This window comes from Ixodes scapularis, unplaced genomic scaffold (genome assembly GCF_016920785.2).
Source record: "Ixodes scapularis isolate PalLabHiFi unplaced genomic scaffold, ASM1692078v2 PGA_scaffold1__304_contigs__length_218370807, whole genome shotgun sequence".
In the NCBI taxonomy this organism is placed as follows: Eukaryota; Metazoa; Arthropoda; class Arachnida; order Ixodida; family Ixodidae; genus Ixodes; species Ixodes scapularis.
The window spans coordinates 6,996,512-7,068,295 of record NW_024609846.1 but is presented as its reverse complement, the minus strand read 5'-3'; the positions used below and the strand labels follow the sequence as shown (position 1 = coordinate 7,068,295).

Here is a 71,784-nt window from a genome sequence, read left to right as displayed (position 1 = left end):
GAGGCCTAACTTTGGCACTTGTTTGGCGATTTTGGCCCGTAGCTGCAAGATGACAGCCGAGCTATCGGGAAGCAAAGCCTTACTTTTTCACTTGTTTGCCGACTTTGGTCCGTAGTTGCCAGTTGACAGCCTAACTATCGGGAGCGAAGCCTTACTTTGGCACTTGTTTGGCGACTTTGGTCCGTAGCTGCCAGATGACAGCCGAACTATCGGGAAGCGAGGCCTAACTTTGGCACTTATTTGGCGACTTTGGCCCGTAGCTGCCAGATGAAAGCCGAACTATCGGGAAGCGAAGCCTAACTTTGGCACTTGTTTGGCGACTTTGGCCCGTAGCTGCCAGACGACAGGCGACCTATCGGAAAGCGAGGCCTAACTTTGGCACTTGTTTGGCGACTTTGGCCCGTAGCTGCAAGATGACAGCCGAACTATCGGGAAGCAAAGCCTAAGTTTGGCACTTGTTTGGCGACTTTGGCCCGTAGCTGCCAGATGACAGCCTAACTATCGGGAGCGAAGCCTAACTTTGGCACTTGTTTGCCGACTTTGGTCCGTAGTTGCCAGATGACAGCCAAACTATCGGGAAGTGAAGCCTAACTTTGGCACTTGTTGGCCGACTTTGGTCCGTAGTTGCCAGATGACAGCCGAACTATCGGGAAGCAAAGACTAACTTTGGCACTTGTTTGGCGACTTTGGCCCGTAGCTGCAAGATGACAGCCGAACTATCGGGAAGCAAAGCCTAACTTTGGCACTTGTTTGGCGACTTTGGCTCGTAGCTGCCTGATGACAGCCGAACTATCGGGAAGCGAAGCCTAACTTTGGCACTTGTTTGCCGACTTTGGCCCGTAGCTGCCAGATGAAAGCCGAACTATCGGGAAGCGAGGCCTCTTTGGCACTTGTTTGGCGACTTTGGCCCGTAGCTGCAAGATGAGAGCCGAACTATCGGGAAGCGAAGCCTAACTTTGGCACTTGTTTGCCGACTTTGGTCCGTAGTTGCCAGATGACAGCCAAACTATCGGGAAGTGAAGCCTAACTTTGGCACTTGTTGGCCGACTTTGGTCCGTAGTTGCCAGATGACAGCCGAACTATCGGGAAGCAAAGCCTAACTTTGGCACTTGTTTGCCGACTTTGGTCCGTAGCTGCCTGATGACAGCCGAACTATCGGGAAGCGAAGCCTAACTTTGGCACTTGTTTGCCGACTTTGGTCCGTAGCTGCCTGATGACAGCCGAACTATCGGGAAGCGAAGCCTAACTTTGGCACTTGTTTGCCGACTTTGGTCCGTAGTTGCCAGATGACAGCCAAACTATCGGGAAGTGAAGCCTAACTTTGGCACTTGTTGGCCGACTTTGGTCCGTAGTTGCCAGATGACAGCCGAACTATCGGGAAGCAAAGCCTAACTTTGGCACTTGTTTGGCGACTTTGGCCCGTAGCTGCCAGATGACAGCCGAACTTTCGGGAAGCGAAGCCTAACTTTGGCACTTGTTTGGCGACTTTGGCCCGTAGCTGCCTGATGACAGCCTAACTATCGGGAGCGAAGCCTAACTTTGGCACTTGTTTGACGACTTTGGCCCGTAGCTGCCAGATAACAGCCGAACTATCGGGAAGCAAAGCCTAACTTTGGCACTTGTTTGGCGACTTTGGCCCGTAGCTGCCTGATGACAGCCTAACTATCGGGAGCGAAGCCTAACTTTGGCACTTGTTTGGCGATTTTGGCCCGTACCTCAGATGACAGCCGAACTATCGGGAAGCGAAGCCTAACTTTGGCACTTGTTTGGCCACTTTGGCCCGTAGCTGCCTGATGACAGCCTAACTGTCGGGAGCGAAGCCTAACTTTGGCGCTTGTTTGGCGATTTTGGCCCGTAGCTGCCAGATGACAGCCGAACTATCGGGAAGCGAAGCCTAACTTTGGCACTTGTTTGGCGACTTTGGCCCGTAGCTGCAAGATGACAGCCGAACTATCGGGAAGCAAAGCCTAACTTTGGCACTTGTTTGGCGACTTTGGCCCGTAGCTGCCTGATGACAACCTAACTATCGGGAGCGAAGCCTAACTTTGGCACTTGTTTGCCGACTTTGGTCCGTAGTTGCCAGATGACAGCCGAACTATCGGGAAGCGAAGCCTAACTTTGGCACTTGTTTGGCGACTTTGGCCCGTAGCTGCCAGATGAAAGCCGAACTATCGGGAAGCGAGGCTTAACTTTGGCACTTGTTTGGCGACTTTGGCCCGTAGCTGCAAGATGACAGCCGAACTATCGAGAAGCGAAGCCTAACTTTGACACTTGTTTGGCGACTTTGGCCCGTAGCTGCAAGATGACAGCCGAACTATCGGGAAGCAAAGCCTAACTTTGGCACTTGTTTGGCGACTTTGGCCCGTAGCTGCCTGATGAGAGCCGAACTATCGGGAAGCGAGGCCTAACTTTGGCACTTGTTTGGCGATTTTGGCCCGTAGCTGCAAGATGACAGCCGAGCTATCGGGAAGCAAAGCCTTACTTTTTCACTTGTTTGCCGACTTTGGTCCGTAGTTGCCAGTTGACAGCCTAACTATCGGGAGCGAAGCCTTACTTTGGCACTTGTTTGGCGACTTTGGTCCGTAGCTGCCAGATGACAGCCGAACTATCGGGAAGCGAGGCCTAACTTTGGCACTTATTTGGCGACTTTGGCCCGTAGCTGCCAGATGAAAGCCGAACTATCGGGAAGCGAAGCCTAACTTTGGCACTTGTTTGGCGACTTTGGCCCGTAGCTGCCAGACGACAGCCGACCTATCGGAAAGCGAGGCCTAACTTTGGCACTTGTTTGGCGACTTTGGCCCGTAGCTGCAAGATGACAGCCGAACTATCGGGAAGCAAAGCCTAAGTTTGGCACTTGTTTGGCGACTTTGGCCCGTAGCTGCAAGATGACAGCCGAACTATCGGGAAGCAAAGCCTAACTTTGGCACTTGTTTGGCGACTTTGGCCCGAAGCTGCCAGATGAAAGCCGAACTATCGGGAAGCGAAGCCTAACTTTGGCACTTGTTTGGCGACTTTGGCCCGTAGCTGCCAGACGACAGCCGCCCTATCGGAAAGCGAGGCCTAACTTTGGCACTTGTTTGGCGACTTTGGCCCGTAGCTGCCAGATGAAAGCCGAACTATCGGGAAGCGAGGCCTAACTTTGGCACTTATTTGGCGACTTTGCCCCGTAGCTGCCAGATGAAAGCCGAACTATCGGGAAGCGAAGCCTAACTTTGGCACTTGTTTGGCGACTTTGGCTCGTAGCTGCCAGACGACAGCCGACCTATCGGAAAGCGAGGCCTAACTTTGGCACTTGTTTGGCGACTTTGGCCCGTAGCTGCAAGATGACAGCCGAACTATCGGGAAGCAAAGCCTAACTTTGGCACTTGTTTGGCGACTTTGGCCCGTAGCTGCCAGATGAAAGCCGAACTATCGGGAAGCGAAGCCTAACTTTGGCACTTGTTTGGCGACTTTGGCCCGTAGCTGCCAGATGAAAGCCGAACTATCGGGAAGCGAGGCCTCTTTGGCACTTGTTTGGCGACTTTGGCCCGTAGTTGCCAGATGACAGCCGAACTATCGGGAAGCGAAGCCTAACTTTGGCACTTGTTTGGCGACTTTGGCCCGTAGCTGCAAGATGACAGCCGAACTATCGGGAAGCGAGGCCTAACTTTGGCACTTGTTTGGCGACTTTAGCCCGTAGCTGCAAGATGACAGCCGAACTATCGGGAAGCGAAGCCTAACTTTGGCACTTGTTTGCCGACTTTGGTCCGTAGTTGCCAGATGACAGCCGAACTATCGGGAAGCGAAGCCTAACTTTGGCACTTGTTTGGCGACTTTGGCCCGTAGCTGCCAGATGAAAGCCGAACTATCGGGAAGCGAGGCCTAACTTTGGCACTTGTTTGGCGACTTTGGCCCGTAGCTGCAAGATGACAGCCGAACTATCAAGAAGCGAGGCCTAACTTTGGCACTTGTTTGGCGACTTTGGCCCGTAGCTGCAAGGTGACAGCCGAACTATCGGGAAGCAAAGCCTAACTTTGGCGCTTCTTTGGCGATTTCGGCCCGTAGCTGCCTGATGACAGCCGAACTATCGGGAAGCGAAGCCTAACCTTGGCACTTGTTTGGCGACTTTGGCCCGTAGCTGCCAGACGACAGCCGACCTATCGGAAAGCGAGGCCTAACTTTGGCACTTGTTTGGCGACTTTGGCCCGTAGCTGCAAGGTGACAGCCGAACTATCGGGAAGCAAAGCCTAACTTTGGCACTTGTTTGGCGACTTTGGCCCGTAGCTGCCTGATGACAGCCTAACTATCGGGAGCGAAGCCTAACTTTGGCGCTTCTTTGGCGATTTCGGCCCGTAGCTGCCTGATGACAGCCGAACTATCGGGAAGCAAAGCCTAACTTTTTCACTTGTTCGCCGACTTTGGTCCGTATTTGCCAGATGACAGCCAAACTATCGGGAAGTGAAGCCTAACTTTGGCACTTGTTTGCCGACTTTGGTCCGTAGTTGCCAGATGACAGCCGAACTATCTGGAAGCGAAGCCTAACTTTGGCACTTGTTTGGCGACTTTGGCCCGTAGCTGCCAGATGAAAGCCGAACTATCGGGAAGCGAAGCCTAACTTTTTCACCTGTTTGTCGTCTTTGGCCCGTTGCTGCAAGATGACAGCCGAACTATCGGGAAGCAAAGCCTAACTTTGGCACTTGTTCGCTAACTTTGGTCCGTAGTTGCCAGATGACAGCCAAACTATCGGGAAGTGAAGCCTAACTTTGGCACTTGTTTGCCGACTTTGGTCCGTAGTTGCCAGATGACGGCCAAACTATTGGGAAGTGAAGGCTAACTTTGGCACTTGTTTGCCGACTTTGGTCCGTAGTTGCCAGATGACAGCCAAACTATCGGAAAGTGAAGCCTAACTTTGGCACTTGTTTGCCGACTTTGGTCCGTAGTTGCCAGATGACAGCCTATCGGGAGCGAAGCCTAACTTTGGCACTTGTTTGGCGACTTTGGTCCGTAGTTGCCAGATGACAGCCGAACTATCGGGAAGCGAAGCCTAACTTTGGCACTTGTTTGGCGACTTTGGCCCGTAGCTGCAAGGTGACAGCCGAACTATCGGGAAGCAAAGCCTAACTTTGGCGCTTCTTTGGCGATTTCGGCCCGTAGCTGGCTGATGACAGCCGAACTATCGGGAAGCGAAGCCTAACTTTGGCACTTGTTTGGCGACTTTGGCCCGTAGCTGCCAGACGACAGCCGACCTATCGGAAAGCGAGGCCTAACTTTGGCACTTGTTTGGCGACTTTGGCCCGTAGCTGCAAGGTGACAGCCGAACTATCGGGAAGCAAAGCCTAACTTTGGCACTTGTTTGGCGACTTTGGCCCGTAGCTGCCTGATGACAGCCTAACTATCGAGAGCGAAGCCTAACTTTGGCGCTTCTTTGGCGATTTCGGCCCGTAGCTGCCTGATGACAGCCGAACTATCGGGAAGCAAAGCCTAACTTTTTCACTTGTTCGCCGACTTTGGTCCGTATTTGCCAGATGACAGCCAAACTATCGGGAAGTGAAGCCTAACTTTGGCACTTGTTTGCCGACTTTGGTCCGTAGTTGCCAGATGACAGCCGAACTATCTGGAAGCGAAGCCTAACTTTGGCACTTGTTTGGCGACTTTGGCCCGTAGCTGCCAGATGAAAGCCGAACTATCGGGAAGCGGAGCCAAACTTTTTCACCTGTTTGCCGACTTTGGCCCGTAGCTGCAAGATGACAGCCGAACTATCGGGAAGCAAAGCCTAACTTTGGCACTTGTTTGCTAACTTTGGTCCGTAGTTGCCAGATGACAGCCAAACTATCGGGAAGTGAAGCCTAACTTTGGCACTTGTTTGCCGACTTTGGTCCGTAGTTGCCAGATGACGGCCAAACTATCGGGAAGTGAAGGCTAACTTTGGCACTTGTTTGCCGACTTTGGTCCGTAGTTGCCAGATGACAGCCAAACTATCGGGAAGTGAAGCCTAACTTTGGCACTTGTTTGCCGACTTTGGTCCGTAGTTGCCAGATGACAGCCGAACTATCGGGAAGCGAAGCCTAACTTTGGCACTTGTTTGGCGTCTTTGGCCCGTAGCTGCAAGATGACAGCCGAACTATCGGGAAGCAAAGCCTAACTTAGGCACTTGTTTGGCGACTTTGGCCCGTAGCTGCCTGATGACAGCCGAACTATCGGGAAGCGAAGCCTAACTTTGGCACTTGTTTGCCGACTTTGGTCCGTAGTTGCCAGATGACAGCCGAACTATCGGGAAGCAAAGCCTAACTTTGGCACTTGTTTGCCGACTTTGGTCCGTAGTTGCCAGATGACAGCCAAACTATAGGGAAGTGAAGCCTAACTTTGGCACTTGTTTGCCGACTTTGGTCCGTAGTTCCAGATGACAGCCAAACTATCGGGAAGTGAAGCCTAACTTTTGCATTTGTTTGCCGACTATGGTCCGTAGTTGCCAGATGACAGCCAAACTATCGGGATGTGAAGCCTAACTTTGGCACTTGTTTGCCGACTTTGGTCCGTAGTTGCCAGATGACAGCCGAACTATCGGGAAGCAAAGCCTAACTTTGGCACTTGTTTGCCGACTTTGGTCCGTAGTTGCCAGGTGACAGCGAAACTATCGGGAAGTGAAGCCTAACTTTGGCACTTGTTTGCCGACTTTGGTCCGTAGTTGCCAGATGACAGCCGAACTATCGGGAAGCAAAGCCTAACTTTGGCACTTGTTTGCCGACTTTGGTCCGTAGTTGCCAGATGACAGCCGAACTATCGGGAAGCAAAGCCTAACTTTGGCACTTGTTTGGCGACTTTGGTCCGTAGTTGCCAGATGACAGCCAAACTATCGGGAAGTGAAGCCTAACTTTGGCACTTGTTTGCCAACTTTGGTCCGTAGTTGCCAGATGACAGCCAAACTATCGGGAAGTGAAGCCTAACTTTGGCACTTGTTTGCCGACTTTGGTCCGTAGTTGCCAGACGACAGCCAAACTATCGGGAAGTGAAGCCTAACTTTGGCACTTGTTTGCCGACTTTGGTCCGTAGTTGCCAGATGACAGCCAAACTATCGGGAAGTGAAGCCTAACTTTGGCACTTGTTGGCCGACTTTGGTCCGTAGTTGCCAGATGACAGCCGAACTATCGGGAAGCAAAGCCTAACTTTGGCACTTGTTTGCCGACTTTGGTCCGTAGTTGCCAGATGACAGCCAAACTATCAGGAAGTGAAGCCTAACTTTGGCACTTGTTTGCCGACTTTGGTCCGTAGTTGCCAGATGACAGCCGAACTATCGGGAAGTGAAGCCTAACTTTGGCACTTGTTTGCCGACTTTGGTCCGTAGTTGCCAGATGACAGCCAAACTATCGGGAAGTGAAGCCTAACTTTGGCACTTGTTTGCCGACTTTGGTCCGTAGTTGCCAGATGACAGCCGAACTATCGGGAAGCAAAGCCTAACTTTGGCACTTGTTTGCCGACTTTGGTCCGTAGCTGCCTGATGACAGCCGAACTATCGGGAAGCGAAGCCTAACTTTGGCACTTGTTTGCCGACTTTGGTCCGTAGTTGCCAGATGACAGCCAAACTATCGGGAAGTGAAGCCTAACTTTGGCACTTGTTGGCCGACTTTGGTCCGTAGTTGCCAGATGACAGCCGAACTATCGGGAAGCAAAGCCTAACTTTGGCACTTGTTTGGCGACTTTGGCCCGTAGCTGCCAGATGACAGCCGAACTTTCGGGAAGCGAAGCCTAACTTTGACACTTGTTTGGCGACTTTGGCCCGTAGCTGCCTGATGACAGCCTAACTATCGGGAGCGAAGCCTAACTTTGGCACTTGTTTGGCGACTTTGGCCCGTAGCTGCCAGATGAAAGCCGAACTATCGGGAAGCGAGGCTTAACTTTGGCACTTGTTTGGCGACTTTGGCCCGTAGCTGCAAGATGACAGCCGAACTATCGGGAAGCGAAGCCTAACTTTGGCACTTGTTTGGCCACTTTGGCCCGTAGCTGCCTGATGACAGCCTAACTGTCGGGAGCGAAGCCTAACTTTGGCGCTTGTTTGGCGATTTTGGCCCGTAGCTGCCAGATGACAGCCGAACTATCGGGAAGCGAAGCCTAACTTTGGCACTTGTTTGGCGACTTTGGCCCGTAGCTGCAAGATGACAGCCGAACTATCGGGAAGCAAAGCCTAACTTTGGCACTTGTTTGGCGACTTTGGCCCGTAGCTGCCTGATGACAACCTAACTATCGGGAGCGAAGCCTAACTTTGGCACTTGTTTGCCGACTTTGGTCCGTAGTTGCCAGATGACAGCCGAACTATCGGGAAGCGAAGCCTAACTTTGGCACTTGTTTGGCGACTTTGGCCCGTAGCTGCCAGATGAAAGCCGAACTATCGGGAAGCGAGGCTTAACTTTGGCACTTGTTTGGCGACTTTGGCCCGTAGCTGCAAGATGACAGCCGAACTATCGAGAAGCGAAGCCTAACTTTGACACTTGTTTGGCGACTTTGGCCCGTAGCTGCAAGATGACAGCCGAACTATCGGGAAGCAAAGCCTAACTTTGGCACTTGTTTGGCGACTTTGGCCCGTAGCTGCCTGATGAGAGCCGAACTATCGGGAAGCGAGGCCTAACTTTGGCACTTGTTTGGCGATTTTGGCCCGTAGCTGGAAGATGACAGCCGAGCTATCGGGAAGCAAAGCCTTACTTTTTCACTTGTTTGCCGACTTTGGTCCGTAGTTGCCAGTTGACAGCCTAACTATCGGGAGCGAAGCCTTACTTTGGCACTTGTTTGGCGACTTTGGTCCGTAGCTGCCAGATGACAGCCGAACTATCGGGAAGCGAGGCCTAACTTTGGCACTTATTTGGCGACTTTGGCCCGTAGCTGCCAGATGAAAGCCGAACTATCGGGAAGCGAAGCCTAACTTTGGCACTTGTTTGGCGACATTGGCCTGTAGCTGCCAGACGACAGCCGACCTATCGGAAAGCGAGGCCTAACTTTGGCACTTGTTTGGCGACTTTGGCCCGTAGCTGCAAGATGACAGCCGAACTATCGGGAAGCAAAGCCTAAGTTTGGCACTTGTTTGGCGACTTTGGCCCGTAGCTGCCAGATGACAGCCTAACTATCGGGAGCGAAGCCTAACTTTGGCACTTGTTTGGCGACTTTGGCCCGTAGCCGCAAGATGACAGCCGAACTATCGGGAAGCAAAGCCTAACTTTGGCACTTGTTTGGCGACTTTGGCCCGAAGCTGCCAGATGAAAGCCGAACTATCGGGAAGCGAAGCCTAACTTTTTCACTTGTTTGGCGACTTTGGCCCGTAGCTGCCAGACGACAGCCGACCTATCGGAAAGCGAGGCCTAACTTTGGCACTTGTTTGGCGACTTTGGCCCGTAGCTGCAAGATGACAGCAGAACTATCGGGAAGCGAGGCCTAACTTTGGCACTTGTTTGGCGACTTTGGCCCGTAGCGCCAGATGACAGCCTAACTATCGGGAAGCAAAGCCTAACTTTGGCACTTGTTTGGCGACTTTGGCCCGTAGCTGCAAGATGACAGCCGAACTATCGGGAAGCGAAGCCTAACTTTGGCACTTGTTTGGCGACTTTGGCACGTAGCTGCAAGATGACAGCCGAACTATCGGGAAGCAAAGCCTAACTTTGGCACTTGTTTGGCGACTTTGGCCCGTAGCTGCCAGATGAAAGCCGAACTATCGGGAAGCGAGGCCTAACTTTGGCACTTATTTGGCGACTTTGGCCCGTAGCTGCCAGATGAAAGCCGAACTATCGGGAAGCGAGGCCTCTTTGGCACTTGTTTGGCGACTTTGGCCCGTAGTTGCCAGATGACAGCCGAACTATCGGGAAGCGAAGCCTAACTTTGGCACTTGTTTGGCGACTTTGGCCCGTAGCTGCAAGATGACAGCCGAACTATCGGGAAGCGAGGCCTAACTTTGGCACTTGTTTGGCGACTTTAGCTCGTAGCTGCAAGATGACAGCCGAACTATCGGGAAGCGAAGCCTAACTTTGGCACTTGTTTGCCGACTTTGGTCCGTAGTTGCCAGATGACAGCCTATCGGGAGCGAAGCCTAACTTTGGCACTTGTTTGGCGACTTTGGTCCGTAGTTGCCAGATGACAGCCGAACTATCGGGAAGCGAAGCCTAACTTTGGCACTTGTTTGGCGACTTTGGCCCGTAGCTGCCAGATGAAAGCCGAACTATCGGGAAGCGAGGCCTAACTTTGGCACTTGTTTGGCGACTTTGGCCCGTAGCTGCAAGATGACAGCCGAACTATCGGGAAGCGAGGCCTAACTTTGGCACTTGTTTGGCGACTTTGGCCCGTAGCTGCAAGGTGACAGCCGAACTATCGGGAAGCAAAGCCTAACTTTGGCGCTTCTTTGGCGATTTCGGCCCGTAGCTGCCTGATGACAGCCGAACTATCGGGAAGCGAAGCCTAACTTTGGCACTTGTTTGGCGACTTTGGCCCGTAGCTGCCAGACGACAGCCGACCTATCGGAAAGCGAGGCCTAACTTTGGCACTTGTTTGGCGACTTTGGCCCGTAGCTGCAAGGTGACAGCCGAACTATCGGGAAGCAAAGCCTAACTTTGGCACTTGTTTGGCGACTTTGGCCCGTAGCTGCCTGATGACAGCCTAACTATCGAGAGCGAAGCCTAACTTTGGCGCTTCTTTGGCGATTTCGGCCCGTAGCTGCCTGATGACAGCCGAACTATCGGGAAGCAAAGCCTAACTTTTTCACTTGTTCGCCGACTTTGGTCCGTATTTGCTAGATGACAGCCAAACTATCGGGAAGTGAAGCCTAACTTTGGCACTTGTTTGCCGACTTTGGTCCGTAGTTGCCAGATGACAGCCGAACTATCTGGAAGCGAAGCCTAACTTTTTCACCTGTTTGCCGACTTTGGCCCGTAGCTGCAAGATGACAGCCGAACTATCGGGAAGCAAAGCCTAACTTTGGCACTTGTTTGCTAACTTTGGTCCGTAGTTGCCAGATGACAGCCAAACTATCGGGAAGTGAAGCCTAACTTTGGCACTTGTTTGCCGACTTTGGTCCGTAGTTGCCAGATGACGGCCAAACTATCGGGAAGTGAAGGCTAACTTTGGCACTTGTTTGCCGACTTTGGTCCGTAGTTGCCAGATGACAGCCAAACTATCGGGAAGTGAAGCCTAACTTTGGCACTTGTTTGCCGACTTTGGTCCGTAGTTGCCAGATGACAGCCGAACTATCGGGAAGCGAAGCCTAACTTTGGCACTTGTTTGGCGTCTTTGGCCCGTAGCTGCAAGATGACAGCCGAACTATCGGGAAGCAAAGCCTAACTTAGGCACTTGTTTGGCGACTTTGGCCCGTAGCTGCCTGATGACAGCCGAACTATCGGGAAGGGAAGCCTAACTTTGGCACTTGTTTGCCGACTTTGGTCCGTAGTTGCCAGATGACAGCCGAACATCGGGAAGCAAAGCCTAACTTTGGCACTTGTTTGCCGACTTTGGTCCGTAGTTGCCAGATGACAGCCAAACTATAGGGAAGTGAAGCCTAACTTTGGCACTTGTTTGCCGACTTTGGTCCGTAGTTGCCAGATGACAGCCGAACTATCTGGAAGCGAAGCCTAACTTTGGCACTTGTTTGGCGACTTTGGCCCGTAGCTGCCAGATGAAAGCCGAACTATCGGGAAGCGGAGCCTAACTTTTTCACCTGTTTGCCGACTTTGGCCCGTAGCTGCAAGATGACAGCCGAACTATCGGGAAGCAAAGCCTAACTTTGGCACTTGTTTGCTAACTTTTGTCCGTAGTTGCCAGATGACAGCCAAACTATCGGGAAGTGAAGCCTAACTTTGGCACTTGTTTGCCGACTTTGGTCCGTAGTTGCCAGATGACGGCCAAACTATCGGGAAGTGAAGGCTAACTTTGGCACTTGTTTGCCGACTTTGGTCCGTAGTTGCCAGATGACAGCCAAACTATCGGGAAGTGAAGCCTAACTTTGGCACTTGTTTGCCGACTTTGGTCCGTAGTTGCCAGATGACAGCCGAACTATCGGGAAGCGAAGCCTAACTTTGGCACTTGTTTGGCGTCTTTGGCCCGTAGCTGCAAGATGACAGCCGAACTATCGGGAAGCAAAGCCTAACTTAGGCACTTGTTTGGCGACTTTGGCCCGTAGCTGCCTGATGACAGCCGAACTATCGGGAAGCGAAGCCTAACTTTGGCACTTGTTTGCCGACTTTGGTCCGTAGTTGCCAGATGACAGCCGAACTATCGGGAAGCAAAGCCTAACTTTGGCACTTGTTTGCCGACTTTGGTCCGTAGTTGCCAGATGACAGCCAAACTATAGGGAAGTGAAGCCTAACTTTGGCACTTGTTTGCCGACTTTGGTCCGTAGTTCCAGATGACAGCCAAACTATCGGGAAGTGAAGCCTAACTTTTGCATTTGTTTGCCGACTATGGTCCGTAGTTGCCAGATGACAGCCAAACTATCGGGATGTGAAGCCTAACTTTGGCACTTGTTTGCCGACTTTGGTCCGTAGTTGCCAGATGACAGCCGAACTATCGGGAAGCAAAGCCTAACTTTGGCACTTGTTTGCCGACTTTGGTCCGTAGTTGCCAGGTGACAGCCAAACTATCGGGAAGTGAAGCCTAACTTTGGCACTTGTTTGCCGACTTTGGTCCGTAGTTGCCAGATGACAGCCGAACTATCGGGAAGCAAAGCCTAACTTTGGCACTTGTTTGCCGACTTTGGTCCGTAGTTGCCAGATGACAGCCGAACTATCGGGAAGCAAAGCCTAACTTTGGCACTTGTTTGGCGACTTTGGTCCGTAGTTGCCAGATGACAGCCAAACTATCGGGAAGTGAAGCCTAACTTTGGCACTTGTTTGCCGACTTTGGTCCGTAGTTGCCAGATGACAGCCAAACTATCGGGAAGTGAAGCCTAACTTTGGCACTTGTTGGCCGACTCTGGTCCGTAGTTTCCAGATGACAGCCGAACTATCGGGAAGCAAAGCCTAACTTTGGCACTTGTTTGCCGACTTTGGTCCGTAGTTGCCAGATGACAGCCAAACTATCAGGAAGTGAAGCCTAACTTTGGCACTTGTTTGCCGACTTTGGTCCGTAGTTGCCAGATGACAGCCGAACTATCGGGAAGTGAAGCCTAACTTTGGCACTTGTTTGCCGACTTTGGTCCGTAGTTGCCAGATGACAGCCAAACTATCGGGAAGTGAAGCCTAACTTTGGCACTTGTTTGCCGACTTTGGTCCGTAGTTGCCAGATGACAGCCGAACTATCGGGAAGCAAAGCCTAACTTTGGCACTTGTTTGCCGACTTTGGTCCGTAGCTGCCTGATGACAGCCGAACTATCGGGAAGCGAAGCCTAACTTTGGCACTTGTTTGCCGACTTTGGTCCGTAGTTGCCAGATGACAGCCAAACTATCGGGAAGTGAAGCCTAACTTTGGCACTTGTTGGCCGACTTTGGTCCGTAGTTGCCAGATGACAGCCGAACTATCGGGAAGCAAAGACTAACTTTGGCACTTGTTTGGCGACTTTGGCCCGTAGCTGCAAGATGACAGCCGAACTATCGGGAAGCAAAGCCTAACTTTGGCACTTGTTTGGCGACTTTGGCTCGTAGCTGCCTGATGACAGCCGAACTATCGGGAAGCGAAGCCTAACTTTGGCACTTGTTTGCCGACTTTGGCCCGTAGCTGCCAGATGAAAGCCGAACTATCGGGAAGCGAGGCCTCTTTGGCACTTGTTTGGCGACTTTGGCCCGTAGCTGCAAGATGAGAGCCGTACTATCGGGAAGCGAAGCCTAACTTTGGCACTTGTTTGCCGACTTTGGTCCGTAGTTGCCAGATGACAGCCAAACTATCGGGAAGTGAAGCCTAACTTTGGCACTTGTTGGCCGACTTTGGTCCGTAGTTGCCAGATGACAGCCGAACTATCGGGAAGCAAAGCCTAACTTTGGCACTTGTTTGCCGACTTTGGTCCGTAGCTGCCTGATGACAGCCGAACTATCGGGAAGCGAAGCCTAACTTTGGCACTTGTTTGCCGACTTTGGTCCGTAGCTGCCTGATGACAGCCGAACTATCGGGAAGCGAAGCCTAACTTTGGCACTTGTTTGCCGACTTTGGTCCGTAGTTGCCAGATGACAGCCAAACTATCGGGAAGTGAAGCCTAACTTTGGCACTTGTTGGCCGACTTTGGTCCGTAGTTGCCAGATGACAGCCGAACTATCGGGAAGCAAAGCCTAACTTTGGCACTTGTTTGGCGACTTTGGCCCGTAGCTGCCAGATGACAGCCGAACTTTCGGGAAGCGAAGCCTAACTTTGGCACTTGTTTGGCGACTTTGGCCCGTAGCTGCCTGATGACAGCCTAACTATCGGGAGCGAAGCCTAACTTTGGCACTTGTTTGACGACTTTGGCCCGTAGCTGCCAGATAACAGCCGAACTATCGGGAAGCAAAGCCTAACTTTGGCACTTGTTTGGCGACTTTGGCCCGTAGCTGCCTGATGACAGCCTAACTATCGGGAGCGAAGCCCAACTTTGGCACTTGTTTGGCGATTTTGGCCCGTAGCTGCAGATGACAGCCGAACTATCGGGAAGCGAAGCCTAACTTTGGCACTTGTTTGGCCACTTTGGCCCGTAGCTGCCTGATGACAGCCTAACTGTCGGGAGCGAAGCCTAACTTTGGCGCTTGTTTGGCGATTTTGGCCCGTAGCTGCCAGATGACAGCCGAACTATCGGGAAGCGAAGCCTAACTTTGGCACTTGTTTGGCGACTTTGGCCCGTAGCTGCAAGATGACAGCCGAACTATCGGGAAGCAAAGCCTAACTTTGGCACTTGTTTGGCGACTTTGGCCCGTAGCTGCCTGATGACAACCTAACTATCGGGAGCGAAGCCTAACTTTGGCACTTGTTTGCCGACTTTGGTCCGTAGTTGCCAGATGACAGCCGAACTATCGGGAAGCGAAGCCTAACTTTGGCACTTGTTTGGCGACTTTGGCCCGTAGCTGCCAGATGAAAGCCGAACTATCGGGAAGCGAGGCTTAACTTTGGCACTTGTTTGGCGACTTTGGCCCGTAGCTCCAAGATGACAGCCGAACTATCGAGAAGCGAAGCCTAACTTTGACACTTGTTTGGCGACTTTGGCCCGTAGCTGCAAGATGACAGCCGAACTATCGGGAAGCAAAGCCTAACTTTGGCACTTGTTTGGCGACTTTGGCCCGTAGCTGCCTGATGAGAGCCGAACTATCGGGAAGCGAGGCCTAACTTTGGCACTTGTTTGGCGATTTTGGCCCGTAGCTGCAAGATGACAGCCGAGCTATCGGGAAGCAAAGCCTTACTTTTTCACTTGTTTGCCGACTTTGGTCCGTAGTTGCCAGTTGACAGCCTAACTATCGGGAGCGAAGCCTTACTTTGGCACTTGTTTGGCGACTTTGGTCCGTAGCTGCCAGATGACAGCCGAACTATCGGGAAGCGAGGCCTAACTTTGGCACTTATTTGGCGACTTTGGCCCGTAGCTGCCAGATGAAAGCCGAACTATCGGGAAGCGAAGCCTAACTTTGGCACTTGTTTGGCGACTTTGGCCCGTAGCTGCCAGACGACAGCCGACCTATCGGAAAGCGAGGCCTAACTTTGGCACTTGTTTGGCGACTTTGGCCCGTAGCTGCAAGATGACAGCCGAACTATCGGGAAGCAAAGCCTAAGTTTGGCACTTGTTTGGCGACTTTGGCCCGTAGCTGCCAGATGACAGCCTAACTATCGGGAGCGAAGCCTAACTTTGGCACTTGTTTGCCGACTTTGGTCCGTAGTTGCCAGATGACAGCCAAACTATCGGGAAGTGAAGCCTAACTTTGGCACTTGTTGGCCGACTTTGGTCCGTAGTTGCCAGATGACAGCCGAACTATCGGGAAGCAAAGACTAACTTTGGCACTTGTTTGGCGACTTTGGCCCGTAGCTGCAAGATGACAGCCGAACTATCGGGAAGCAAAGCCTAACTTTGGCACTTGTTTGGCGACTTTGGCTCGTAGCTGCCTGATGACAGCCGAACTATCGGGAAGCGAAGCCTAACTTTGGCACTTGTTTGCCGACTTTGGCCCGTAGCTGCCAGATGAAAGCCGAACTATCGGGAAGCGAGGCCTCTTTGGCACTTGTTTGGCGACTTTGGCCCGTAGCTGCAAGATGAGAGCCGAACTATCGGGAAGCGAAGCCTAACTTTGGCACTTGTTTGCCGACTTTGGTCCGTAGTTGCCAGATGACAGCCAAACTATCGGGAAGTGAAGCCTAACTTTGGCACTTGTTGGCCGACTTTGGTCCGTAGTTGCCAGATGACAGCCGAACTATCGGGAAGCAAAGCCTAACTTTGGCACTTGTTTGCCGACTTTGGTCCGTAGCTGCCTGATGACAGCCGAACTATCGGGAAGCGAAGCCTAACTTTGGCACTTGTTTGCCGACTTTGGTCCGTAGCTGCCTGATGACAGCCGAACTATCGGGAAGCGAAGCCTAACTTTGGCACTTGTTTGCCGACTTTGGTCCGTAGTTGCCAGATGACAGCCAAACTATCGGGAAGTGAAGCCTAACTTTGGCACTTGTTGGCCGACTTTGGTCCGTAGTTGCCAGATGACAGCCGAACTATCGGGAAGCAAAGCCTAACTTTGGCACTTGTTTGGCGACTTTGGCCCGTAGCTGCCAGATGACAGCCGAACTTTCGGGAAGCGAAGCCTAACTTTGGCACTTGTTTGGCGACTTTGGCCCGTAGCTGCCTGATGACAGCCTAACTATCGGGAGCGAAGCCTAACTTTGGCACTTGTTTGACGACTTTGGCCCGTAGCTGCCAGATAACAGCCGAACTATCGGGAAGCAAAGCCTAACTTTGGCACTTGTTTGGCGACTTTGGCCCGTAGCTGCCTGATGACAGCCTAACTATCGGGAGCGAAGCCTAACTTTGGCACTTGTTTGGCGATTTTGGCCCGTACCTCAGATGACAGCCGAACTATCGGGAAGCGAAGCCTAACTTTGGCACTTGTTTGGCCACTTTGGCCCGTAGCTGCCTGATGACAGCCTAACTGTCGGGAGCGAAGCCTAACTTTGGCGCTTGTTTGGCGATTTTGGCCCGTAGCTGCCAGATGACAGCCGAACTATCGGGAAGCGAAGCCTAACTTTGGCACTTGTTTGGCGACTTTGGCCCGTAGCTGCAAGATGACAGCCGAACTATCGGGAAGCAAAGCCTAACTTTGGCACTTGTTTGGCGACTTTGGCCCGTAGCTGCCTGATGACAACCTAACTATCGGGAGCGAAGCCTAACTTTGGCACTTGTTTGCCGACTTTGGTCCGTAGTTGCCAGATGACAGCCGAACTATCGGGAAGCGAAGCCTAACTTTGGCACTTGTTTGGCGACTTTGGCCCGTAGCTGCCAGATGAAAGCCGAACTATCGGGAAGCGAGGCTTAACTTTGGCACTTGTTTGGCGACTTTGGCCCGTAGCTGCAAGATGACAGCCGAACTATCGAGAAGCGAAGCCTAACTTTGACACTTGTTTGGCGACTTTGGCCCGTAGCTGCAAGATGACAGCCGAACTATCGGGAAGCAAAGCCTAACTTTGGCACTTGTTTGGCGACTTTGGCCCGTAGCTGCCTGATGAGAGCCGAACTATCGGGAAGCGAGGCCTAACTTTGGCACTTGTTTGGCGATTTTGGCCCGTAGCTGCAAGATGACAGCCGAGCTATCGGGAAGCAAAGCCTTACTTTTTCACTTGTTTGCCGACTTTGGTCCGTAGTTGCCAGTTGACAGCCTAACTATCGGGAGCGAAGCCTTACTTTGGCACTTGTTTGGCGACTTTGGTCCGTAGCTGCCAGATGACAGCCGAACTATCGGGAAGCGAGGCCTAACTTTGGCACTTATTTGGCGACTTTGGCCCGTAGCTGCCAGATGAAAGCCGAACTATCGGGAAGCGAAGCCTAACTTTGGCACTTGTTTGGCGACTTTGGCCCGTAGCTGCCAGACGACAGCCGACCTATCGGAAAGCGAGGCCTAACTTTGGCACTTGTTTGGCGACTTTGGCCCGTAGCTGCAAGATGACAGCCGAACTATCGGGAAGCAAAGCCTAAGTTTGGCACTTGTTTGGCGACTTTGGCTCGTAGCTGCCTGATGACAGCCGAACTATCGGGAAGCGAAGCCTAACTTTGGCACTTGTTTGCCGACTTTGGCCCGTAGCTGCCAGATGAAAGCCGAACTATCGGGAAGCGAGGCCTCTTTGGCACTTGTTTGGCGACTTTGGCCCGTAGCTGCAAGATGAGAGCCGAACTATCGGGAAGCGAAGCCTAACTTTGGCACTTGTTTGCCGACTTTGGTCCGTAGTTGCCAGATGACAGCCAAACTATCGGGAAGTGAAGCCTAACTTTGGCACTTGTTGGCCGACTTTGGTCCGTAGTTGCCAGATGACAGCCGAACTATCGGGAAGCAAAGCCTAACTTTGGCACTTGTTTGCCGACTTTGGTCCGTAGCTGCCTGATGACAGCCGAACTATCGGGAAGCGAAGCCTAACTTTGGCACTTGTTTGCCGACTTTGGTCCGTAGCTGCCTGATGACAGCCGAACTATCGGGAAGCGAAGCCTAACTTTGGCACTTGTTTGCCGACTTTGGTCCGTAGTTGCCAGATGACAGCCAAACTATCGGGAAGTGAAGCCTAACTTTGGCACTTGTTGGCCGACTTTGGTCCGTAGTTGCCAGATGACAGCCGAACTATCGGGAAGCAAAGCCTAACTTTGGCACTTGTTTGGCGACTTTGGCCCGTAGCTGCCAGATGACAGCCGAACTTTCGGGAAGCGAAGCCTAACTTTGGCACTTGTTTGGCGACTTTGGCCCGTAGCTGCCTGATGACAGCCTAACTATCGGGAGCGAAGCCTAACTTTGGCACTTGTTTGACGACTTTGGCCCGTAGCTGCCAGATAACAGCCGAACTATCGGGAAGCAAAGCCTAACTTTGGCACTTGTTTGGCGACTTTGGCCCGTAGCTGCCTGATGACAGCCTAACTATCGGGAGCGAAGCCCAACTTTGGCACTTGTTTGGCGATTTTGGCCCGTAGCTGCAGATGACAGCCGAACTATCGGGAAGCGAAGCCTAACTTTGGCACTTGTTTGGCCACTTTGGCCCGTAGCTGCCTGATGACAGCCTAACTGTCGGGAGCGAAGCCTAACTTTGGCGCTTGTTTGGCGATTTTGGCCCGTAGCTGCCAGATGACAGCCGAACTATCGGGAAGCGAAGCCTAACTTTGGCACTTGTTTGGCGACTTTGGCCCGTAGCTGCAAGATGACAGCCGAACTATCGGGAAGCAAAGCCTAACTTTGGCACTTGTTTGGCGACTTTGGCCCGTAGCTGCCTGATGACAACCTAACTATCGGGAGCGAAGCCTAACTTTGGCACTTGTTTGCCGACTTTGGTCCGCAGTTGCCAGATGACAGCCGAACTATCGGGAAGCGAAGCCTAACTTTGGCACTTGTTTGGCGACTTTGGCCCGTAGCTGCCAGATGAAAGCCGAACTATCGGGAAGCGAGGCTTAACTTTGGCACTTGTTTGGCGACTTTGGCCCGTAGCTCCAAGATGACAGCCGAACTATCGAGAAGCGAAGCCTAACTTTGACACTTGTTTGGCGACTTTGGCCCGTAGCTGCAAGATGACAGCCGAACTATCGGGAAGCAAAGCCTAACTTTGGCACTTGTTTGGCGACTTTGGCCCGTAGCTGCCTGATGAGAGCCGAACTATCGGGAAGCGAGGCCTAACTTTGGCACTTGTTTGGCGATTTTGGCCCGTAGCTGCAAGATGACAGCCGAGCTATCGGGAAGCAAAGCCTTACTTTTTCACTTGTTTGCCGACTTTGGTCCGTAGTTGCCAGTTGACAGCCTAACTATCGGGAGCGAAGCCTTACTTTGGCACTTGTTTGGCGACTTTGGTCCGTAGCTGCCAGATGACAGCCGAACTATCGGGAAGCGAGGCCTAACTTTGGCACTTATTTGGCGACTTTGGCCCGTAGCTGCCAGATGAAAGCCGAACTATCGGGAAGCGAAGCCTAACTTTGGCACTTGTTTGGCGACTTTGGCCCGTAGCTGCCAGACGACAGGCGACCTATCGGAAAGCGAGGCCTAACTTTGGCACTTGTTTGGCGACTTTGGCCCGTAGCTGCAAGATGACAGCCGAACTATCGGGAAGCAAAGCCTAAGTTTGGCACTTGTTTGGCGACTTTGGCCCGTAGCTGCCAGATGACAGCCTAACTATCGGGAGCGAAGCCTAACTTTGGCACTTGTTTGCCGACTTTGGTCCGTAGTTGCCAGATGACAGCCAAACTATCGGGAAGTGAAGCCTAACTTTGGCACTTGTTGGCCGACTTTGGTCCGTAGTTGCCAGATGACAGCCGAACTATCGGGAAGCAAAGACTAACTTTGGCACTTGTTTGGCGACTTTGGCCCGTAGCTGCAAGATGACAGCCGAACTATCGGGAAGCAAAGCCTAACTTTGGCACTTGTTTGGCGACTTTGGCTCGTAGCTGCCTGATGACAGCCGAACTATCGGGAAGCGAAGCCTAACTTTGGCACTTGTTTGCCGACTTTGGCCCGTAGCTGCCAGATGAAAGCCGAACTATCGGGAAGCGAGGCCTCTTTGGCACTTGTTTGGCGACTTTGGCCCGTAGCTGCAAGATGAGAGCCGAACTATCGGGAAGCGAAGCCTAACTTTGGCACTTGTTTGCCGACTTTGGTCCGTAGTTGCCAGATGACAGCCAAACTATCGGGAAGTGAAGCCTAACTTTGGCACTTGTTGGCCGACTTTGGTCCGTAGTTGCCAGATGACAGCCGAACTATCGGGAAGCAAAGCCTAACTTTGGCACTTGTTTGCCGACTTTGGTCCGTAGCTGCCTGATGACAGCCGAACTATCGGGAAGCGAAGCCTAACTTTGGCACTTGTTTGCCGACTTTGGTCCGTAGCTGCCTGATGACAGCCGAACTATCGGGAAGCGAAGCCTAACTTTGGCACTTGTTTGCCGACTTTGGTCCGTAGTTGCCAGATGACAGCCAAACTATCGGGAAGTGAAGCCTAACTTTGGCACTTGTTGGCCGACTTTGGTCCGTAGTTGCCAGATGACAGCCGAACTATCGGGAAGCAAAGCCTAACTTTGGCACTTGTTTGGCGACTTTGGCCCGTAGCTGCCAGATGACAGCCGAACTTTCGGGAAGCGAAGCCTAACTTTGGCACTTGTTTGGCGACTTTGGCCCGTAGCTGCCTGATGACAGCCTAACTATCGGGAGCGAAGCCTAACTTTGGCACTTGTTTGACGACTTTGGCCCGTAGCTGCCAGATAACAGCCGAACTATCGGGAAGCAAAGCCTAACTTTGGCACTTGTTTGGCGACTTTGGCCCGTAGCTGCCTGATGACAGCCTAACTATCGGGAGCGAAGCCTAACTTTGGCACTTGTTTGGCGATTTTGGCCCGTACCTCAGATGACAGCCGAACTATCGGGAAGCGAAGCCTAACTTTGGCACTTGTTTGGCCACTTTGGCCCGTAGCTGCCTGATGACAGCCTAACTGTCGGGAGCGAAGCCTAACTTTGGCGCTTGTTTGGCGATTTTGGCCCGTAGCTGCCAGATGACAGCCGAACTATCGGGAAGCGAAGCCTAACTTTGGCACTTGTTTGGCGACTTTGGCCCGTAGCTGCAAGATGACAGCCGAACTATCGGGAAGCAAAGCCTAACTTTGGCACTTGTTTGGCGACTTTGGCCCGTAGCTGCCTGATGACAACCTAACTATCGGGAGCGAAGCCTAACTTTGGCACTTGTTTGCCGACTTTGGTCCGTAGTTGCCAGATGACAGCCGAACTATCGGGAAGCGAAGCCTAACTTTGGCACTTGTTTGGCGACTTTGGCCCGTAGCTGCCAGATGAAAGCCGAACTATCGGGAAGCGAGGCTTAACTTTGGCACTTGTTTGGCGACTTTGGCCCGTAGCTGCCTGATGACAGCCGAACTATCGGGAAGCGAAGCCTAACTTTGGCACTTGTTTGCCGACTTTGGTCCGTAGTTGCCAGATGACAGCCAAACTATCGGGAAGTGAAGCCTAACTTTGGCACTTGTTGGCCGACTTTGGTCCGTAGTTGCCAGATGAAAGCCGAACTATCGGGAAGCAAAGCCTAACTTTGGCACTTGTTTGGCGACTTTGGCCCGTAGCTGCCAGATGAAAGCCGAACTATCGGGAAGCGAGGCTTAACTTTGGCACTTGTTTGGCGACTTTGGCCCGTAGCTGCCTGATGACAGCCGAACTATCGGGAAGCGAAGCCTAACTTTGGCACTTGTTTGCCGACTTTGGTCCGTAGTTGCCAGATGACAGCCAAACTATCGGGAAGTGAAGCCTAACTTTGGCACTTGTTGGCCGACTTTGGCCCGTAGCTGCCAGATGAAAGCCGAACTATCGGGAAGCAAAGCCTAACTTTGGCACTTGTTTGCCGACTTTGGTCCGTAGCTGCCTGATGACAGCCGAACTATCGGGAAGCGAAGCCTAACTTTGGCACTTGTTTGCCGACTTTGGTCCGTAGTTGCCAGATGACAGCCAAACTATCGGGAAGTGAAGCCTAACTTTGGCACTTGTTGGCCGACTTTGGTCCGTAGTTGCCAGATGACAGCCGAACTATCGGGAAGCAAAGCCTAACTTTGGCACTTGTTTGGCGACTTTGGCCCGTAGCTGCCAGATGACAGCCGAACTTTCGGGAAGCGAAGCCTAACTTTGGCACTTGTTTGGCGACTTTGGCCCGTAGCTGCCTGATGACAGCCTAACTATCGGGAGCGAAGCCTAACTTTGGCACTTGTTTGACGACTTTGGCCCGTAGCTGCCAGATAACAGCCGAACTATCGGGAAGCAAAGCCTAACTTTGGCACTTGTTTGGCGACTTTGGCCCGTAGCTGCCTGATGACAGCCTAACTATCGGGAGCGAAGCCCAACTTTGGCACTTGTTTGGCGATTTTGGCCCGTAGCTGCAGATGACAGCCGAACTATCGGGAAGCGAAGCCTAACTTTGGCACTTGTTTGGCCACTTTGGCCCGTAGCTGCCTGATGACAGCCTAACTGTCGGGAGCGAAGCCTAACTTTGGCGCTTGTTTGGCGATTTTGGCCCGTAGCTGCCAGATGACAGCCGAACTATCGGGAAGCGAAGCCTAACTTTGGCACTTGTTTGGCGACTTTGGCCCGTAGCTGCAAGATGACAGCCGAACTATCGGGAAGCAAAGCCTAACTTTGGCACTTGTTTGGCGACTTTGGCCCGTAGCTGCCTGATGACAACCTAACTATCGGGAGCGAAGCCTAACTTTGGCACTTGTTTGCCGACTTTGGTCCGCAGTTGCCAGATGACAGCCGAACTATCGGGAAGCGAAGCCTAACTTTGGCACTTGTTTGGCGACTTTGGCCCGTAGCTGCCAGATGAAAGCCGAACTATCGGGAAGCGAGGCTTAACTTTGGCACTTGTTTGGCGACTTTGGCCCGTAGCTCCAAGATGACAGCCGAACTATCGAGAAGCGAAGCCTAACTTTGACACTTGTTTGGCGACTTTGGCCCGTAGCTGCCTGATGACAGCCTAACTATCGGGAGCGAAGCCTAACTTTGGCACTTGTTTGACGACTTTGGCCCGTAGCTGCCAGATAACAGCCGAACTATCGGGAAGCAAAGCCTAACTTTGGCACTTGTTTGGCGACTTTGGCCCGTAGCTGCCTGATGACAGCCTAACTATCGGGAGCGAAGCCTAACTTTGGCACTTGTTTGGCGATTTTGGCCCGTACCTCAGATGACAGCCGAACTATCGGGAAGCGAAGCCTAACTTTGGCACTTGTTTGGCCACTTTGGCCCGTAGCTGCCTGATGACAGCCTAACTGTCGGGAGCGAAGCCTAACTTTGGCGCTTGTTTGGCGATTTTGGCCCGTAGCTGCCAGATGACAGCCGAACTATCGGGAAGCGAAGCCTAACTTTGGCACTTGTTTGGCGACTTTGGCCCGTAGCTGCAAGATGACAGCCGAACTATCGGGAAGCAAAGCCTAACTTTGGCACTTGTTTGGCGACTTTGGCCCGTAGCTGCCTGATGACAACCTAACTATCGGGAGCGAAGCCTAACTTTGGCACTTGTTTGCCGACTTTGGTCCGTAGTTGCCAGATGACAGCCGAACTATCGGGAAGCGAAGCCTAACTTTGGCACTTGTTTGGCGACTTTGGCCCGTAGCTGCCAGATGAAAGCCGAACTATCGGGAAGCGAGGCTTAACTTTGGCACTTGTTTGGCGACTTTGGCCCGTAGCTGCCTGATGACAGCCGAACTATCGGGAAGCGAAGCCTAACTTTGGCACTTGTTTGCCGACTTTGGTCCGTAGTTGCCAGATGACAGCCAAACTATCGGGAAGTGAAGCCTAACTTTGGCACTTGTTGGCCGACTTTGGTCCGTAGTTGCCAGATGAAAGCCGAACTATCGGGAAGCAAAGCCTAACTTTGGCACTTGTTTGGCGACTTTGGCCCGTAGCTGCCAGATGAAAGCCGAACTATCGGGAAGCGAGGCTTAACTTTGGCACTTGTTTGGCGACTTTGGCCCGTAGCTGCCTGATGACAGCCGAACTATCGGGAAGCGAAGCCTAACTTTGGCACTTGTTTGCCGACTTTGGTCCGTAGTTGCCAGATGACAGCCAAACTATCGGGAAGTGAAGCCTAACTTTGGCACTTGTTGGCCGACTTTGGCCCGTAGCTGCCAGATGAAAGCCGAACTATCGGGAAGCAAAGCCTAACTTTGGCACTTGTTTGCCGACTTTGGTCCGTAGCTGCCTGATGACAGCCGAACTATCGGGAAGCGAAGCCTAACTTTGGCACTTGTTTGCCGACTTTGGTCCGTAGTTGCCAGATGACAGCCAAACTATCGGGAAGTGAAGCCTAACTTTGGCACTTGTTGGCCGACTTTGGTCCGTAGTTGCCAGATGAAAGCCGAACTATCGGGAAGCAAAGCCTAACTTTGGCACTTGTTTGGCGACTTTGGCCCGTAGCTGCCAGATGAAAGCCGAACTATCGGGAAGCGAGGCTTAACTTTGGCACTTGTTTGGCGACTTTGGCCCGTAGCTGCCTGATGACAGCCGAACTATCGGGAAGCGAAGCCTAACTTTGGCACTTGTTTGCCGACTTTGGTCCGTAGTTGCCAGATGACAGCCAAACTATCGGGAAGTGAAGCCTAACTTTGGCACTTGTTGGCCGACTTTGGCCCGTAGCTGCCAGATGAAAGCCGAACTATCGGGAAGCAAAGCCTAACTTTGGCACTTGTTTGCCGACTTTGGTCCGTAGCTGCCTGATGACAGCCGAACTATCGGGAAGCGAAGCCTAACTTTGGCACTTGTTTGCCGACTTTGGTCCGTAGTTGCCAGATGACAGCCAAACTATCGGGAAGTGAAGCCTAACTTTGGCACTTGTTGGCCGACTTTGGTCCGTAGTTGCCAGATGACAGCCGAACTATCGGGAAGCAAAGCCTAACTTTGGCACTTGTTTGGCGACTTTGGCCCGTAGCTGCCAGATGACAGCCGAACTTTCGGGAAGCGAAGCCTAACTTTGGCACTTGTTTGGCGACTTTGGCCCGTAGCTGCCTGATGACAGCCTAACTATCGGGAGCGAAGCCTAACTTTGGCACTTGTTTGACGACTTTGGCCCGTAGCTGCCAGATAACAGCCGAACTATCGGGAAGCAAAGCCTAACTTTGGCACTTGTTTGGCGACTTTGGCCCGTAGCTGCCTGATGACAGCCTAACTATCGGGAGCGAAGCCCAACTTTGGCACTTGTTTGGCGATTTTGGCCCGTAGCTGCAGATGACAGCCGAACTATCGGGAAGCGAAGCCTAACTTTGGCACTTGTTTGGCCACTTTGGCCCGTAGCTGCCTGATGACAGCCTAACTGTCGGGAGCGAAGCCTAACTTTGGCGCTTGTTTGGCGATTTTGGCCCGTAGCTGCCAGATGACAGCCGAACTATCGGGAAGCGAAGCCTAACTTTGGCACTTGTTTGGCGACTTTGGCCCGTAGCTGCAAGATGACAGCCGAACTATCGGGAAGCAAAGCCTAACTTTGGCACTTGTTTGGCGACTTTGGCCCGTAGCTGCCTGATGACAACCTAACTATCGGGAGCGAAGCCTAACTTTGGCACTTGTTTGCCGACTTTGGTCCGCAGTTGCCAGATGACAGCCGAACTATCGGGAAGCGAAGCCTAACTTTGGCACTTGTTTGGCGACTTTGGCCCGTAGCTGCCAGATGAAAGCCGAACTATCGGGAAGCGAGGCTTAACTTTGGCACTTGTTTGGCGACTTTGGCCCGTAGCTCCAAGATGACAGCCGAACTATCGAGAAGCGAAGCCTAACTTTGACACTTGTTTGGCGACTTTGGCCCGTAGCTGCAAGATGACAGCCGAACTATCGGGAAGCAAAGCCTAACTTTGGCACTTGTTTGGCGACTTTGGCCCGTAGCTGCCTGATGAGAGCCGAACTATCGGGAAGCGAGGCCTAACTTTGGCACTTGTTTGGCGATTTTGGCCCGTAGCTGCAAGATGACAGCCGAGCTATCGGGAAGCAAAGCCTTACTTTTTCACTTGTTTGCCGACTTTGGTCCGTAGTTGCCAGTTGACAGCCTAACTATCGGGAGCGAAGCCTTACTTTGGCACTTGTTTGGCGACTTTGGTCCGTAGCTGCCAGATGACAGCCGAACTATCGGGAAGCGAGGCCTAACTTTGGCACTTATTTGGCGACTTTGGCCCGTAGCTGCCAGATGAAAGCCGAACTATCGGGAAGCGAAGCCTAACTTTGGCACTTGTTTGGCGACTTTGGCCCGTAGCTGCCAGACGACAGGCGACCTATCGGAAAGCGAGGCCTAACTTTGGCACTTGTTTGGCGACTTTGGCCCGTAGCTGCAAGATGACAGCCGAACTATCGGGAAGCAAAGCCTAAGTTTGGCACTTGTTTGGCGACTTTGGCCCGTAGCTGCCAGATGACAGCCTAACTATCGGGAGCGAAGCCTAACTTTGGCACTTGTTTGCCGACTTTGGTCCGTAGTTGCCAGATGACAGCCAAACTATCGGGAAGTGAAGCCTAACTTTGGCACTTGTTGGCCGACTTTGGTCCGTAGTTGCCAGATGACAGCCGAACTATCGGGAAGCAAAGACTAACTTTGGCACTTGTTTGGCGACTTTGGCCCGTAGCTGCAAGATGACAGCCGAACTATCGGGAAGCAAAGCCTAACTTTGGCACTTGTTTGGCGACTTTGGCTCGTAGCTGCCTGATGACAGCCGAACTATCGGGAAGCGAAGCCTAACTTTGGCACTTGTTTGCCGACTTTGGCCCGTAGCTGCCAGATGAAAGCCGAACTATCGGGAAGCGAGGCCTCTTTGGCACTTGTTTGGCGACTTTGGCCCGTAGCTGCAAGATGAGAGCCGAACTATCGGGAAGCGAAGCCTAACTTTGGCACTTGTTTGCCGACTTTGGTCCGTAGTTGCCAGATGACAGCCAAACTATCGGGAAGTGAAGCCTAACTTTGGCACTTGTTGGCCGACTTTGGTCCGTAGTTGCCAGATGACAGCCGAACTATCGGGAAGCAAAGCCTAACTTTGGCACTTGTTTGCCGACTTTGGTCCGTAGCTGCCTGATGACAGCCGAACTATCGGGAAGCGAAGCCTAACTTTGGCACTTGTTTGCCGACTTTGGTCCGTAGCTGCCTGATGACAGCCGAACTATCGGGAAGCGAAGCCTAACTTTGGCACTTGTTTGCCGACTTTGGTCCGTAGTTGCCAGATGACAGCCAAACTATCGGGAAGTGAAGCCTAACTTTGGCACTTGTTGGCCGACTTTGGTCCGTAGTTGCCAGATGACAGCCGAACTATCGGGAAGCAAAGCCTAACTTTGGCACTTGTTTGGCGACTTTGGCCCGTAGCTGCCAGATGACAGCCGAACTTTCGGGAAGCGAAGCCTAACTTTGGCACTTGTTTGGCGACTTTGGCCCGTAGCTGCCTGATGACAGCCTAACTATCGGGAGCGAAGCCTAACTTTGGCACTTGTTTGACGACTTTGGCCCGTAGCTGCCAGATAACAGCCGAACTATCGGGAAGCAAAGCCTAACTTTGGCACTTGTTTGGCGACTTTGGCCCGTAGCTGCCTGATGACAGCCTAACTATCGGGAGCGAAGCCTAACTTTGGCACTTGTTTGGCGATTTTGGCCCGTACCTCAGATGACAGCCGAACTATCGGGAAGCGAAGCCTAACTTTGGCACTTGTTTGGCCACTTTGGCCCGTAGCTGCCTGATGACAGCCTAACTGTCGGGAGCGAAGCCTAACTTTGGCGCTTGTTTGGCGATTTTGGCCCGTAGCTGCCAGATGACAGCCGAACTATCGGGAAGCGAAGCCTAACTTTGGCACTTGTTTGGCGACTTTGGCCCGTAGCTGCAAGATGACAGCCGAACTATCGGGAAGCAAAGCCTAACTTTGGCACTTGTTTGGCGACTTTGGCCCGTAGCTGCCTGATGACAACCTAACTATCGGGAGCGAAGCCTAACTTTGGCACTTGTTTGCCGACTTTGGTCCGTAGTTGCCAGATGACAGCCGAACTATCGGGAAGCGAAGCCTAACTTTGGCACTTGTTTGGCGACTTTGGCCCGTAGCTGCCAGATGAAAGCCGAACTATCGGGAAGCGAGGCTTAACTTTGGCACTTGTTTGGCGACTTTGGCCCGTAGCTGCAAGATGACAGCCGAACTATCGAGAAGCGAAGCCTAACTTTGACACTTGTTTGGCGACTTTGGCCCGTAGCTGCAAGATGACAGCCGAACTATCGGGAAGCAAAGCCTAACTTTGGCACTTGTTTGGCGACTTTGGCCCGTAGCTGCCTGATGAGAGCCGAACTATCGGGAAGCGAGGCCTAACTTTGGCACTTGTTTGGCGATTTTGGCCCGTAGCTGCAAGATGACAGCCGAGCTATCGGGAAGCAAAGCCTTACTTTTTCACTTGTTTGCCGACTTTGGTCCGTAGTTGCCAGTTGACAGCCTAACTATCGGGAGCGAAGCCTTACTTTGGCACTTGTTTGGCGACTTTGGTCCGTAGCTGCCAGATGACAGCCGAACTATCGGGAAGCGAGGCCTAACTTTGGCACTTATTTGGCGACTTTGGCCCGTAGCTGCCAGATGAAAGCCGAACTATCGGGAAGCGAAGCCTAACTTTGGCACTTGTTTGGCGACTTTGGCCCGTAGCTGCCAGACGACAGCCGACCTATCGGAAAGCGAGGCCTAACTTTGGCACTTGTTTGGCGACTTTGGCCCGTAGCTGCAAGATGACAGCCGAACTATCGGGAAGCAAAGCCTAAGTTTGGCACTTGTTTGGCGACTTTGGCCCGTAGCTGCAAGATGACAGCCGAACTATCGGGAAGCAAAGCCTAACTTTGGCACTTGTTTGGCGACTTTGGCCCGAAGCTGCCAGATGAAAGCCGAACTATCGGGAAGCGAAGCCTAACTTTGGCACTTGTTTGGCGACTTTGGCCCGTAGCTGCCAGACGACAGCCGACCTATCGGAAAGCGAGGCCTAACTTTGGCACTTGTTTGGCGACTTTGGCCCGTAGCTGCCAGATGAAAGCCGAACTATCGGGAAGCGAGGCCTAACTTTGGCACTTATTTGGCGACTTTGCCCCGTAGCTGCCAGATGAAAGCCGAACTATCGGGAAGCGAAGCCTAACTTTGGCACTTGTTTGGCGACTTTGGCCCGTAGCTGCCAGACGACAGCCGACCTATCGGAAAGCGAGGCCTAACTTTGGCACTTGTTTGGCGACTTTGGCCCGTAGCTGCAAGATGACAGCCGAACTATCGGGAAGCAAAGCCTAACTTTGGCACTTGTTTGGCGACTTTGGCCCGTAGCTGCCAGATGAAAGCCGAACTATCGGGAAGCGAAGCCTAACTTTGGCACTTGTTTGGCGACTTTGGCCCGTAGCTGCCAGATGAAAGCCGAACTATCGGGAAGCGAGGCCTCTTTGGCACTTGTTTGGCGACTTTGGCCCGTAGTTGCCAGATGACAGCCGAACTATCGGGAAGCGAAGCCTAACTTTGGCACTTGTTTGGCGACTTTGGCCCGTAGCTGCAAGATGACAGCCGAACTATCGGGAAGCGAGGCCTAACTTTGGCACTTGTTTGGCGACTTTAGCCCGTAGCTGCAAGATGACAGCCGAACTATCGGGAAGCGAAGCCTAACTTTGGCACTTGTTTGCCGACTTTGGTCCGTAGTTGCCAGATGACAGCCGAACTATCGGGAAGCGAAGCCTAACTTTGGCACTTGTTTGGCGACTTTGGCCCGTAGCTGCCAGATGAAAGCCGAACTATCGGGAAGCGAGGCCTAACTTTGGCACTTGTTTGGCGACTTTGGCCCGTAGCTGCAAGATGACAGCCGAACTATCAAGAAGCGAGGCCTAACTTTGGCACTTGTTTGGCGACTTTGGCCCGTAGCTGCAAGGTGACAGCCGAACTATCGGGAAGCAAAGCCTAACTTTGGCGCTTCTTTGGCGATTTCGGCCCGTAGCTGCCTGATGACAGCCGAACTATCGGGAAGCGAAGCCTAACCTTGGCACTTGTTTGGCGACTTTGGCCCGTAGCTGCCAGACGACAGCCGACCTATCGGAAAGCGAGGCCTAACTTTGGCACTTGTTTGGCGACTTTGGCCCGTAGCTGCAAGGTGACAGCCGAACTATCGGGAAGCAAAGCCTAACTTTGGCACTTGTTTGGCGACTTTGGCCCGTAGCTGCCTGATGACAGCCTAACTATCGGGAGCGAAGCCTAACTTTGGCGCTTCTTTGGCGATTTCGGCCCGTAGCTGCCTGATGACAGCCGAACTATCGGGAAGCAAAGCCTAACTTTTTCACTTGTTCGCCGACTTTGGTCCGTATTTGCCAGATGACAGCCAAACTATCGGGAAGTGAAGCCTAACTTTGGCACTTGTTTGCCGACTTTGGTCCGTAGTTGCCAGATGACAGCCGAACTATCTGGAAGCGAAGCCTAACTTTGGCACTTGTTTGGCGACTTTGGCCCGTAGCTGCCAGATGAAAGCCGAACTATCGGGAAGCGAAGCCTAACTTTTTCACCTGTTTGTCGTCTTTGGCCCGTTGCTGCAAGATGACAGCCGAACTATCGGGAAGCAAAGCCTAACTTTGGCACTTGTTCGCTAACTTTGGTCCGTAGTAGCCAGATGACAGCCAAACTATCGGGAAGTGAAGCCTAACTTTGGCACTTGTTTGCCGACTTTGGTCCGTAGTTGCCAGATGACGGCCAAACTATTGGGAAGTGAAGGCTAACTTTGGCACTTGTTTGCCGACTTTGGTCCGTAGTTGCCAGATGACAGCCAAACTATCGGAAAGTGAAGCCTAACTTTGGCACTTGTTTGCCGACTTTGGTCCGTAGTTGCCAGATGACAGCCGAACTATCGGGAAGCGAAGCCTAACTTTGGCACTTGTTTGGCGTCTTTGGCCCGTAGCTGCAAGATGACAGCCGAACTATCGGGAAGCGAAGCCTAACTTAGGCACTTGTTTGGCGACTTTGGCCCGTAGCTGCCTGATGACAGCCGAACTATCGGGAAGCGAAGCCTAACTTTGGCACTTGTTTGCCGACTTTGGTCCGTAGTTGCCAGATGACAGCCGAACTATCGGGAACCAAAGCCTAACTTTGGCACTTGTTTGCCGACTTTGGTCCGTAGTTGCCAGATGACAGCCAAACTATAGGGAAGTGAAGCCTAACTTTGGCACTTGTTTGCCGACTTTGGTCCGTAGTTCCAGATGACAGCCAAACTATCGGGAAGTGAAGCCTAACTTTTGCATTTGTTTGCCGACTATGGTCCGTAGTTGCCAGATGACAGCCAAACTATCGGGATGTGAAGCCTAACTTTGGCACTTGTTTGCCGACTTTGGTCCGTAGTTGCCAGATGACAGCCGAACTATCGGGAAGCAAAGCCTAACTTTGGCACTTGTTTGCCGACTTTGGTCCGTAGTTGCCAGGTGACAGCCAAACTATCGGGAAGTGAAGCCTAACTTTGGCACTTGTTTGCCGACTTTGGTCCGTAGTTGCCAGATGACAGCCGAACTATCGGGAAGCAAAGCCTAACTTTGGCACTTGTTTGCCGACTTTGGTCCGTAGTTGCCAGATGACAGCCGAACTATCGGGAAGCAAAGCCTAACTTTGGCACTTGTTTGGCGACTTTGGTCCGTAGTTGCCAGATGACAGCCAAACTATCGGGAAGTGAAGCCTAACTTTGGCACTTGTTTGCCAACTTTGGTCCGTAGTTGCCAGATGACAGCCAAACTATCGGGAAGTGAAGCCTAACTTTGGCACTTGTTTGCCGACTTTGTTCCGTAGTTGCCAGATGACAGCCAAACTATCGGGAAGTGAAGCCTAACTTTGGCACTTGTTTGCCGACTTTGGTCCGTAGTTGCCAGACGACAGCCAAACTATCGGGAAGTGAAGCCTAACTTTGGCACTTGTTTGCCGACTTTGATCCGTAGTTGCCAGATGACAGCCGAACTATCGGGAAGCAAAGCCTAACTTTGGCACTTGTTTGCCGACTTTGGTCCGTAGTTGCCAGATGACAGCCAAACTATCGGGAAGTGAAGCCTAACTTTGGCACTTGTTTGCCGACTTTGGTCCGTAGTTGCCAGATGACAGCCAAACTATCGGGAAGTGAAGCCTAACTTTGGCACTTGTTGGCCGACTTTGGTCCGTAGTTGCCAGATGACAGCCGAACTATCGGGAAGCAAAGCCTAACTTTGGCACTTGTTTGCCGACTTTGGTCCGTAGTTGCCAGATGACAGCCAAACTATCAGGAAGTGAAGCCTAACTTTGGCACTTGTTTGCCGACTTTGGTCCGTAGTTGCCAGATGACAGCCGAACTATCGGGAAGTGAAGCCTAACTTTGGCACTTGTTTGCCGACTTTGGTCCGTAGTTGCCAGATGACAGCCAAACTATCGGGAAGTGAAGCCTAACTTTGGCACGTGTTTGCCGACTTTGGTCCGTAGTTGCCAGATGACAGCCGAACTATCGGGAAGCAAAGCCTAACTTTGGCACTTGTTTGCCGACTTTGGTCCGTAGCTGCCTGATGACAGCCGAACTATCGGGAAGCGAAGCCTAACTTTGGCACTTGTTTGCCGACTTTGGTCCGTAGTTGCCAGATGACAGCCAAACTATCGGGAAGTGAAGCCTAACTTTGGCACTTGTTGGCCGACTTTGGTCCGTAGTTGCCAGATGACAGCCGAACTATCGGGAAGCAAAGCCTAACTTTGGCACTTGTTTGGCGACTTTGGCCCGTAGCTGCAAGATGACAGCCGAACTGTCGGGAAGCAAAGCCTAACTTTGGCACTTGTTTGGCGACTTTGGCCCGTAGCTGCCTGATGACAGCCGAACTATCGGGAAGCGAAGCCTAACTTTGGCACTTGTTTGCCGACTTTGGCCCGTAGCTGTCAGATGAAAGCCGAACTATCGGGAAGCGAGGCCTCTTTGGCACTTGTTTGGCGACTTTGGCCCGTAGCTGCAAGATGACAGCCGAACTATCGGGAAGCGAAGCCTAACTTTGGCACTTGTTTGCCGACTTTGGTCCGTAGTTGCCAGATGACAGCCAAACTATCGGGAAGTGAAGCCTAACTTTGGCACTTGTTGGCCCACTTTGGTCCGTAGTTGCCAGATGACAGCCGAACTATCGGGAAGCAAAGCCTAACTTTGGCACTTGTTTGCCGACTTTGGTCCGTAGCTGCCTGATGACAGCCGAACTATCGGGAAGCGAAGCCTAACTTTGGCACTTGTTTGCCGACTTTGGTCAGTAGTTGCCAGATGACAGCCAAACTATCGGGAAGTGAAGCCTAACTTTGGCACTTGTTTGGCGGCTTTGGCCCGTAGCTGCCAGATGAAAGCCGAACTATCGGGAAGCGAGGCCTAACTTTGGCACTTGTTTGCCGACTTTGGCCCGTAGCTGCCAGACGACAGCCGACCTATCGGAAATCGAGGCCTAACTTTGGCACTTGTTTGGCGACTTTGGCCCGTAGCTGCAAGATGACAGCCGAACTATCGGGAAGCAAAGCCTAACTTTGTCACTTGTTTGGCTACTTTGGCCCGTAGCTGCCAGATGACAGCCTAACTATCGGGAGCGAAGCCTAACTTTGGCGCTTGTTTGGCGATTTTGGCCCGTAGCTGCCAGATGACATCCGAACTATCGGGAAGCGAAGCCTAACTTTGGCACTTGTTTGGCGACTTGGGCCCAAAGATGCCAGATGTCAACCGAACTACAAGGTAGTAAGCCTAACACTGGCACACCTGTGGCGATTTTGGCCCGAAGGCGCCAAATGACAGCCGAACTATCAAAAAGTGAAGCCTAACTTTGGCATTAGTTAGGCGATTTTGGCCCAAAAATGCCAACTATCTACCGAACTACCTCTGGCATTTGTCAGGCGATTTAGGCCCAAAGATGCCAGATGACAGCCGAACTACCAGGGAGTGAAGCCTAAGTTTGGCATTTGTTTGGCGAGTTAGGGCCAAAATACGCAGACTGTTGCCAAAGGAGGTGAGGTTTGGCTCTACTTTGGCTTCTTCGGGCTTTTCAATACCCTAAACTTCCAGACAAAAGCCAAGTTTTGGCCCAGAACTCGGTGCTACCTGGGATAGGTTGCTACATATAAAAATATACACGGAAACAATTCATCGCTTTTTCCTTGTTTTATGTTAAAGTTATAATTGACCATTTAGGTAAGTGTAATAACGCCCTATAAAATAATCGTGCGTTTCTCTGCAGGATCCCGAGTACACCAGGATAAGACAAATAATTCTAGTACTACGTTCATAAAGCCTCGAGATAATACCCAGCACCGAATAAAACGGTAATGAGTCCGAATAGCGCCTTTCAATGTAGACCTCCTACGTGATTGGCATAATCCCAAAATGTCGTCTCAAGTAGGAATGAACAAATGGGACTGCATCAATGCACATGAAAGCATGTCATGACGCAGTTATGTAGATGTCAACCAGATTAATATTAGCATAAAATGATCGCAAGGTTAAAAAAAAAATTGGGTATGCGGAAAAGTTAGATCAACATTTCCGTATCTGTTTTGCATAATCAAGGTTGAAATGGAAACAGCTTCTATTACCGCTATGCAGAGTTGGTTATCTGCATATAAGGCGCCCTATTAATTTTTTTGTTGCGTTAAGTACCTGCTTATATCGCACAATTTGTTTTATTAAATCAGTGCTACGGAACGGTGTTTGTGGCATAAACGTGCGCTACATGTATTGTGACATCGTATTCAGGCAGTTCCTCCGCTCCTCGCGTGTAGATGTCGCTGGTGTGTGGAAAAATGCCTGTGACAATACGCGTGAACGTGTATATGAGGTCTACTTTCGTAATTTTATGAAATAATGAAAACGTTTACCTAAGAAGGTTTGACTCAGCAGTACAAGAAGGAGGATGGAATACTAATTGTTTTGAGGGGTTGCAACACTCAACAATTTATTAATTTATTTGGCAGCATCCAAAAAAGCATTCTCGTATGATGAGGTAGTTGATATCAAATACATTCGGCATTCAGGCACCAAGACGCGCACAAACAGGCCCAGAAATATACACAAATACATGCGCACTAATGTACTCAATATATATATAAAAATTTTCCAATGTAGGATAAAAAAGAATCTCTCTTTGGGCAAAAGATTCGTCCGGTCATGTCTCCTCGCTGGAGCTCGACCGGGCGTAGCACCTTCTTCGTGCTGTCCTCCGTGCATAGCAAGGCGAGGGCTGCTGCTCCAGCTCACAGTATGATTGTTCTTCTAAATATTCGTCGCGTCGCAACAGGTGCGGCGAAAACAACAACTTAACCCTCTGACGTCACGCCACTAGGGTGGCGCTGCTGTCGTCACTGCACACTGGCAGATGCTTCATGTTTCGCGAATCTGGCTTCTCCCCACGCGTTGTGCAGACGCGGGCTTGTTTCTAAACAGTGTGTTCCGGTGCATACGCGTTACTTCAGTCGTTACAAACGTCACTGAATAATTCGAAGTTAAAGAAAGTACAAGCGCTAGCGCACACTCTGTTGACGAGTGTTGCCTACAGGCAACGAACCACATAAGAAATTTTTGTTGTTTAATAGTTTCGGCTTAACTTTTTTTTTTAATCTACCAGTGTGGTAAAAGTCCTGATGACCGAAACTACAACGCCATCTAGTGAAAAGATCCGAAAATAGTTCGCTAGAAAAATATGTTTGGCGCGCAAATACGCGGAAAGCAAGGACGTCGATGGCGAAAAATATGGATTAGTTTATTTTCTCTTAACACTAATATTTTCCGACAGTTGACCGTTTTACTTGATGCTATCGTATGCGCAGATAATGATTACATTTTATAGTGATTCATAGAGGTTACGCAAGGGAGCCATTTTCGGACTTTTGCCTTGTGTTGCCCCAGGCAAACTGCAAGCTTACATTACGATTTTGTTTGAAATTCTAGCTTTGCTGTTTTATTTGATTTTAGAAAACATTGCTATCTTAAAAAATAATTTTTTTAAGGATATTTTTTTATATCTCATCAATGAAGGGTTAGGAGTTGTGTCCAGAATTTCCAAACTTTAAGTGTTCATTTCCCTTCGACATCAGCATTGCGCGATGCTACCCCGTTTTTGTTTTAAAAATAGATTGAAAATGTGGCAAGGGTGTTTTTCTGCATGTCAGACCCCGAGGAACAACACAAAGACAGGATCTACAAATAAAATCGCTGCTTTTAATGTTCGAAGGAGAGGAAGATCAATAAAATATTGATGTATTCGACTGTCCATCGTGGGTATTCGACGAAGAAGAGTCCTCTGTTGCTTGATGTGGTGGCCTGTTGTTGCCGGCTTAACGCCTCCTTGGTTGTTGCCATTCGTACACGTGTGGCACGTACTGGGTCCGCACCCTGGCGGCCACTACCCTGGCACCATACAGGTGCCCGCAACGGGTGCTAATTGTTTTAATAATTAGGTGCCGGTCTCAAGGTTTTTGTCGAAATTGCCTTAGGCCATTTGAAAACAATTACAATCATAGCACACTTTTGGGTGCCCGGACCTCTGCATTTCGTATCCCCGGTAACCAGAATCTCAGGAATTGTAATTCTAGGAATTTAGTGGTCCATTTACAATTTTAGGGCATTTCAATTACATGTCTTTAATATACTCATTCTGATAAAACCCGTTATGAAGATACTCAAAATGACAAGCACGGACGAGGAATCTTTTCTTAATGTGTACATGTTATTCGTTAACCCGCTACTCCGTTAAATATTTGTTAACACTATATTCGTTATGCGAAAAAAAAAAATTTCCGCTAATCTTAAAGATTACTCTCAATTCAAAAAATGTTCCTGACTCAAATTAATTTGTTCGACGTAAGTGTCGCTCTCAGGCAGACAGATCCCCTGGCATGCGTTCATATCCAAAATAAACCCTAGATGCTATGATGATCTAGCAGAACTTTAGCTAACTAAAAAAAAAAAAGATAGAATGTTGCAACACGTACCGATTTTCATTTGAGTAAATTAAACATATCTTGTTTTATATATACATTGAAACATACTCCAGCAGTCTGCACCAGTTCTATAGTAACTTGTGGCTATCTGAGATCGCAAGCATGACTTCATAGCAGAGTAAAAAAGTCTGGCTTTTTTTTAACAAAAAGTTGATTAAGAGCTTATTTTGTAGAGTTGTGATTTTTCGTATCACTTCGCGAGTGCTAGAAAGGTAGCCTCAAAGTCGTAAATTTCAACACGATGCATTTCCTTCCCCTAATCTGAAATCAAGAAAAGCCTGTACTCTAGAGGAGCTTAATGTGTAGAGCGTTCTACCGTATCTGTTTTGGAAAAGAGTCATAGAACCTGTTATTAGTGAAGGCAAAAGTTTTACTGACAGCTGAAGAAACGCAGAGCTTAACGAGTTCCGAGCATATTTTCTTACAATATCAAAGTTTATACGGAGTTTTAGTAAACCGTTCCGATAAATCCGTATACGATACCCGACAACGATGTGATGCATAAGCTAAGGCGTCGGCGGACAATTGCATGTTGTTATAAGAGTTATTGGAGCAATCTAGTAAAAGTCCCTATTGAGATTGCTTCAGCAGCCCATAAAAACGTTGAAAAACGAAACCCAAAGAAGCACAAGCATGATAAGCCACTCTCTGTGTTTCTTAACGTGCCAACGACTAGAGTAAGATAGCGATTGAGTTCTGTATTTCGCGATTTATTTTAATTTAGCAATGCTGTATTTCTTGTGGTCGAATACGACGCATAAATGACCCAGTTGCCATACCAGGGGGTATGGCCATAATCCTCCGTATATATCTTATGAAAAGGTCAGGCCATGATAGGCCTGAGGTCGACCAACTTATTCAAATACGCCATTTATAACGTTACATTATTTTTGAAAGAGAAGATTTTGACAACTACAATGAAGCAGACAATCAATGATAACTCAAAATATAATTTATTCAATAAATACAGTGTTAAGCGTACTGCCAACACAATATTGGCAATAATCTAAAGCAGCGAAGAAAGTGAAAACGAGGATTCTTGCAAATATATAAATAATTTAAATACGTACGCGGCCATAAATACATTGACTCTGACGAATGACAGAAAATGCAGTCATTCTACGCGGTCAGCGTCCTCAGAAGGTCTTTTGTTTTTTGCTTTGCTAAATACGTTCCAACGTTTGTTAAGAAAATGCGTTTTTTTTTATTCGCTACAACGAATTGGGTTCATACTGCTTCATTGCAGTTGAAGTTTGTTCGGGGCCCTATGATGCAATCCGAATGGCGTCCAAACGTATTCCCCCCCCCCCCCATCTAAAAAAAAAAAAGAAAAAAGAAACAACAGCTGGTATTAGTGTTCTAAAAACCGCACGGGCCATACACCCGTTTCCAATGCCGTTTTTCTTCTTTTCTGCTTTCTGTTATTTTCTCGCGAACAAAAAACAAGGAGCAAAGAAAGAATGAAGCAATTCAAAAGCGAATTGGCTTCAGCCCAACACGGGGAACGCCATATCAAGCGAATAATAAAAGTGGGCTGAATATGTAAAGTATATTATGCTTTCTTTCAGGAAGGAGCTTGTGTAAAGGCAGTTTCGACTAGGTCGCTTCGCCATTTGACAGCTGTGTCGGTCAGCACCCATCAAATAACGCGTCTATTAGATTGAGCTTGACTCGAGACGCGCAAAGCGTTACAGCAGAGAACACGTCTATTAGATTGAGCTTGACTCCAGACGCGCACAGCGTTACAGCCATTGACGTGCCAACGTGCGAGCAGATACCAATTGTTTCAAGATGTCACCCTTCTAGGAATTCTCTCCTAGTTTTCGCCGTTTTGTTCAGATAAATTCGGATTCGACGAGAACGGCGATCACCAGGAAAGTGAAGTACAGGGCGAGGAGGTAACCTCCGTAGAAGCGCCTGCTGTGGAACTTCAACGCTGTCATTGTGACCAGAGATGACACTAGACTCGCTGCGAGCCCGGAGAACAGGACTGTGATCAGTTTGGAATACTGCAGCTGTAAGAAACAAAAAAGACACATAGCAAAATAATTACCACACGTTGCTCCGTACAAATCACTGATCTCTATGTCTATTTGCTGGATCGCGTTTGACCAGCTCCACCTATCGACGGGAATGCGGCCACGGTCGGCCATCTTTTAGGTAGAGTTATATTATCTCTAGCCATCATAGTAATATGGCGGACAGCACAATGGCGACAGGCTGCCATAAAATAGCCGTGGATCTAGTACACTTTACCGTGGGTGATATTTCGTGCTTGATTGAAGTTTTTCGACCAAGCAGATTCTTGAAACCTGGCGTGAACGGTAGCCTCACCTTTGAGGACCTGCGAAAGTTCTACGAAAGCGCAGCACCGTGGGAAGGCCACGCAGCTCGTAGCGAAAGCAGACTCCGTACCGGCGTCTGCTTTCGATGTTTCTTTCGATGCCACTTTCGATGCATGCGGTGCTGCTTTTCCCTGGTGCTGCGATTTCCTAAAACTTTCACCGGGCCTTCAAAGATGGGGCTACTGCTCACGCCGGGTTTCAAAAATATGTTTCGTCAAACAATTTCAATAAAGCACGAAATATCACCCACGCTATTTTGATGGTAGCCTGCCACCACAACTGCAACAATGCTGTCTGCCATGGATGGATAATAGTGGCTGCAGCAGCTGTACCTTGGCTAGAGGTAATATAACTCTACCAAAAAGATGGCCGTCAGTGGTCGCATTTGCGGAGTGGGCAAAGGCGATCCAGCAATTGTTATAGAGGTCATTGGTAGGAAATTAACAGTCAACGAAAGTTCGGCTCCAAGTGAATAGCCGTTACTTGCTTTAACAGTGAATGATACACAAAACAATACTAAAACGGTTGCATTGGTAGCTCAACAGAGAATGCATGACCTATGCGGGGCGCAAGTTCGTCTGTTTCTTGCACAGGGGCTGCGATGACGAATGCCTTGAGGGTAGACCTCAAGGCATTTAGCATTGAGGTCTACCCTTTCAATCAAAGCCAATCAGAGCTTGGCGTCACCGGAACTGCTGCGCAAGAAGCAGACGATTTGCGCTCCGTATAGTCACTGATAATGTGGGAACACCCGAGAAGAGCTTTACTTGTTCCGCCTCCGCCACGAGCCGCCTACCTTCGACAATTCTTCAGCGTCTCTTCAGCCTCAAACTCGCGCGCGCGCAGCCAAGGCACGGCAGATGGCACAAAGCGCACGCTGCAGAACGGGCGTTCGAATGATACACCCTACCGTTCTCACTCTGTTAGTGTTTCTATAGATATAATGGTTGAGGGTGCTCCTTCCGTTCGATCGTTTAATTAAAAAATAAAAAGTTAGAAAAGAACGTAGAAAAGACTCCAGATGAAAGGTGTTAAAGCGGGGCATCCACTTCTACAACGCGATTCCGACTGATAAGTTACATGAATTCAGTTTTGTGCGAAACAAAGTAACGTCGTACAGAATCTTGATTGGCTGTAGATACAAAATAACAGTCGCAGCAAAGGCGTAAATGTGCAAAATAACGATGAACCTTTTCGAGTATTAACGTTTTTCACATAAGCTGTGACATTAACCATCTCGCTCGCAAGTGTAGTCGCCTGGGATGACAGAGATGAAAGTCCTACAGACCCTTACGTCTTAGCCGGCGTGGCTCTGGAGCCTCCGCCGTTTCAAGATTTTCAAAGCGGGGAGGGGGATGTCACGAGGATAGACAGCACACGTACATGACTTAGTTCCGCTCAGCCGGACCCGCTTTAAAGTTCCGGCGAAGGAAGATCCAGCAGAATCAGTAAAACCTCGTCGCTATCTGGGCACTGCTTATATTAAGGTGTCTGAATAGTTAGTAACCTAAAAATCTGATGAACTACTTTGAAACTTTGAGAACTCTTAAGCTTCACCTCTAAGAGTGGAACGCGATAAAGTTATTATGCCTCGTTCGCATCGCCTTGTCATTTGCCATGCAAGCGTGCCTTGCGTGGTCTAGGCAGTAGCGTGGCTGGCTTGCAACCGAAGGCTCGTGAATGCGAATCTCGCCTAACATTCTTGAAAATTTTCTCTTAAAGGCAAATATATTACTTTACAAAGTGAAGCCATTTTAGTCCTGCGGCGACCTCTGATTCGCATTACATGCCATGTTTTAATCACTTTCATTCCACGCGTGACGTCACGTTTCACGTGAGCGTTTTGGGGTGTTTAAAATTCCCGTGCGAGGTCATGTGGCTGTGACGTCATGACCTTTCGACCAGTCAGGATGGTCACACCACCGAGGCCGGCTTTCTGCGACACGAGGTTCTAACGCTATCGCATTAATATCATTTCTTTTTAAATTTCTTCACGTATTGGGAAAGCGTAAATAAAGCTTTCCTTATTTAGGCTTTCTCAAAAGCCTAAATAAGTAGACAACCTTTGGTTGTTTTTGTCGCGTTCTTAATATAACTGTTTGCCACCTTCACATGCTTGATTCATGTTTGTTTCCGGTGTCCCGGCATTAATGACGAGATACACACTGATGCGCGTACGAAGGTGGTTCAATGTTCACCGGGACTTTTATACAGACAGCAAATAAAGAACCCGGCTAGTTCGGAACTGTGTTTTGTTTTCAAACTATTCCTCGAGCAGCTTCAGGACACCGCTGATTTGATCGTCTTGGCAGCTCCCTGGTTTAGATTTTTATACTTAAATAGAATTGGGTCGCGTCACTGTAGACGGACCAACGTGCCCGTGTGGTTAATATGTCATCGGATTTTGTCTTTCGACAAACTGTTGACAACATTCTTACAGTCCTGGCCGTGACGTCGTGTCTCCCTCACACTGCAAATGCAATCTTTCAAAAATTGCATCCGTTTTAACTTTCTTCTTTACCACAAATATTTGTTAGGCACCGCTTCTCCAGAGCTCCACACGCATGGTCCGCCGCCATAATAGCTGCATCTACTTACTGCGCATGCGTCAAATACGTCACTCCGGGCGCAGGATATGAAATAAGGATTACCTTGACGTTCTTGGCAAGCTATATTTTGCTACACTTGTTCTGCGAATTTTTACGCACAAAAGTCTCGGTCAACATTGAACCAGCTTTTTACGCATGCCTGTTAAAATAGAACACCGTAAACGTTATTTATTGTTTTGAGGTTATGCACTAACTGACTTCCAAACCAAGAATTGTGTAATGAACTTACCACCAGCACGTTTCCTGTACCAGCGAGTTGGACCAGTGAGGGGATGCCGACTCCCAAAAGAAGAGCTGATCATAGGTTAAGGATCATAACATCAAAGTTTCAGTTGACAGCCGTTATGGTGAATACCAGAGTAACTCCCCATGCAAGGTACACTACTATAAACTACCGCCCTTACAATGAGCAGCAAATGTAAGCTATTTGTTTCTCTACAGTATTCCCGGTTCTGAAAGAGAACGCGTGCGTTGCGTGGTGACAACTCTGCATCATGATGGCTGCACACTATGCTTCTCCGCATACTGATAGCATGGAAGCTGTGTCATGGAGGGCTAGAAGTGTGACAATCGCTCACTTTGCCCGACAAGCAATCCCTCGTAATGGCCTATAGAGCCCACTCTGAAAAGTTGACGTCGTCTACTTTCCCGCGAAACCCCTGGGAGAGCCAACCGCTGTAAAGGTATACACATATTTGCAGCCTCGTCATTGGCTGGACTCGCTCCGTAGATTGCAGTGATTCGCTCTACCAAGTAATTTCCGGAGAAGTTGACGCAGTGGGGAATATCACCTGAACGTCGACAGCAGCGCCGCATCTGTCGCGAGCTGTTCTCTCCCTTTGACTCTTCACCACCACTCTTGTTCGCTCGATGAAGTAGAGCGTGTTGCTACTGTCGGCTAACATAGGATACTTCGTTTTATGGGCCGAATCGCGAGACGATCCTCGCCCGAGCGATTGGCGCACCTGTCTTTTTTGTTGGGCAACTTTGGCAAAAGGGTTTTGGTATTTCTGTTGCTACACACAAATGTTACGCGCGGAACCATCAGTAATTGTTTTCCTTAAACACTTCTTGTTTCGTAAAAAAGGATACTCAAGCAAGGTGTCCCGAAGCAGGCGGAAATGGACATTCGTGGGTAGCCTTTTCGCGCGATGTTCAAGTTGGCCAAGAAATCTAAAAAAACAGAAAAAGAAGAGAAATTAGTGTCGTGTTAATTTGCACAAATAAGAATGGTGTATTCACACGACATATAATTATCTTCGGAGAAAACCTAGTACGTCATATACCTCAGAGGAGGAAAGGCCGCGAGGAGGAAGTGGTGAAGAAAATTCGAGCGAGCATTCGCCGGACGGAGTCGCATGTAGTTCAGTCGGCGGCGTCGTGGCTTTCTTGAACGTGTTTCTGATTTTCGGGACTCGTAGAACAAAAGACAGGGAAGAGAAGAATGTAACAAAGGAACCCCATAGCTAAATGCTGTTTACCATATTCTTTCCCAGAAATGAGGGGGGAAGGGGGCGGTCACTCCGACGGGACGACAGTTGTTCTTTAGGCAGGTCGCATATTCTACGCGGTTTCCCCGCAAGCTCGGGTGATTAGCGAAGGTCCACGACGCGGCGCACGCGACATAAACACTCGATGTCGTTTAATATCCTCCTCGGAGAAAGACGCCGTCTTGCGAATGTACCATGAACCGCGGAAACCTCAGGATATCATGTAACCACTATTTTTCAAGACATCGCAATAAATTCGTTGCTGAAGTTAGTTTCTGAGTATACAGGGTCAACTAAATCCAGCAACGTTTATACAAATCTACTTACCAAGAAGTCCATTACCCCATGCAAGGATCGTGAGTCCCAGAATGGTGTCACTGATGTTGAACACAAGCCCAACGGCCTGTTGGTAAGAAATAACAAACACGTGCCAAGCTTTAGTGAAACGGGCACACCACCGCGTATCAAAATAAAAACACGACAAAATACTTGAGAGAAAAAGTGCACCTATAGACGTTGAACGTTTAAGAAACGCCGAGCATGAACAGTATTCTGTTCATGCTTCGTGATTCGTTGTTCTTATATTCCACAATCTCATTGACCGCAGAGCGATAAAAGTGCTCGGACCTCGGCACGTTCAGCATTTTCTTAAGCTGTCAAAGCTGTACGCGACAATGGCCACCTTTGTTTGGCCGTGTTCATTTAATAAAAGATTTCACGCTGAACTGTGACAACCTAAATTGATTGCATGACATTTCTACTGCTTGACTAATGTCCGTTACCAACCGACACGAAATGTGCAGCGTTTAAACAAGGGTATGTCTGTGCCAGTGTCAGAATTGCAATTATGATTGAGTCTATGGGCTATGCTGGTGTTTGAAAGCTGCTATTATATTATCAATCTGGATTTGCTCTTTACTCTCGACACAGCAGTGGTTACGGATGGAATTTTTGATGTCACCACAATGAATAAAATATTAACAATATGCGACATATTTTGAGCTGATGAGAAGGCCAAGGTATCGTCATTTATGTCAGCAAAACTAGCGAGCTAAAAAAAAAAAGAAAAAGGCTTAAGAAAGTATTTTACGTGCGCAATGAAATATCGTCGTTCTATGCGCCAATTCAAAACACGGTCAGCAGCGATAACGCTATGTTTGTTTTGCTTATGCAAAACTTTTGCGTACGCTTTTCTAAAACACGCTGAAGTCTACACGAATTCGCTTCCCCTATCATGCCAGAAAAAACAAAAACAAAAAAACGCGTAGCTATATCGAGCACACCCAGACTCACACACCACTAGCAAAGGTACTCTGCTTGGAAGGCGTCTGCGACTGGTAATATCACGCCCATACGTCCAAAATCCCGATGTGGCAGCAAAGGTCGTCAATGAGGCCGGAGTGTCACTCTGTCGGGTAACACAATCCCTGGCGGTTGGCGCTACAAGTCCCGGTAAGAAGTGCAAGCGAACGCGAGCGTCGCTGTCGTCGCACCGTCCCAGCTACTAACTGACGGGGCGTGGCTTCTGCGAACTGTTACGCTGAATAGCGACCTGCAACAGAAGATGCGTCTGAAACATCTACCACCTCAGCTGTGGCACTGCCAGGATCGCGGCCGGCGACACCATGACACTTGTCTGACTTCTCCAGACGGAAGCAGAGGGACCAGTTTTTGGACGTGGCAAGCACACCACGCGGAGACGCCTGGCAGGCGCCGTTGCCAAGGGAACGAAATGAAAACGAGCGCACCTGAAGGAGGACGACGATCTCCATTGAAATCACGTAGATCCAGACGACACCGACAAAGAAGCCAGCGTACGCGAAGGCCGAGTGGTACTTGGGGGCCTCGTCGTTCTTGGACGTGAGCAGGACAGCCGAACCAAGAATGGCTCCCACGGCGGCCACAATGGCGACGATGGGAACGACGCCTCCGGCCATTTCCAGTCCCACTGCGGCGTTTAGACAGCACAATGAGCTCGGGCTCGATGACGCTTTTACTCAGGACCCTGGTGCGTCCTGAATTGGTACACGCTACATCAATCTGGAATCGCGGTCAAAATACGCTCCTGTGTAACCTTGAGATTGTCCAAGGTCGTGTTGGGGTTTTCATTTTTTGCAGCCGTTTTAGCACATCCAGTGTCTCTTTCACGAAAGCTAACCCAACCCTTCTTTTGTGACGTCGCAAAATATCTCGTTTATGTCGTTTTCAAAAATAAACATCACTTTAACGATGCCCTTGCGCTAATCACATAAAATATCTCTTGGGAAACGGGACAATGACAGCTGACGCTTCGCTGAGAGACTATGCTTCGTCAGAGCAACGTCTAAGTCGATTATCAAATGTTCGATATCCATTTGCAGAACAACCGCCATCGTTCTGGGGCTTCTCATAATCGCCTGAAACCTTCCAATATCAACTTTTACTTTGAGCTCATAAAAAGCCTGTTTATTGATCACTCACTCTAAGAAATTGGGAGTATATAGGGGTACACCCCTTGTCCCATATGTTACACCCCCAAAACTACATTTCGACGTTCAGTCTACAGACGTCGAACAGGCGATACAACCTTTCAAGAGCGGCTTGATAGTAGACCGATACAGCTTATTAAAATAACTAATGCACGCATCGCAGGCTTCAGTAAGCCAATCTAGTTTTTTTTTTCTCCCTGCGGCAAAACCTCATTGATTTTTTTTCTCTAGATTTTGATGCGCACAGTAGCTATTCAGTGCGTCGTTTCCAACAGCTATCAATCCGCTCGTAAAAGTTGGTATCCCCAGCTCGACGTCAGTGGAGTGAACGTCCGCATGTAGTTTTGGGATGTTACGTATGGGACAAACGGTGTACCCCTAAACACCTCCTATTTCTAAGAGTGCGCGACATACAAAGTGTTTGTGGTGTCCGACAAAGGACTGGTCATCTTTGTTAGCTGTCAATCGGGCATTTTTCCGTCGTACTCTGGACAGTCTGGCTGATTGGAGGGGAATGTCTTCCTCGAAGTCCTAGAGACAAGGACCTTCTTTATAACACTATATGGTAAATGGTGATGAAGAACAGCGTATAAGACAATTATAAAAAAAGGAACATACACGACAGGACACGCGCTGACTCGCAAGTATTAGTTTTTTGCGTTGCTTGTTTTATTTTCTTTATTCTTTTTTTATAAGTAAAGAAAAAAGAAGAATTGATGGCGAGCCACTGCTTTTCCGGTCGTGTATATTCCTCCTTTGTCCTTATCGTTTGCGTTGATATTGATCACCAGTCGCAAAGACTACAAATTAGCTCAGCTTTCAACTTCATAACACTATACGGCGTTAGAGACACGAGGGCCATCTTTATTGCCGAAAGAAGAAATAAACACTCGCGGATGATTTGTTTGTTTCCCCGGTTCTCACACTGTTTAGTTCTTAAGGAGAACCATACTTGGCGCGCGATATATCAATTAGCAGCAGAAGAGCTCCCCAGGAGGGCGATGCCTGATCCCCTTTGTTGCTCTGTCCCCATTGACAGGGGTCAACACTTTCATCCGTAGCGATAGCATAAAATGACGGACATCTCGAAAAATTCTTGGATTTCAGATTCGTAAACTGCAGGCAGTTCTAAAAAAGCCCCTCAACTCTTTCGCATGCGCGGTTTTGACGCCGCAGATCTTGTTTGCTGTTACGCATCTGCACTGCCTTTGTGAACTTCTAATTAATATTCAAGGAAGGAACGCCTCAAGTTTTGAATAATGTAACGGGACCATGGTTTGTTTTCCTACGTTGATATTAGTACGACCACACATTACATACTTCTGGAGCTCATCGACAGAAACAGCATTCCTGCATTGGTCCCGACTTTTGTGTCTGAAAGTTCGTGTTGATGTTGAGTACATCAGTGAAATAGATGTAATATCGATTAAAGTAAATATGAAAACAGATTTTTTCACGAAAAAAAAAAAGAAATATATCTTACTTCCGAGAGCGAATGTTACAAAAACTGGAGCAGTGATGCAGTGCAAGGCATTCAGTGGCCGACACCAGTTATTCTTCTTCTTGGTGATATCAACCACGGGTGTCGTGATTGCCAAAACCAGGTACATAGGGATCTGCCGGAAAAAAAATAGCAGACTGTCAGAGACCGCGAGAAGTGGCACATATGTTTTATGCGATGTTGACTGTCCTGACTCTACAGTATTTACTGTACTAACTGAGTTATGTTTTTGTTAATGCTTGACTGTGTTTTAAGAAATGTAATTGCCTATAAGCTTGCAATGTGCGTAGCCTGTTCATTTACTCATACTATGTACCACAAGACTGGATGAAAAGCGCCGAATACACAAGGACGAAGAAGGGGACAGAGACGAAGCGCACTCGCAACTGAAGGTTTACTGAAACAAACATTGACTATTAATATCGTCGATCTGGGTGTTGGCTCAAAAAGAAAAACTCTTGATTTGTTAAGTGCAGTGACGGAGCACTAATACGCAGGCCCTCCCCTTGCTCTCTTATGCGGAATGCCTCATGTATTTCTCGCGCTGTTTTGTTTGTGTATTTCCCCAGAACTGTTGTTTCCTCCGATTCCGGGCCACATGGGCACCTATCACAGTGCACCGCAAGATTGCCCGACGAGGACTGTTTCACTGACCAGGCATGCTCCCTGGCCCTTTCATTTATGCAACGCCCTGTTTGGCCCACATACGATTTCCCGCACTTCATTGGTATGTTAGATACCACTGACGTTGCACACTCCACGTATTGCTTAGCGTGTTTCTTTTGACACACTTTACCCTCTCTCGTTTGATTGTTTATTTTCGAACACAGATGAGGCAGCTTGTGTGGCGCTTAAAACACCACTGGCACTTCAAAATGAGCCGCGACTTTTTCTTAGATTGCGCGATAGATTGTGAATGTAAGGAATCACCGCCGGGTCTACTTAGTTGTCTGGAAGGAATAGTCATCTACACCGACGCCCACCTCATCCCCCGCGATCTCACCGCACGCACCGCCCTCTACTCCCCCCACCATACCTATCTCCCAAACACAAAACTACACTGACGTCCCCTCCGCCTTTCATGCTGAAACCCAAGCAATTGCTGATGCCATCAAGCTCCCCTCCACACTCTCCCCCTCCCCCCTTCAACACATCGCCGTAATCGACTCGCAGCAAAGCATTCGAAACCTACACACACTTGCTATCCATCCATTTTCCCTATCCACCATAACTGCCACCCTCGACCTGATGCCCCAAATGTCCCTTGGCATTATCTGGACACCTGGCCATGGAGCCATCGCAGATAACGTTCGAGCAAACGCGCTCGCCCAAGTTAATTTCACTCCGGGGCCTGCGATCTCCTGGCCAACCCAGTATTTGCCTGAGGACCAAAAACGTGTCCTCCGTCGCTCCCGAAAACAAAACATGCATCGCCTGCTCCTCTCTAGGTCACCCCTCCCTGCCCTATTCCGCTCCCTCTCTCGATCGCAGTCTGTCACGCTACGACAGGCCCGAACCGACCCTCTCCCAACCCCACACATTATACACCGTATACTCAACCTACCGGGGCACCCCTCCTGTTCTGCCTGCGGAGGTTACCCAAACAATGAACACGTCTTCTGGAAGTGTCCACGCTCCCAGTCCCTCCTCTCCCTACACCCCCCCCCCCCCCGCACACTCTCCCCACCCCACACCCCCTGGAAGGGATGGCTCACTCAGCCCTCAAACTGCGAGCTCACACGGCGTCACCTCCTGGAGCATATCTCCAGGGTGTCTACAGATCTCGCCACAGACACCCCTACATAGCCCTTCACCTTTTAAAGCCCGAATCGGCACAATAGAGACGTTTGTCTCCCTCTCTCTGGAAGGAATATGATCGTCATCTTTTCTCTTCATATTGGAGACAAGGTTATCCGCTACTTCCCCCAAGAAGCGATCGGGGTACCCTCCGCGTTTTAGACGATTCACCTGCGTGAGGACGCTTTCATCCGCGACATGGTCACATGATTTTGCCAGCGAGGCTCTCATTAGGCACGATGCTCTTTTCCTTTTAACGAGTTTGGATTGCGCAGAACTGGGGGGAAGAACCCCTTTCTTAGTTCGCGGCTTATATTTCCAACAAACATGGTCCCCTTCGAAGTTGAGGCTCAAATCCAAAAACTGCAGCCTGCCCTTCGTCATTCTTTCATGGGTGAACGTCGATCCATGTGAATTCAAGTTAAAACAATCCCGCCCATCGCTGATTAAGTTATTGCTAACAGTAATGGACTTCGATGCAAGCGCCGAGAAATCATCCACATATCGACACATATTGAATTCCTCCAATCTTTCGATATCCTTACGTATTCCCTTATCCCGTTCAGCCAAAAATATATCGCAGAGCATTCTTCCTTGTGTATTCGGCGCTTTCCATCCAGTTATGTACCAACTAGCTCATTTATCTATCCTACCACAAGATGTTGTGTTCTGACAAGTGGAATATATTATATATAAATATAGAGTTCGTCACTCCATACATAAACAGCTAAGCACCAGTAACATTATTTAAACTCACTCACAACCAAAATCCAGCTCGTTACAAGCAAATAACACTCCGTACTCGTTATACGCGAAGAATACTAATACAAACCAAATACAAAGAAAAACACGACTATTAACAATTTATGTGATTAAAAACCTAATGCATTCCTACATATTCTGTAGGAAATTCAAGGAGAGACTTGTTTTTGTTTTATAGCCGGAACATTTTAATCTTATTACACTTTGATTGCTCGCAATATTATTGATACATATTTTTTTATTGCCCCGAAACAAGAAAGAATGCGTTCCCACAATCTTCATATATATTTTTTATGCCTTTGAAAATACGAATCATTTGTTCGAGCCAAAATAAAGCGGCTCCCAAACAAATATACCGGTACTTGAAACAAGTCATCGAATGAATTCTAAGCTAGGGAAATCTTGAGGGCGAAAGATGATGCCAAATGTGTTCCCTGTATTACAAGATAGACCGGTTCAACGCTTAACCCGTTTCGTTGAGGACGCCTCAACAATGAGTGTTCCTACCTTGAAGTAGCTCAGAAGGCGAATCACGAACGGCTCCTCAACGTCGCCGTCAATATTGACGGAAATCAACTTGGAAACAACTTCCCAGAATACGGCGTTCGAGCTTTTTTTGGAGTTCTCTGGGACCTGCAGTTTATCTCCGCTTGAGCCTCGCCTCAAAGGGTGCTCCACTACAATGGTGAGGGTATCCACTAGAGAAAAACATAGGAATAAATAAAATTACTTTCCAAAAGTTACAAAAACTAAAACAGAAATGCCAAAAAAAAAAAGAAACACGTTAATGCACGAATGTCATATGCCTATGAGATTATTCCTATATAAACGAGGGAAACACGAGCAGCAAGCGATTTCATTAAGGATTATAAGGTTATTACAAGTGTAAGGAATATCTGAACAATATCAGGATTGGAATGTTAACCAAACCAGTGATTAAGAGCAAATCATTCGACATACTTAATAAGACAATTTAATAAGTGCCCGCTCCTAAAATTGGGTGTGTTGTTTCAACCTAGATGTTGCAGGTACCCATAACTACTGTTGCCATGAAAACAGTAGAAATCAACAAGGCCAATGCCTCAAGGTTTCCGGAAAGGCAAAAAAAAGTTAAATTATCGAACATAAAAATTGTGTTTTGTTTATTCTTGCAACACAATATGAGTAAGAAGAGTGTATTGCTTGATTGGCAACTGAAGATAGTTGAGGAAAGAAAGTCGGTTTGGTATATTTTCACGCTTTCCCCTGACCTGACTATCGTAGCCGTAAAATGAAACGCCATATATTTCATATGGCGTTTCATTTTCTTTCATATCATATATTTCAAAAACGGGAGAACATTAATCAACAGGTTATACGGAGTGCAGGAATATGGGCACATTCAGAGCTCTTCGAAACATGTTTGCCTATTAACGAACGTGAAAACGCGCAATATATACATATATATATATATATATATATATATATATATATATATATATATATATATAAATATATATATTAGTTATCTCAGTTATATACCCACGCCTTCGGCCTCCCGCCACCATGCCCGTTATATATATATATATATATATATTGCACGTAAAACAGAAGGAAAAAAAAAACGTTTCGACAATTGCCAGTTCCATAACATCAACAGAATGCGTTTTCGCAGAAATGTTCGCCTAAGCTAAAATAACATCAGATTTCGGAAACACGAACTTTGAACGGATCCGAAAGTTCAAATTAGACCCAGACGCTCTGCTAAAGTATCGCTTCTTTCCGTCAACAACTCGCAATCACGAGCTGGCTGGCTCGTCCGGCGCAATTCATTTCAGAACGCGCCCGGGGTTCCGCGCCGCGAGAGAAACTCATTACTTGCCCGCTTGCTCGAATGGAGAGGCCTTATGCTCTGATCATCCCTAAGCTGACAGTGCGGGGTAGCCGCGCGCTCGCCGAACCAATCAACCGCCTCCGTTTCGTCTGCTGACCCCGTTCTCTGAGCCGTAGGATGAGCGGGAGCCTGATCCCGTGGCAAAAGACGGGCGTATCACTGGTCGAACGAAAACCTGGTTGCATCGCACTGTCAGCTTAGGGATGAACGGAAGATAGAGCGTGCACGCAAATGTTCACGGTGTGGCATCGAAGGGTCTCGGATATATGAGCGTCCGTGGAACGGCTCGAGATTCCAGCAACGCAGGTCTTACCGTCCACCTCCTCCTCCAGGAAGTCGGCTCCCAAATTGATGAAATAAACGCTTCGGTCCGGTTCTATTTCGCTGTTGTTGTTGTCGTTGTTGATTGGGATTTCCAGCTCGCGGCGTTCGTCGGCGTCCACGTAACGAAACGCTGGAAACAAGCGATAGAGAACAAAGAAAAAGTCGAGTTTAATATCGTGTGAGATCTTCAACTATTATTTTTATTAGCGTCTTGGTTTACTGCAGCGATCAGCAACAAGCGGTGTTCGCAACCGCAAATTACGCAAACATTTCAAAAAGCGTTAAAAAGAAAAAAAAAAGCTCATATTGCAGGTGATCCAGAAGATTCACCGCAAAAAAAAAAATGTTTGAGATATGATAGCCTTTGGCGTACAAAAAGTGGCGTTTGTAACACTGTGGGGCTAGTTAGTGTTCAGAATATGAGCACACGTGGCCCTTCAATTGAATTTAAAAAAAAAATGACTGAACGATAGCAATAAAGTGAGGGAGAGAAAATGAGTATGTCTGTTATAACATGAACAAAAACTTTTGAGCATTTCCTTTTTGTTTTAGCGTATATCCCAGCGCTATGGCTTTTTTATTCGTTGTTTTTTTGTTTTGTGTTTGTGGAATTTGCTGAGATTATGTCTTCACCTCGTGCGCACCTACTTCAGTTTTTAGAAACTGATGTAAATGAACCGCTGAGCCACCGGTTGCCATCCTGAAGTGCCACATTTTTCTTAATAGAAAGTTAAAAAGGCGGTCTTACCTATGGGTACAACAAAACTCCGTTCGGGGTCGTCGAATACAGGTCGTCTCTTTTTGAAAACATGCTTTGTTGCGGGCAAGGTCATTCCTGCAGGCGGGACGGATCGATGGATGACGAGATTAGAGAAGATCGATGCTTACGGTGCGTGGGACGAAAATGGCAGCTGCAACGTGAAATGCCAAGAGCGCGGAAAAGGATCCACCATAAAGGGACTCGAGAAGATCGAGACATAGAACATGCCAAACGCAGTCGTTTCCGGGGTGAGCTTTGGGGCTTCGAGGGACCCGCTGTGTCGTGCGTGTCTTAGTGTCGATCTTCTCGCAGTCCGTTTATGCTGAATAGATTGCAGTGTGCGCGTGTAAGCAACTGGCACCTTTTTCATAGCACGGGAGGCCCAAACCTGCTAAGGTCAGGTTTGGTGTGTATACGTACGTACTCTTTGTGTACGCTTTACGTTGACTAGTTTTAGTAATAACGTTCTTGGCGGGAGCACAACACATCGGCGGTGTTGACTAGCAGCGGTCCTGGAAGACAAAGTCCGGAAACAATTAAAGCATAAGTACTGCGCTTGAGATTGCTTCGGCACAAAATGTTGCACACATTCATTCTGGAGTTGAGCATTTATGCGAATATTTGAGTTCTCTTTGTTTAGTAGTTGTTTTCAAAAATCAAGATCGATCAAAGAATAAATCAGCTACAGTCAGGGTGTTTAGTTGCCGCATTGCCTTGCTCTATAGTTGTGTAGTCTCAAGCGCAGAACATGCCCAGAACATAGAACAACACTCCTGTACTAGAAAAAAACCTTTAATGTGACATTTCTCACAAAAATGAAGTGTACTGATTACTAGAGGGTTTACGAAGAGATATATAAATAACTTATAATTTATTTCAATATTGACTTTTAATATTGTGCGTACATTTGTGACACGCTTTATGAACAGATGTGTGTGGTGCTTTTTAAAACCGTTTGACAACCAGTCTATAAAGAGTGAGGTAATCTAAGCTCCAGTAAATGTAATCGCTTCAAAAATGTTATCGTATTATAATTACCACTATACTCTAAAGCATGTATTTACGTCTCAGAAAACTGTTCAGGGAATAAGAAACTTAATATTTTCACAAAAACGCAAAACATAAAAGCCCCCTATTGCTTGGAAATCCACGCACTTGCAGCCAAAGTTTTGCATGCTTCAAGGGTGTGCCGAGTTCTAATAAACCCGATGTTAAAACTACTTCCTCGAGCTCTCCTGAAATTCTTCCACGGGAGGCTCCACGAAGCAGAAACTCAACACCGTGGTGAATTATCAACAAAAGAGCTCAATTTCGAGATCATTCTTGAAATGAGAAGAGGTTTAAGTTTGATTTCGTGGTTTCCTCGCAACATGCATTTGCAAAAAGCACCAAGATCCATGCGTCTCCAACAAGCACCACCAGCAAGAACAGCACAACCGATCAAAATAAACTTTCAATGAACAGGTGAACAGTGAATCTGGTTAGGGTATGCAAATAAAGGAACAAAGAACATAACCCAAGTAAGAACTCTCGCGATTCGAGTTGAGTAAGAGAGAAACTCAGAGAGCTTACAACTCTTGAGGTGAGCTGCAAGGGCAAGCAAGGTAGCGTGGCAACACGCGAAAGAACGAGGCGACCGAAGCACCTTACTCTGCGTGTGCAATCACACACACACGCACGCCGGATCCGTTCTTTGAGCAGCCAGTGTCGGCGGATTCGACGGAAGTGATCACCTCCGCCGCAACCAAGACGCGGACGGCCGAAAGCCCAGACGCGGGTGCCTGTGTCCCACCACATGGCGAGCGTGTGGCGCAGACCCTGGTGCGACTTTCTCTCTGCTCAGCTCAGGCAAGGATGGGCTGTAACCTGCCTTTCTCCGGTGACTTTTCCTCTTTCTTCTCTTTCTCCTCTGACTTCTCATTCGTGCAGATGTATTTTTGGTAGAGGATTCCACTCACGACGACCAAAAGTATGTAAGCGCCATACAGACAGATGAAACCTGTCGGGGTAGGGAAGATAAAAAAAAATTAAATTGATTACATAGAGCCTAATTAAATATCAATGGGAGTCTCATGCAGGGCTTTCTTAAACCTGGGCTGTTTAGTTTTGTGCACTGTAGTGTGTAATTGTAAAAATTATTTTCGGGAAATTTTACGAATATTCCTCTTGCATAAGTGCAATACATTGTTTTGAAAATTGTGACGAGCTATGAGACTTAGGCACATTTGGAACACATTGGCATTATTCAAACATATACTTTTCCAGCTCAGGCAATCCGGATATGGTAGGACATCTGTCAAACACAAAATAATATTTTTCTTTCCTTTGCAAAATTGTATTGGCTTTAATGCAAACGCACTATCATTCATAGTTATGCGCCAAACCGTGCTTTATTATTGAGACTTGAGACGAGTATCCTGAAAAAAAATCAAGCACATGTGAAAAACCGGGTATGTATGTTATCGCTCCTTAGAGTTGACCCCTGCATTACTATACCAGCACTTTATTTTTTAAGAAGGAACCTGGGCTTTGGCTGGGGTTCTCCAGAGTTTTATGCGAGAACACCAAGTCATACAAATCCATATTATTCTATTAAATCTGCTTTCTGGATATATAGCTGTCTAACGATGAAGAGCATGCTGACGATGAAGAGCATGCCTCTGTTGTTACATACGAAAAATAGCTACTCTGACGCCAATTAAAAATAATAGAGATGTGGTTCTCAAATGGGGGTCCGCGAAGGAATTCTAGACGTCCGCGAAGCCTTGTCTCATCAATGAAGCGCGGCAATAAAAGTTGTATTTATTCAGATTCATAAGAAATGTTCCTATTTTCGGGTGAGCTTTCTTGTGTGTATGTCAATGAGCGAATTGCACTTCACACTAGCCCTTAGTTAATTCATTTATTAAATCAATATTATAATTAACCTATACCTTTCATTTCCCCGCACCCCGAACGGGGTCCTCCATCATATCCGCCGACCACAAGCGGTCCGCAAGACATCAGTGGTTGAGAACCACTGTAAATAGAGCATTACGTGAATGAGACAAAAGACACCTACCGATTGCATGAGCGATTGAGAGGGATCCTGTGTAGAAGAGATAAAAAGCCCAAACGCCTGCTGATGTATAGAAGAGGCAATCTCTCAAGAAGGGCCTGGCTGCCAGCTTAAAAGGTTGGGTCAGAAACACCGAGCCGGCAACGACAGTTGTCACGAAGATGCCACCACCTGGAAATAACAAATCACATACGTTATGTCATCATTTCTGTCTACTGAAATTTTCATGCTTGATTCTACACAAATTTTCCACATTATATCTAGACATAAACTTTAGTTGGTACCGTTGTTCTGCATTTAAACAGACATTGTGGCAAGCTTTTTGTTATATTTAATTTAACAAAAAGTGTGTAACTAGCTGGAGATGAAAACCCAACAACCCATATCTTTGTTTCGCATAAAATGTTTACATCAAAAAAATTAATGGCTGCATATTTTTTTCCAAATTTTTATGTTGCCTTTTTTCTGCAAAGTTTATTTTAAGATTTTGTGGGTGCTTTTTTGTATATTTTTATATTGCGTAAATATATTCATTCATGGTTTGGTTACATGTACATTTCTGTGTTTTATTTATTATGCTTTTCTGTTGCTGTATCTTGGGGGCTTGGGAGTAGCCAAGCTGTTTCAACAATTTGCTTTCTAGTCGTCTCCACAACATTGTGTATTTTTGTCGGAAAATGAAATAACGATGTCTCGTTATGATGGACACCTCCGTTCCCCCCAAAAAATAGCTCATAATGTGAGTTGTCCATAGCAACGACACAAGAATGCCTGTATTTTCCCAGTTTTTCACCGAAAATGGTGCCTATATATCGGAGTATCCCTATTAGCGTGGTCCATATAAACGAAACACGACTTTATTACTAATATCTTTATTATTATATTTAAAATCGTTAAAATAATTTTTTTAGTCATCTCAAAGTTTACCCTTAGCGAAAAAAAAACGTGCTTCCAAAAAAAAAAAACATAAAAAAGAGATAAACAGCTTTACCTATTAGGCCGCCGATAACAAGCTCGTAGGATCCTTGTCTTATCCCAGCCAGGGATGAGAATATGTCTGGGGATCCATTTCCAAAGGCAAGCAAGGTTACGCCATGTGAAGAGTCAAAGAAAATACATGTGCTCCGACTGAGCAACTAATTCAATTTTTTTTGCGAAGTAGTTGAATCAAACAATAAAGTAAAGTGAGCATGGCTAATAACAAATGTTTATGTTCACTGGTGTTTTTTTATGCCTAGACTTCAAAAGTAGCCGGAAAGGATACTGCTACGTTCTGCGACATGTGCAGGGTCTTGGAGATGACGAACAACGCCGGTGTGAGGCTGAAATAAACGCAGAAAAATCAGCATTGCGTTTCTTGCAAGTGTGGAATGCATCAGTGCTTTTTACGGCATTTTCATCAAACGAACGAGTAAAGATGGGGACGATGAGCACTTAAAAGCGCAGCATATACATTTGTGACAAAATCAATCAATGTACAACAAGGTCAACATATATTGCTTCATTACCGTATCCTTCACTATTGGGTGCTGTATCACACATATTGAACTTTGAAAATAGATAAAATATAACCATGGCTATTCCCTTCCGAACTACGAATAAAACAAAAACGCACGTGATCGCGCTGAGCAAATATTGCGTAAGGTTTCACCGTCGCCAATCGAAAAATGAAAGCCAATTTGAGGAATGTAACAGGACTGAAGGAGGTAAATGGAATTATTTTTGTATAGTGACGTGCGAACTAAAAACGTTGAAAATTCATAATAAACGCCCTTTAAATATTTAGTTGTTGAATCTCAGGACGTTTTGCACATCGCATTTTATACATACCAAGGAATTAACATTTCTACTGCAGTTTCCTTCCCTTTTTACTCGTGTAAAAATTTAAACTTACGGATATTTGAACACTCGTCAAAGCTAACACTAGCCAAGATATCCTAGCCTGGATATTAAAGTCCAACCCCATTATGATGTCTGGGAATTTCGCAGGTTGCGACAAAAATATGCTGACGCCATCGGGTTAGACCTTAGTAACGACTCCGGCAGATCACTAGACCTTTGCACTGCATAAAGAAGGTAACTTCGCTTGAGTTTTTCCATTAGATAGTACTTAGACTACAAATTCATGTTCTCAGAGAAAGGATAGCATGCAGAAAGCCTAGGCGGTTCGTAAAGATAAATAATCTACAAGGTGCAATGCTGTTGGAAATAAATGAAAGATACCATAATGAACATTGTCTCTAAAGGCAGGTGTAGTAGTATTGGCACTTCATCCTACTTTTATTGACAAATATTCAGTGCTTAGATACAGCGTTAACGTACTTAAGAAACCAAAAAACCAAGGAAATAAAATAGTGCACATAACACTTGAAAAAAAAAACTTTTTTTTCATGCGATTCGGGCAGCGCCGCATACCAGTATATAGCTAAATCCGGATGGCGCGCTTTATTTAAAATAGGTTTGCTTACAAGTCTCCGGATGTAATTCCGAGAGCGACGAACAGCATTAACAGCCACACCACCTGAAATGCATAGAATCACAAGGTAATTTAATATTTCCTATAGGTATCATTAAAACAAAATTACACTTTTTGCTATACTAGGTTCTCCATTTCTCAAAATGTAGCTGTGAACTCCTAGCGAAAATAGGCAAAGGATTCACAGATGCACAAAACAGAAATAACCCCTCGGTTTATGCGAATTGTAACACCCCTATTTGCACACACGTAAGAGGTCCAATTTTATAAATGTCTTTTTTATATCAATGGTTAGTTCTGAATAAGTGTGTTTCTGTTTAATTTTTCAAAACCGAAATAATATACTTAGGTACCTGTATAGGCATTGATACTCTTCCCCCCCTACCGACGCAATGGCTTCAGGGACAATATGAAACAAATAAATTATTATAAGAGGCACACGCTTAACAATTATTTATCGATCGCATGGTGCAACGCAGGTAGCCATGTTAGAGGGATTCCTCTTTCAAGAACAATCGGCATAGCATTGCAAAGAGATTAACTCTGATACCTGTTTTTCGCAGTAGTTCGCCGTTTTTCTGAATAAGGCCTATTACGGAGTATGTCATGTGTAATAGGGCTCGTTTTGGTACTTCAAAAATCCCTACCTGGTTTAAATATAAGGCCACTACTACCCTTTGGCTTTCAAAATGTCCTTCATATCCATATCACCCAAATCTTCTCAGCACTTTCGAGCAGTCCCTGAGCTCAACTTTCAGTGCAATATTCTTAAAGCTAAGCGTCCGGTCGATGATTCTAAATGGCCTCTCAGGCTCTCTAATGGCACCGTTGTCTGCAAATCAGGCGGCAAAAGCAGATCTAAATTATTTCAACGTCGCTGAGAGTCCTTCACATCTCAGTGACGGAAGCTAAGACAATGACATTTACTAAAACAACTTGAAATCGCTTAATACAACTCTCCACAGGCACTGGTTCCAGTCACGAACGAATGCTCTCTTTCCATGGGCGACGTGTATAAGAAAATAATTCAATGCTGACAACGTTGTGCGTGTAACGAGGAACTCTCAATAAAGACACGGGGTTAGGAAACCGCGTCCGTGACCATACATATTGAACACTCTATAATAAGGTGTCGTCACCTTAGTACCGTATTTTCCGGACAGGCCCTGTGTAAAATTTAGCTTACGTGACACTGACTACCTCTAGGTGAGAACCACAAAATAACTTATTTTCCAGATTGTTCAATATGACGGGACACAACGGAATTCGTAAATGACAGAGTACGTAAATAAACATTTTTTTACATGGCCATATTTCTGGGACATTCCGAGGATTAAAATGTTTTGAAGAAAATATCAAAATTCACTTTGATTTGCGTTTTCGCATACCCAGGCAATGACAGTCCTTGTGAACATTACGATTTTTTGTAAAAAAAATAAAAAATGTATAATTATGTAAAGGTAGCCCATAAAATTGATTCCAAAAAAAATTTTAGAGCAGTGAGTAAAATTTACAGGCGTCCAAAAGTTTAATTCCTGCTTATGGATATTTTATAACTGCCATTCAAATATTCCTTGGGAACATTACGATGTTTGTTGTTCAGTTGAAATCCTTATTTTAATGCACTCGCCGAGGCGTCGATGTCCAAGAAAGTTGGGGACCTGATTTAAGGAAAGGTTAACAAGGAACCTTTCCTGGTGAACTAATGAAGCAGGCAATTGTCAATGTGCGCTACATAGGAATAGTTTTCATGCGGGCTAAGCGCCAGATGTGGGCTAAGCACTGGGTGTGGAAATCGAAGGAAAAGCTTTTGTTTTTGAAGCAAAATTTATACCTCCGGACTATACGCCTGGTGCCGACTAAGGCCCGAAATACACTGTATTACTATTGCCTTCCCAAGGAAGGCGCTAAGTTCTAATGGCCTTGTACAGACCCAAATAGACCTCCTCAACTCAAGGAAAACAAAACCAGGTTTTGCGCGTATTGCGCGAAGCAGTCCTTATAAAATCTATCGAAAAACAACAATATATTTTTAGATGAAAAGTGCAATGTTTGATAGAAAAAGAGGTACCTGATTTCAAGGGCACATATAAGTATCTTTGCTCACCCTTGAAATAAGGAATGTAGCGCTAAGTGCGGAAAAAGCTCCATCGTTTTCAGCCTAACGCCTTCCGTCAGACATGTTTAATCGTTGTATGGATCAAACCATCTCCGAGAAACTTACAGCTATTACTTGCTTATCCCTTGATACGTATTTGTAATATCTATAACACATCTTGGTCGTTCATTTGGACAGAAGTAATTCCTGTTCTTTTAGCAGTACCAGCTTGTTGGGATGAGTGACAGCACTAGACCTCACATCTCGCTAACTCTCTCTACATGTGTGTGCTTGCAAGGATCGTTAAAGGGACACTGAACCCGAATTTCGAGCTCACAAAACAGGGCTGCAGCGATAGGCGGGGCACTGCAGAACTCAAAAACACCACTCATACAGCGATATCACAAGCGGATGGCCTGATATTCAGAAAAGGAATGCGCGATTGAACACGGCCGACGAGGCCGACGAGACATGGGACGTCACGATTCTCATTCCCTCTCCTCCTCGCTTCGCCCCCTCGAGCCGGTGAACCGAAGTGAGGAGTGTTGGATAGCGCTACACTGAGCAGCCGAGCAGATAGGGCTCCGCGGCTCGTGCGCATGAACTCGTGCCTTGCGCCCGTGGCTAGAACGTACCCGGCTCTGAGCCGATCGCCATATTAAGCCTCTTGTTCTGCCTTTCTATCGTGTCACCGCTCCCTGGCGCAACTTGCAACACGACTTGCAACATGGTGTCAGAAGTGGGATGCCGCCAACGATGAGCAAAGAGTACTGGGTATGGCCACGTACCTTGCCCGCTTCGTGCCAAACCTTTCAGAGGTTCTTCAGCCACTTTCATCCTTGTTGTCGAAGAAGCAGGAGTTTCTTTGGGACTCTCCACAGCAACAAGCATTTGACAAATGGACGACAGTACTATCTTCTCGTCCCGTACTGGGCGTATACGACCCCGGAAAGGTCACAGTCGTCAGCGCAGACGCTTCTTCCTTCGGACTTGGAGCACTGATCCGGCAGCGACAAACAGATGGCAAGTTCGCTGTCATTGCATACGCCTCAAGATTGCTCTCAGACACCGAAAAGCGCTACGCGCAGATTGAGAAAGAGGCTCTTGCCTTAGTCTGGGCATGCGGGAAGTTCGAGGATTACCTGGTTGGAAAAACGTTCAAGCTGGAGACAGACCACAAGCCGCTCGTCCCCATCCTCATGTCGAAAACTCTTGACGACTTGACACTCAGACTCCAGCGGCTGAAGATGAGGATGATGCGCTACCAATACAGCGTAGAATATGTACCAGGGAAGGACCTACTAGCTGCTGACACACTTTCCCGAGCACCTCTACAACAGACAGGGGACACAGACCTTGAAAAAGACGTCGAAGCCTTTGTCTGTTCCTTGAACAAAGCTATCCCAGTCAAGGACCATTGCCTACAATGGCTAAAAGAAGGCCAAAAATCGGACACAGTCGGTAACCAGCTACGAAAACTAAGCTCAAAGCAGTGGCCATCCAGAAGAGACTTGCCGCAAGACCTGAAACCTTTCTTTGAGTACCGACACCAGCTCACCGTAGAAGACGACTTGCTCCTCTATGCAGCCCGTGTCGTCGTTCCTGTCTCGTGCAGAAAAGAGATCATGCACCTCCTTCACGAAGGCCACTTCGGCATCACGAAAACACAAGCAAGAGCAAGGGACTGTGTCTGGTGGCCAACAATAGCAGCAGAGATAACTGCCACAGTAAAGCAATGCAACGAATGCATCAAAACCACGCGCAATCGCAAGATGCCGCTTCTAAACACGGAATTTCCTGACCGACCATGGCAGCGCGTTGCAATGGATCTTTACTACTTCAACAGCCACTGGTGGTTGATCATGACAGATTATTTCTCAAGGTACCCCGAGATAGCACGACTTGAGAAACTCACATCGCTTACCGTCATTAACCACTGCAAATCAATCTTCGCTCGCCACGGCATTCCAGAGGTGGTAGTGTCCGACAATGGGCCTCAGTTCTCGTCATCAGATTTCGCTACATTTGCTCGAGAATACGGGTTCAAGCATACCACCTCAAGCCCGTATTTTCTCCAAAGTAATGGACTTGCGGAAGCAGCCGTGAAATGCATCAAGAAATCAATGGAAAAAACGAAAGACCCATACTTGACCCTTCTCTCTTACAGGTCGACTCCGCTGAAGAACGGCTACAGCCCCGCTGAACTACTTATGGGTCGACGTTTACGAACCAAGCTCCCTATTGTTCCCGAGATGCTCATGCCTCACATGCCAGACATGAGAAAACTTCGCGACTTTGAAGAACTCTACCGAGAAAACCAGAAGAAAGACTTCAATCGACGGCATGGCGTACGCACACTGCCTGAAGTCCTAAATGGAGATGAAGTTTGGATCACTGACATCAAGCAGAAAGGTACAGTGCAGAGACCAGCAGAGGAACCCAGGTCTTACTTCGTAGACACTGACAACGGGGTTGTGCGACGTAACCGAACTCATCTTGTTCCTTTTCCTGCCAATGCCCGGGAGGCGGAAGTCGTTGACAGCGAAGATGCCCAAGCGCCACGTACACAATGTGAAGGCAATCTTCATTCACACACGAGAAGTGGCCGATGCGTCAAGGCTCCCCAAAGACTTTGACTCTTCTGTATGGGGGAGATGTTGGATAGCGCTACACTGAGCAGCCGAGCAGATAAAGCTCCGCGGCTCGGGCGCATGAACTCGTGCCTTGCGCCCGTGGCTAGAACGTACCCGGCTCTGAGCCGATCGCCATATTAAGTCTCTTGTTCTGCCTTTCTATCGTGTCACCGCTCCCTGGCGCAACTTGCAACACGACTTGCAACAAGGAGGAGGAAGCGAGCCTTCTTACCCTCATTCTCAAGTGTGCCAGGAAGATCGTGACGACAGAGTCCTCACTTTATCGCGCCCTAATTTTCCAAACATACGGCCATTCGTTTGATATATCGATCTATAAATATGGTCTTGCAGTTCGTGGGGTCCCGTTCAACGTTTCTGCGGCCTTATGTTGCAAAATCTATATTTCGGTTAATTAACCCCTTCAAGCCCCACTGTCTTCATGCTCCGTGATTCGGCATCTGCGCGTGTGTCAGCAACGTTGAACGCGTATTTGGAAGCGCCGCAATATAGTCTATTTCACAAACATCTGCGGCTTCTTAAAAGGTTCATGCGCGAGCCCTCACCTTGCAAAGAGTTTTTTTATGGATGATCACTCACACAGAAAAAATATACTACTGAGTTAGGCTCACACATCTGCTGGGCCTTTGTCTGCACTGTGGGCATTCGCGAAGTGTATACGCCTAATCTTTTAGGGTATCAAAGGCACAAGATGGCGGCTTTTAAACATGTCTTCGAGGCACCAACACACGCTAGAAAGATGCTGTGAAGCAAAGGTTACTGGCTGGCTTGCTAATGTTGTCGTAACTGCCCTCGACGCTGTCTCTTGAAATGCCGGAGAAGTATTAATGCCTTTCCGAACTGATTCCAGGTAGCAAGCGGGAAAAACACCGGTACAAACTTGACAATTCTTGGGGAAATCCTCTGACCGAATACGGTCTTGTTCCAAGGCGTTAGCTTGTGCCAGTGTTAAAGTAGTTCTTTTGCGCTTCTCTGTTTTTTTCTGGCTCGACACAAAATTTCCAAAGTCCCAGACTTGAGGCAAAGATTCAAACTTGAGGCAAAGAGACACGAAGTCATGTGACGTATGTACGAGGGAACCAGTAGTACAAGTATAGATCTAGCGCTTGTTTGGAAATTTAGGCCCAAAATGGCCACATGAGAACCTAACAACCAGAAGCAAAGCCCGACTCTGCTACTTGTTCGGCAATTTAAGCCCAACGATATGAGATGACAGCTAAATTACAAGCAGCGAAGCCTAGCTTTGGCACTTGTTTGGCGAATAATGGTCAAGATACCCAGACCCTGGCGAAAGAAGGTGAAGTTTTGCTGCAACTTGGCTTCTTTGGGCTTTTTAAGGCCCTAAATTCCCAGAAAAAAAAAATGTAACACGTTTACAAATCTCTCTAACGCGAAATTAGAGCGCAGCTCCTGAGGAGGAGGAGAGGAGGGTACGGAGGGGATGGTATATCCCTCCTTTTTCTCCCCTCCCCTCCTCGTCCTCTCTTTCTTTCCCCTCCTCTCCCCTCCTCCTGTGTACCCTTCCGTCCTCCTACGTAACCTCCACTCCTCCTCCTCCTCTGTACCCTCCCCTCCTCGCAATTTCCACGCCAAATTTAGGTGAAAAATTGACGCCACGTGACATTAACACCAATTCAGTTTCCCCGTGAGATATACCGGAAAAAATGACGGGACATGACGTGGCGTCGCGTCACCATGAACAAATTAGTTTCTCCGCTAGATTTATCAGGAAAATCGAAGTCAGGAGACCTCAACAGCAGTTCGATCCCCTGCTAAATTTAGGCGGGAATCGACGTGACGTGACCTCAACAGCTATCCAATTCACCGCTAAATTTAGCGGTAATCGAAGTGGTGCTGAGGTCAGGTGATGTTATTTTTCCCGCTAAATCATGCAGCGAAACTAAACTTGTTCATAGGTAACGCGACACGAAGTCATGTGACGTCACTTTCCCCGCTAAATTTAGCGGAGTATTGAAATGGTGTCTAGGTCACGTGAAGTCAATTTTCCCGCTAAATTCAGCGCGGTCACGCTGACGCCGACTCCGCAAAACACGAAAACTGGCGCCTAAGAGCTGCGCTCTAAAAAATGAAAGACGTTTAGAAATCTCTCTAATCAAAAATTAAAGCGCAGCTCTTGAGGGAAGGAGAGGTGGGTACAGAGGGGAGGGTACAGAGGGAAGGGTATCCCATCCTCCTCCTCCTCCGTACCCTCTCCTCCCTCTCCATCTTCTCCTCTCCCCTCCTCCTCCGATTCAGTTTCCCCGTTTAATGTAGGGGAGAAACGACGTCTCATGACTTGGTGTCCCGTCACCTAAGAACAAATTCAGTTTCTCCGCTAGATTTAACTGGAAAATTGATGTCACGTGACCTCAACAGGGATTCGATACCCGCTAATTTTAACGGGGAATCGAATTGGTGTTGAGGTCACGTGAAGTCAATTTTCCCGCTAAATTTAGAGTGGTTACGGCGACGCCCCGGAACATGGAAACGGGTGCCTAAAAGCAGCACTCTAAAACTAAATTTCGGCCGGAGAACGAGGCCTACTTACGATAGGTTTTCTCATAGCACTTAGGAAACGCATTTGGTAGTTCACTTTGTACGCAGGAAACACTCTCCCATAGCGTGATGGATAGTTTCCAGGCCAGGGGAATTGTTAATCCTTCTTTGGGAAAGTAGTTGAGTCATGGTCATAACTCGGAGAAAGGCGGGAGGACGAGGGGAAGAAGTGCCGACACCTGTTTTCAGCTTCTGTACTCAAGTGCCCAAGATAACGGCATGAAGGATCGTGGGCGATTATGCTCTTTTAACCAGACCGGACAGGTTTTCCACGCGAGTAAACTACCACCCTATCGGAAAGAGACTGACCTCTTTGACTCTGCTTGGAAGTTTCCCATTCACTTGATTACATCCACTCGCCGATTATCTGGGAGCGCCCCCGGACGAATCGTTAAACATTCCACATCGTGCGTATCCCCACTTCCTTTCGGGGACTCTATTTGAACTCGTGAAAGCTGCAGAACCTGAATCACTGTTTATTTACGAGGCGCTTGAATGAATCTTTAGATATACATGATGCTTAAGAACCAGACGACAGCGCAGCTTGGAAAAAGAGAAGAGGAAATGCACGATACATTTTAAGGGTGAAGAAGCTGAGCTTAAAATGATCCACGTGAACGAGCTGCGGAGTGCGACTTAAAATTGAGTAGATAAAGCAGCTTGCGCAGTCAACAACGTTAGGTGAGCAACCTGTATAAGTCGTTTAGTTTTTCATTAGATCTGTGATTGATGATTCTAACTCACGCTCATGCCTAAGGTGTACAGGTGCTTTTCCGGCCCCAGGAGGCAGTAGATGACCTCCAGGTAGTCGATGAAACCCGCATTGGGTTCGCAGGAAGGTACAGAGCGGACAAAGTGACACCGGTCAGTCAGGTTCCAGCTGGTCACGTCCCGGCACTGTGAGATAAAAAAAAAGAAAATCAAGGTATATCCAACGTTCGGCTTGCCATTTTAGGAACACATCATCGCGAATTCATGCTGAGGTAACAGTTTCATTCCCGCCGTAGGGTCGAAATATCATTCTGTTTTTTAAAGGGACCGTATTTTACGCTTCTGACATATCGTGATTTCTTTTTTTTTTTTTGTTTTTCTTTTTTTTTTTCAAAAATGTTTTGTTTGCGGATATATACACTCGGAACAAAGTGATTCTACGTAATCGGGGTATCTATTCTTGACACAGATTTATTAGTACAATTTATGTTTAGCGATCGCTAGACATAAATTGTACTAATAAATCTGTGAACACCAAAAACGGTCGACCGTTTTTGGTCTATGAAAAATACGCAAACTAAGTCATTGTAAAACACGTTGTTTGCAGCATCTTTAAGTCGGTGGCACACGAAGTGAGTTTCGTTTAGCGTTATTCCTAAAGTGCTCTCGTGAGTTGTTTTTATTTTCCGAGTCAACTGCCAATGGGGGTTATGTAGCAACGTCCCGACATCGATACCTTTGATGATTCCAAAAGCATTTATTGGTATCAAGCTTCAAAGAAAAATGTTAATTGATTCTTCAGTGTATTTGGAGCAAAGAGGCAAAGATGATGTTTTGTAATTCGATAAAAGATTTACATTGAATTTTTTTTTTTTGCCACTTCGAATGTGCGGTTGCTGGGAACCTGTTCCTCAAGACGCACCTAAATGCAAAGCAGGGGCTCTAATCTGAACACTCGGAGAGAAAGTCGGCGAGAAATCTGGCGACCGTGCTGCTTGGCCAGCGCCGCACATTGCCTTCGTGCCCACCAATTGTAGCCGCCGGGTTTCTTGCCGACTTTTCCCCCAAGAGTATTAGGACCCCAGGGGTGCGTTCGTTCATCAGTATAGGATTTTCGAGTATTAGATCGTAGAAATAATGTAATATACTTTTATGGTTTTAAGATATCCGTGAAGTGTCCATATTTCCAGGTATATTTTTTTACGACACGGGGCCTCATTGCCTAACACCTCGAAAGCTCATTAATGCGATTGAAGCGGAGCAAAAACTGAAATTGAAGTGGACTATCACCGCAACCACATAATTTATATATTCGGATCCGTTTAGTTCCAGCGCTTAGGTAAATGAAAACCACTATACATTTTCAAAATGAATAAACGATCTGCATAATTTGAACTACAATTAAATAATTAATCCTTTATGCCCCCCCCCTTTTCCCGTAGTAAGATCGGTCCACACAATGCCAGTTAGAACTTGAATAAAGCCTTCGTGCATCTTTCATTCAATGGTATAAATTACATAAAGGCATATCAAACAAAAAGAAAATCTTACAACTACTTTTTTTCTAACACAAGAAGCCCTTAAAAGTCAATTTGAGTTGTCACGATAACAAAGCGTAACGATCAGTAAACCAGTTTTGTTAGCCAGAACCTAATACATTTTAAACAACTTATGATCGTTACAAATCAAGGAGACACGTTAAATATATTTATAATGATTTTGTGATCCTTAACCGAGCTTTACAGCTCTTCATATAAATCCGTTCACATCAGAACAGCTCGAGAAAATATATCGCACTCCATGGACTAGTTGCACGCAGATTTTTGCATCACAAAAACTATCGGGGGCATTAGATACACCTTGCCTGAATGGAACCCTAATTATACGTGGGAGTCATCTATTTATTTTACCAAGAAGTGAAGGAGTAGCCACAAACAGTGAATGCAATCAGTTTGCCTTTTAAGCCACAGCTAGCAACATATTATATAAAGGACCTTTGAGTTTTTCGGTTTCACCTTTATATACAACTCCATCCAGTTTTTGTTTTTTTAAAGCAGTATTACAAATGTGACGCTAGCCGAAAAAAAAGTATAATATTGCTCTGATCCTTAAGCAATCACGCCACCACTATTTGCTCTTTGCTGACTTTTCAATTGTAACCACATGTTTTCGAAATTCAAAGTACCCAGTAGTCTTTCAAACTTCATTCTTATTGAGCTGTATAACTTCCGTACAACCTACGAGGATAGGTATAGAAAAGTAACTTTCGAGTTTATTAGCATCCAGAGTGGTGTTTGCGCGCATAGTGCAAGTTATCCGGAGGCATCTCCATCTTCGTTCTGCGTGAACGTGTAACTTCAATAGCAGTGCAAGTCGACAGCAGCTGGATTATCGCCAGGCTCAAGATTGTGATGCGTAGGCGGTATCTAGTAATAAAACAGTCCTTAGTGTTCTGGGGGAAATAGAAATGAAAGTCTCGAAAATAGTTATTGAGAAGTACAAACAGACACAATATGCCAGCGGAGCTAGAACATAAACGTTTGGGAGTAAACGTCGAAAATATGTGTTTATATAAAGCTAATATAAATATCCAAATATAACGTATATGTGCTTGAGGAAATCAGATTTAATTTGCTATCGGCATCTAAAACGTTTTACTTTTTTTTTATAAAAACAAGTTTGATGTTTTGTAGAAAACCTGGTAATACTTCAGGCGCCAATGTTATGTGCAGGAAAAAGTGAATATCTTATTTCTCATCAAGAAGTAGTGCTGAGCGTAATGGTTTAAACTAGCATAAAATAATTTTAACAATTATCTCCAAATTCACGGAGTGACTTTAACCTCATTAATATGTTTTTCTTTTAGAAATATAACGCAAAAATCACTAAATGTTTGTATCGGCTAAGCAACACATTATCGAGGTTAAATTCCAAAATATTTATCGAGAAAAACAAAACAAAAACTTTGACGTCTCTCAATCTAGGGCAAAAGCATGTAGCGTATGTACCTAACATATCCGTCATTAAACGTATATACCAGGTAAACAGAATAAAAAATGTTATCTCGAAAATTTGACAAAATCGGAGGTAAAAACATTCACGCGCATACTTCCAAAATTGCGAATTCCACATATATGCCAAAACCACGTCACGAAATATCCCATTAGGCAGACAAAAAAGAAGGAAATCAGGACCGAGTCGAACTTACAGGAAGCGCCATAAACTGGATCGGATCTGGGGACACCATTCTGGAGAATCGTAGACGCTTAGTCTCGGCCGGAGGCAGGAGGTGGCTTCGGAGAACTGATCCGGACGAAAAGTGACAACGAAGAACTTGGGCCTGGTCTCACTCGGATGCATGGGCTGGAGTGAACCCTCGTGTGAGCGGGTCCCGGGCCTACCTCGCCTTAAATACCCCGGAGGTACCTGTCCGCGTTCTGATTGGTCGATCCGCGAATCACCTGACCCCGTTCGCCTATGTTCCTTGGCAATCGCGGGACACCACGGACTTTTGTCGTCCCCACCTCCACTTTCTTGTTGTCGGATTATTCGGAGGAGAGGCATTATAGAGGGGGTAGTTAAGGCTGTCGCATGCGGTTCGTATCAGGCGTGTGCTTATCGATGCGTGTATGGCGCGAACATGGAGTGGAGGGGAAGAGACGATTTGTTTTCCCCTTATCGTCGACAAGATGTTACTGTCTCGCCGACGTCCGTCCGAAGCAAAGCGGTGGAACGCTGACGTCACAACATTGTTGCTCCTTTTGATAAGCACCGGGACGGTCTCTCAAAGATACTTCGGCGTGCTGTGTGACAGTCATGGACTCCTTAACGGGGGGAAATGGGCGTACGCCAAATTGGCTTCGCTTTTCGAGTGTTACGCGTAATGTTTATGCATTCGTTTTTTTTTTTTTTTTTTTTTTTTTTGCATATGGCTCGCAGAGTATAAGTAGCATAGAAGAGGGTCAACTCCAGATTTGAAGACTGATATTAAAAAGAATGCAGTCACATGTGGACACAGCTAGATTAATAAGGGTATTTAAACTTCATATTGTTTTTGGGCGGTGCCCAATATTCTCTCTCGACACGAGTACAGGGAGTTCATAATCGAGTTACAGAATGCTTCCTGTTGATAGCATATATCACCTAGCAAGTTTTGCGGCGCAAGCTACCTTGTGTGAATGAAATAACGGCACAAAAGAATTTCACACTTGTAGTGTCAATGGGGACGTATATATTGGTGAAGGAGGAATCGCTCAAGAGCCATTTATAAAAATTACCGACAAAACAAATCCATAGGCATCAGGTGAGAAGCTGGGTGAAAAACGGATGTCTGAAAAAGGTCGTAAAGTTTTCACCACGAAGGAATATGTTTTTAGGTTATTTTCGGAGTCGTATTTTGCGAGGGCGTCCTCTCCAACAAACATTACAAAATAAATGGACGATTTGGTTATAAGCTCCAGTCTCATTAATCGGCAAATATTAACTTCATCACTCTAGCTCCTTCCAGCGACAAACTTTGAAGGAATCCTTACGGATCAACAGTGTCGCAACGGAAACATTGCAACAACAAAAAACGATGACTGATTTGCGATTCCACTTAGCGAGGAGAGGAACCGTAACGCCGGAGGATGCGGGATGGGTCGTTGTTGTGTGCGTGGAGTTCGTTAGGCGCGAACAGTTTCCGACCGAACGAAGAGCTCATTCATGAAGTCAGTGCCCCAGTTCCTTTGGTGTGTTGCGACAGCGGCGCGCAAAGTGATTCAATGACAGCGGTGT

General features: G+C 47.8%; 1 protein-coding gene across 1 annotated transcript; it reads right to left on the bottom strand.

Moving 5' to 3' along the window:
* Positions 1 to 38,463: 38,463 nt before the first annotated feature.
* On the bottom strand, positions 38,464 to 70,411 carry LOC8039848 (mitochondrial sodium/calcium exchanger protein). The gene is made up of 16 exons (XM_029981387.3): positions 70,217 to 70,411; positions 67,042 to 67,194; positions 58,985 to 59,037; positions 57,781 to 57,838; positions 57,508 to 57,610; positions 56,520 to 56,687; positions 55,329 to 55,457; positions 53,447 to 53,533; positions 52,688 to 52,828; positions 51,009 to 51,199; positions 47,925 to 48,057; positions 45,722 to 45,921; positions 44,301 to 44,376; positions 43,576 to 43,656; positions 42,713 to 42,777; positions 38,464 to 39,544 (listed from the first exon to the last, which is right to left on the bottom strand). The coding sequence occupies exons 1-16, from the start codon at positions 70,253 to 70,255 to the stop codon at positions 39,365 to 39,367; spliced, it is 1,857 nt and encodes a 618-aa protein (XP_029837247.2). The 5' UTR covers positions 70,256 to 70,411; the 3' UTR covers positions 38,464 to 39,364.
* Between the last annotated feature and the right edge of the window lie 1,373 nt (positions 70,412 to 71,784).

Excerpts from the sequence above, each read along its gene's own strand:
- LOC8039848 (XM_029981387.3), bottom strand. The coding sequence starts at position 70,255 with ATGGTGTCCCCAGATCCGATCCAGTTTATGGCGCTTCCT. Across the intron at positions 56,688-57,507 it reads TGTTATCGGCGGCCTAATAG|GTGGTGGCATCTTCGTGACA; the intron begins GTAAAGCTGTTT and ends TGTTATTTCCAG. Across the intron at positions 52,829-53,446 it reads GAGTTTTGTTGTACCCATAG|CGTTTCGTTACGTGGACGCC; the intron begins GTAAGACCGCCT and ends GCTTGTTTCCAG.